Source organism: Lampetra fluviatilis, chromosome 68, assembly GCF_964198595.1.
Source record: "Lampetra fluviatilis chromosome 68, kcLamFluv1.1, whole genome shotgun sequence".
NCBI classification, from domain to species: domain Eukaryota; kingdom Metazoa; phylum Chordata; class Hyperoartia; order Petromyzontiformes; family Petromyzontidae; genus Lampetra; species Lampetra fluviatilis.
The window spans coordinates 547,055-601,520 of NC_136342.1; the positions used below are offsets into that span (position 1 = coordinate 547,055).

At 53.6% G+C, this 54,466-nt stretch overlaps 4 protein-coding genes across 4 annotated transcripts in view; 2 read left to right on the forward strand and 2 right to left on the reverse strand.

Moving 5' to 3' along the window:
* LOC144952517 (uncharacterized) overlaps positions 1-7,897 on the forward strand; it is a 10,314-nt gene extending 2,417 nt beyond the window's left edge. Inside the window, exons 2-5 of the mRNA XM_078882964.1 lie at positions 1,674-1,748; positions 3,525-3,926; positions 5,967-6,914; positions 7,670-7,897. Coding sequence (XP_078739090.1) covers positions 1,674-1,748; positions 3,525-3,926; positions 5,967-6,914; positions 7,670-7,713 — 1,469 coding nt within the window. The 3' untranslated portion in view covers positions 7,714-7,897. The remainder of the gene's footprint in view (positions 1-1,673; positions 1,749-3,524; positions 3,927-5,966; positions 6,915-7,669) is intronic.
* Positions 7,898-15,648: 7,751 nt separating this feature from the next.
* LOC144952494 (tubulin beta-4B chain-like) lies at positions 15,649-30,433 on the forward strand. The gene is made up of 6 exons (XM_078882939.1): positions 15,649-15,822; positions 22,168-22,276; positions 24,792-24,902; positions 25,603-25,847; positions 27,179-27,781; positions 28,545-30,433. The coding sequence occupies exons 1-6, from the start codon at positions 15,766-15,768 to the stop codon at positions 28,755-28,757; spliced, it is 1,338 nt and encodes a 445-aa protein (XP_078739065.1). The 5' UTR covers positions 15,649-15,765; the 3' UTR covers positions 28,758-30,433.
* Positions 30,434-31,273: 840 nt separating this feature from the next.
* DCPS (decapping enzyme, scavenger) lies at positions 31,274-41,425 on the reverse strand. The gene is made up of 6 exons (XM_078882889.1): positions 40,975-41,425; positions 38,804-38,999; positions 34,918-35,063; positions 33,861-33,974; positions 31,798-31,908; positions 31,274-31,640 (listed from the first exon to the last, which is right to left on the reverse strand). Exons 1-6 carry the CDS (start codon positions 41,188-41,190, stop codon positions 31,368-31,370), a joined length of 1,056 nt encoding a protein of 351 aa, XP_078739015.1. The 5' UTR covers positions 41,191-41,425; the 3' UTR covers positions 31,274-31,367.
* Positions 41,426-50,590: 9,165 nt separating this feature from the next.
* The window catches only part of LOC144952518 (uncharacterized), a 17,077-nt gene continuing 13,201 nt past the window's right edge, over positions 50,591-54,466 (reverse strand). Inside the window, exons 7-9 of the mRNA XM_078882965.1 lie at positions 54,337-54,416; positions 52,044-52,137; positions 50,591-50,701 (exon numbers count right to left, since the gene is read on the reverse strand). Of these exons, the coding sequence (XP_078739091.1) occupies positions 50,624-50,701; positions 52,044-52,137; positions 54,337-54,416 (252 nt within the window). The 3' untranslated portion in view covers positions 50,591-50,623. The remainder of the gene's footprint in view (positions 50,702-52,043; positions 52,138-54,336; positions 54,417-54,466) is intronic.

Here is a 54,466-nt window from a genome sequence, read left to right on the forward strand (position 1 = left end):
ACTCTGAGACCCTGAGACCCGGTCTCTACTCTAGACTCTGACCCTGAGACCCGGTCTCTACTCTAGACTCTGATCCTGAGACCCGGTCTCTACTCTAGACTCTGAGACCCTGAGACCCGGTCTCTACTCTAGACTCTGAGACCCTGAGACCCGGTCTCTACTCTAGACTCTGACCCTGAGACCCGGTCTCTACTCTAGACTCTGATCCTGAGACCCGGTCTCTACTCTAGACTCTGATCCTGAGACCCGGTCTCTACTCTAGACTCTGAGACCCTGAGACCCGGTCTCTACTCTAGACTCTGAGACCCTGAGACCCGGTCTCTACTCTAGACTCTGACCCTGAGACCCGGTCTCTACTCTAGACTCTGACCCTGAGACCCGGTCTCTACTCTAGACTCTGACCCTGAGACCCGGTCTCAACACGAGACACTGAGACCCTGAGACCCGGTCTCTACTCTAGACTCTGACCCTGAGACCCGGTCTCTACTCTAGACTCTGACCCTGAGATATCTGACCCGGCTTCTTGGCCTCCCCTAGGTCGACTCAGCATCAACTGAACTCCCCGGTGCGGTGCGCGGTAAACATCGCCACTGGGGAGACAAAGGCGGCCGGGCGTGCTCGGTGCTGGCCACACCACGCCGCCCTTGGCAGGCGCTCACGGCACTTGCCCCCACTGCCTGCTGAAGGCTACGCGGGGGCGCTTTGTCATTGCCTCTGTGTCGCGCTGTGTTTGTTTAACTCGGTGAGACCACGCGGGGGAATTGGCGATAATTCGCGGAATCCGAATCCGCGTTTGTTGTGAAATGGACATGAAGGCGATGAGATTCATAATTTAATTCCGATATCTGCGTTTTTTTTCTCGAAATCCCACGTTCATTATTTATTCATCAGCCTTTCTTTATATATAAATATATAAACAAGTGACGATCTTAAGACAGCTTGAGGATATAAATCGCGGCGCGGCTCAAGGTTTCAGAGTCCTGGAAGGCGACGCGGCGAGACACAGTGAGGTGAGCGGGAGATGTTGACTACCTCGCCTGGTCGGCAGGAGGTCGTGGGTTCGATCCAGACCCTGACGACGCCTACAGCTGCTGTATATTAGGAGTTTGCGTCTCTCTCTATCACCATCATCACGGTGGCTAGGAGATGTTAACTACCTCGCCTGGTCGGCAGGAGGTCGTGGGTTCGATCCCGACCCTGACGCCTACAGCTGCTGTATATTAGGAGTTTGCGTCTCTCTCTATCACCATCATCACGGTGGCTAGGAGATGTTAACTACCTCGCCTGGTAGGCAGGAGGTCGTGGGTTCGATCCCGACCCTGACACCTGCTGCTGCTGCTGTATATTTGGAGTTTGCGTGTCTCTCTCTCCCCGTGGTCGCGTGGATTTTTCTCCGGGTTCTCCGGTTGATCGCCTCCACATTTAGAAACATCATCCGTTATTTGGATGTTGTCACATTTCCACTCGATGAGACACTTTCGTAGAGCTCTCATTCCGTGACGGCCAGGTCGCTTCTGCCAAAGAGCGAGTTCATAATGGCCGTGTCGGAGATTCTGATGCAGCCCTGCCCAGGGCCTGGGTTCGAGCCCTGGGTCTGGGGGTGTCTCTCTAACATGCATGTGCACGATTGCCACGCGCGCCTGACTGACGTGGTGCGGTGATGCGCCCCACAGATTTGTCCGACTCGGAGCGAGCGATGGTGAAAATCGCGGGAGCGGCAGTCACCGTAGCAGTGCTGATGATCACAGGTAACGCAACGCTGCGGAGCGGACGGTGGGTGCGTGTGGGTCGCTCTCGCAGAGCCTCACGACCAGAAACGGCCTGGGTTCGATTCCTGACAAGGACGACGGCTCACTGGCACTCGGTGTGAAGTTTGTGGCGTTCGGAGTGAGTGGAGTTTGTATGATCTCCCCATGTTCTACAGAGTGAGTGAGTGGAGTTTGTGTGATCTCCCCCTGTTCTACAGAGTGAGTGAGTGGAGTTTGTATGATCTCCCCCTGTTCTACAGAGTGAGTGAGTGGAGTTTGTATGATCTCCCCCTGTTCTACAGAGTGAGTGAGTGGAGTTTGTATGATCTCCCCATGTTCTACAGAGTGAGTGAGTGGAGTTTGTATGATCTCCCCCTGTTCTACAGAGTGAGTGAGTGGAGTTTGTATGATCTCCCCCTGTTCTACAGAGTGAGTGAGTGGAGTTTGTGTGATCTCCCTCTGTTCTACAGAGTGAGTGAGTGGAGTTTGTATGATCTCCCCATGTTCTACAGAGTGAGTGAGTGGAGTTTGTATGATCTCCCCATGTTCTACAGAGTGAGTGAGTGGAGTTTGTATGATCTCCCCCTGTTCTACAGAGTGAGTGAGTGGAGTTTGTATGATCTCCCCATGTTCTACAGAGTGAGTGAGTGGAGTTTGTATGATCTCCCCATGTTCTACAGAGTGAGTGAGTGAGTGGAGTTTGTATGATCTCCCCCTGTTCTACAGAGTGAGTGAGTGGAGTTTGTATGATCTCCCCCTGTTCTAGTGAGTGAGTGGAGTTTGTATGATCTCCCCCTGTTCTACAGAGTGAGTGAGTGGAGTTTGTATGATCTCCCCATGTTCTACAGAGTGAGTGAGTGAGTGGAGTTTGTATGATCTCCCCCTGTTCTAGTGAGTGAGTGGAGTTTGTATGATCTCCCCCTGTTCTACAGAGTGAGTGAGTGGAGTTTGTATGATCTCCCCCTGTTCTACAGAGTGAGTGAGTGAGTGGAGTTTGTGTGATATCCCCCTGTTCTACAGAGTGAGTTAGTGAGTTTGTATGATCTCCCCCTGTTCTACAGAGTGAATGGAGTTTGTGTGATCTTCCCCTGTTCTATAGAGTGAGTGAGTGGAGTTTGTGTGATCTACCCCTGTTCTACAGAGTGAGTGAGTGGAGTTTGTATGATTTCCCCCTTTTCTACAGACAGTGAGTGACCCAGCCAACGCAGCCTTGCCTGCTGGAGGAGCTTACCGATGGGATGTTGCCCAGATCTTTCAAAGATTTGTGAGCTCCTCACACAATCCAGCCTGGTTAAATCCAGGATGGATCGTAGGCAGGCCAGCCTAAATGTTTCCAATCAGCGAAGATTCTCCATTAGGGGGGTCCACGTTTCGCAAGCGTAGAGAAGGGAGGGAATGACCGTGGTCGAAAAGACTTGAAGCTTCGTGCGAAGCGACAGACCAGGTAGCTTCCACACAGCGTTACGCAACCGATGAAAAGATATTGCCGCTCGACTGATTCGGAGTGAGTCCTCTGCTGTCAAACTGGAGCCGGTCATAAGCACCAGCCCCTCGCACCCGTCCAGAGCCCCCATTTGGCCGCTGTGGTGGTCACAGACGCCATGAGGGGAAAGGCCAATCGGAATTGGCCCTCCCCCTATAACATTGTCCACGACAGTGTTGCCCGTCCGGCACCACACACACACACAACCACACTGCTGGTTCTTCTGCCCACCTCCCAACCGCCATCACTCCTCTTCCCCCCTCTCCCCCCCCCAGCGGGCACGCCACACGCAGGACAATTCTTCTTCTCGGCCCGCGCGCTGCCGTGGAACGCGGCGGCGCGCTACTGCCGCTCGCACGGCGGCCACCTCGCCACCGTGCGGGACGCGCGGCTCAACGCGCGCCTCGCGCTCGCCGCCACCGCCCCCCACCACACCGCCCACCCCCCTCCCGCCGCCTTCTGGCTGGGACTGCGCCGCAACGCGACGGGCGTCTGGCGGTGGCTGGAGGGCGGCGCGCCGGCCCCGTTCCTGCCCTGGGCGCCCGGCGAGCCCAACGGCAGGAAAAGCGACGAGGAGTGCGTGGAGCTCTACGTGGGGGGGCGGCCGAGCGGCGGCGGCGGCGGCGGGGACGAGAGACACGGGCGCTGGAACGACGATGGCTGTCGGCGGAAGAAGAGTGCACTGTGCTACAGAGGTGAGGCCCAGCAGGAGGAGGAGGAGCAGGAGGATTCAATGGTGGTGACACCAGGATTGGTGAAGTATGGTCGCGGATAACCGCCCACTGCTGCTGCCCCCCCCCCCCCTAACGCCGCCCCGCGCCCCGTCGTGTGGAGATGCCCTTAGGCTCGACCACACAGCAGATTGATGCACAGGGACAGCTGCCACTGGGGATGCCCCTAAGCTATGCACTGTATGTTCAACTTCCAACCGAGGTGTGGGGGACGGTCAACAAACTAGAGGCAAAGCGCAGTTCTAGACAGACGAGTTTGTGAACCCAGATGATGATGATTTCAAAGTGCCATCGCTCCTCCAGTGGCTTCCTGATATCGGGCGGAAGAGCGCGTTCCAGACGGCCGCAGAAGCGCATCTGAAAACGCGTGAAGCGGTGACCGCAGCAGCAGCAGCAACAACATCGCCCCCTGCTGTGAAACTGGACCTACACTATTTTATCTTGTTAGCAGGTAGAAGGCCCCACTTAGTCTGTAGCTCTTGTTCAGAAGCCCTGAGCCGGCCACCACAACTGATACAACTCAAGTCAAGTGGGCTCATCACCAGCATCGTCATCGTCGTCGTGTGGAAATTTATAACAGGAGCCAAATATTCTAAGCGCATTGGGACACACAGAGACCCACAAAGATCTACATAGATCCACAGAGACCCACAAAGATCTACATAGACCCACAGAGACCCACAGAGATCTACATAGATCCACAGAGACCCACAGAGATCTACAGAGATCTACAGAGACCCACAGAGAAACATGGAGACCCACAGAGATCTACAGAGATCCACAGAGACCCACAGAGACCCACAGAGAAATATAGAGACCCACAGAGATCTACAGAGACCCACAGAGACCCATCCCTGCAGTCACGAAAGCTTTAAATCGAAACTCTATTATACTCTTAGGTTTTTTTGGTAAAGTCACGTAGGTAAAAAATAAATAATAAAATATTAATAATATAAATAATAATAGAAATAAAATAATAAATCACGACGTTTCGGAGGCAACACAAGTCTCCGTCATCAGGTGGAACCGTCACAGCCAGATTTACTGTATCAAGTGAGGCAAAAATTCCTAGATACAAGTTCTTAAATATAAGTTGACGGTCCCACCTGATGACGGAGACTTGTGTTGCCTCCGCAACGTCGTGTTTTCTATTATTTTATTTCTATTAATACTTCAAGAATTTTTATTTATTATTTATTTTTCACCCACGTGACTCTACCGAAAAAATCTAAGAGTGTGAATCCTTGCAGTCACGAAAGCTTCAAATCTAGAAGAAACGTCTATTCTTACTGTTCATACTTTGATCCCGCAAACATGCATCCCATGACGCAGCTGCTGCTCACCCCGACCCAGAAATACTCCGATGTGTGTGGCATTGCCCTTGGGCTGCCCGCCTTTAGGCGTTGTAGCGTGCGTGGTTAATGCAGGCCTTGATCCATTGTAAAAGGATTAATCGATTTGGGTGTTTGGGGCCGTCCTTAAATGACATCACGCACCTGGGGGGGGGGGGGGGGGTCAGACATTTGTGACGATGTGTGACGAGGAGAGGGGGGGTTTGAGAAATGTGACGTCACATCAAAATGCGCAACTTTAAATAAATATAGACAACACGTTCCACTTAATTAAATAGACTTTTTAATCAATGTTTTCTCCTACAACATCAGAGTGCAGCGCCACATTAAATACGCACTACAATGACAACAGTTTAAAGCGATGTTTTAATGTTATGGGGGGGGAGGGCAGAGCTTTGTGACGTCATATTTGAGAGGGGGGGGGTCTGACTTTTTGTGACGCCGTGTGACGAGGGGGGGAGGGGGGTCAAAAATCGTCCAAAATCGCGTGACGTCATTTATGGACGACCCCTTTGTACATCTGAACACACCTGTTTTATTGATAGAAAGGGGTAGAACCCCCATTCTTATTTTTCACATCATCATCACCATCATCACCATCATCACAGTGATAATAATCATCCCAATTCTACTTCTACCATGCGTGTTGCAGACCAGGCGGAAGCGTCACGTGGCTCTCCGGATCCAGGCCAAGAAAGTCCGGTCCAGGTTTTGATCGAGGACGCTCCGGGCCCGCCGCGATCCGGGGGCCGCTCCACGGCGACTCCGCTCCGCGCTTTGCCGACCGCAGCCCCAGAAGTCTGGTCAACGGCCGCTCCAGATGATCCAGTCCGGTTTGAACAAAATCCAGTCCAGTCAACAGCTGATCCAGTCCGGTTTGAACAAAATCCAGTCCAGTCAACAGCTGATCCAGTCCGGTTTGAACAAAATCCAGTCCAGTCGACAGCTGATCCAGTCCGGTTTGAACTAAATCCAGTCCAGTCAACAGCTGATCCAGTCCGGTTTGAACTAAATCCAGTCCAGTCAACAGCTGATCCAGTCCGGTCAACAGCTGATCCAGCCCAGTTTGAACTAAATCCAGTCCAGTCAACAGCTGATCCAGTCCGGTTTGAACACATTCCAGTCCAGTCAACAGCTGATCCAGTCCAGTTTGAACTAAATCCAGTCCAGTCCACAGCTGATCCAGTCCGGTTTGTACAGAATCCAGTCCAGTCAACAACTGATCCAGTCCAGTTTGAACTAAATCCAGTCCAGTCAACAGCTGATCCAGCCCGGTCAACAATTGCTCCAGCCCAGTCAACATCCGAAGCTCCACTCCAGTTTGAACAAACTCCAGTCCCGGTCCATTGGAAACCAACTCGGGTCCGGCCAACAACGACGGCGGCCTCAGCCCCGTGGAGGCGTCCCGGTGCACGCCGGAAGACCCGGGTGGAGGTCCAGGAGCCGGAGTTCCCGGTGCCGAGGCCAAGAGGAGGTGGAGGCGAAGATGGCGACGAGGTGGCTGGCGGGGGGAGGGTGGCGGCCGTGGTCGCGCTGGGAGGTGTCAGCCTGACGTCGGGAGCCTGGCTGATCACGTTCGCGCTCAAGCGGCGCAAGTCCGGTGAGTCTTCGGGGTGGCTCCACTAAGAACAATGTGAGCCCTTCTCAATTTGCATCGATCTGCCATCGATGAATAACACATTGTCCTGCTGCTGCTGCGGAGGAGGAGGAGGGAGCTGGTAGGAACACGTTGGTGGGTTGCTCGGTCAATGGCCTGCAGGGTCAACGGCCAGGGCGTGGTGTATTCCGCAAATATGCCCGACTGTGAGCGCGGGCACAAGCCGGCGTGAGTAGGTGAAACGTTGAGTTTTATAAGGGCACCACGGGGTGACCAGCCCCTCCCCACCCAGCCCCACCCCTCCCACCCCCCACCCAGCCCCACCCTCCCCTCCCCACCCAGCCCCTCCCCACCCAGCCCCTCCCCACCCACCCAGCCCCTCCCAGCCCCTCCCAGCCCCTCCCCACACTCCCCTCCCCACCCAGGTCTTCCCACCCCACCCAGCCCTTCCCTGCACGACGGACGGACACAATAATCCCCTGTGGGCTGGTGTAACCAGGATGTTCCTACCAGTATAAAAGGGAAATTTGTGAATATGTGTGTCTGTTCGAATGTTTAGCGTACTTCCCGACATGCCGTAAACTTGAAATTTGGCACGTGGGCAGCTTCCAGACTGTACACAATGCAAAAAGTATAAAAATATACTTTTGTATTTTTTTGGGGGGGGCACAAAAATTGATGTATTGCAACTGTGCATTGCACGTCAAGTGAGCGGTGACGTCACATCTGTGATCTGTGATGTCACCCGCATGCGGCAGCCTCACGCGGTGTGCCTGCTGACGTCACGCGGTGTGCCTGCTGACGTCACGCACCCCCTCCCCCACCCTCCGCGTCGGCTCGCTCTTCAATAGAAAGCGGAAGATTCATCTGTTTGTGTGACGCAACAGCGGCTCAAGCAAGTTGGTGGTTGAGCTCTGACGTCATGTCATTTGCACGGCTGACGCTGTCACGTCATTCACGAGTTGCCGAAATCGACCACGCGTATACGTGGGTCAAGGTTGAATTTCCTTCAGTGAAATACATCGGATTTAGTTATAAATTGATTTGTTTCGGCTTTTTTCTTTAGTGCAAGCATCAATGTTTATCAGGGTTTTTCAATGAAATAGAAGGGAACATGAAATTCATCCAAGGCTAGATTCCAAGTCCCGGGCGAAGCTGGTTTGAGATAAATGTGTGTTTCTAACCGCGGAAATGTCTCCGCCAAGCTGATGCGTGTCTCGTTTTCGAGGAGCAAACCGGGTACCCGATACCCGTACCCTACCCGATACCCGGCTACCCGTACCCGGCCGGGTACGGGTAGCCGTTTGCGACCCTGGTGCGGCCGGGTACGGGTAAGGAATCAAAGCCCGTTTGCGACCTCTGGTGTCTCGTTTTCCAGGAGCAAACCCGGCCACCGCAGATGATAGCGGCTCAAGCAAGTTGGTGGTTCATCATCATGTTGGTCGTCGTCGTGTGGAAATGTGTAGCAGCAGCAGCAGCAGCAGCCGCCAAATAACTCTAAAGCGAGTGACGATGTTGACTCTAAATGTGGAGGGGACAAATCCACGCAGCCCACGGGGAAAGAGAGACAAATACTCCAAATATGCAGCAGCAGCAGCAGGCATCGTCAGGGTCGGGATCGAACCCACGACCACCTGTAGACCAGGCGAGGTAGTCAACATCTCATAGCCACTGTGATGATGAGAGAGAGAGAGACACAGACTCCAAATATACAGCAGCAGCAAGCATCGTCAGGATCGGGATCGAACCCACGCCCTCCCGCATATCAGGCGAGGTAATCAACATCTCTTAGCCACCGTGATGATGATGATGACAGAGAGACACGCAAACTCCAAATACACAGCAGCAGGGATCGTCAGGATTGGGATCGAACCCACGTCCTCCTGCATACGAGGCGAGGTAGTCAACATCTCCTAGCCGCCGTGATGATGATGAGAGAGAGACACGCAGACTCCAAATACACAGCAGCAGCAGGCGTCGTCAGGGTCGGGACTTGATACACCAGGCGAGGTCGTTAACATCCCCTAGCCAACGTGATGCTTGTGTGCCACGCGTGTCACACAAGCGTGACACACGCGTGGCCCGCTCATGGATATTTTAAAGCTCATATTTAATTCACGGAAAGCCCATGGTGACGCATTCATAAGGACGCTTTCATATTTCACGTTTTAAAAATGCATCGCCTCTCCGCCCCCCCACCTCTCTCCCCCCCACCTCTCTCCCCCCACTCCCCTCCCCTCTCTCCCCCCCACCTCTCTCCCCCCCACCTCTCTCCCCCCACTCCCCTCCCCTCTCTCCCCCCCACCTCTCTCCCCCCCACTTCTCTCCCCCCACTCCCCTCCCCTCTCTCCCCCCCACCTCTCTCCCCCCCTCTCTCCCCCCCTCCCCCCCTCTCTCCCCCCCCTCTCTCCCACAGGCTCCTTCTTCTTGCAGCACAATCAAACGCGGTGACGTCATCACTTCTAAGAATTCCGATTTCGAACAAAAAAATTCTTCCCAGAGAGCGCGAAAGAGAGAGAGTCAAATGACACTGGTCAACAACAAAACAACATTTCTTTCTGGCCTGGACTTTTGCAGCTGTTTTAGACTCATTTCAGGGTGCCGATTCCAAATCTGATCTCAGATTTGCTCTATCACATCGAATTTTTATGCTATCGGCATCCCCCATTTTCATTGATTTTACCCGAAATTAACTGTCACTTATGATTGCAAGTTGTTGCGAGTCAGTGACTGCTTTAGTGTTAAAATATGGTGCTGTATTTTTAGGATAGTGTGTTTATAATATAATTTTATGTAGATATCCACATTTATTTAATATTTTTCTTCTGCAGTTTTTATTGAATAGACAAATTGATATCTCAAAAACCTGATGTGATAGACAAAAACTGATGCCAGATTTGGAATCAGCACCCAAAAATTACCTTAAACTCGTTGGAATTCCTTATGCCAGAAAAAGTGTGACCAGTGTAATACGGGTTAAAGTATTGACACTGTAATGCTGGCACGCCTCGCTCGTTCACTCACTCACCCGTACCCCACCCTTTCCCACTGGCGAACCGAACCGTGCCAGGGCTGGCCCCCTGGCACGACATCATACACGGGTGGTGGTTGCTTTGTTTTTTTTCCACTGCGGCCGTTTGCCGAACCGAGCTGGAACTCGTCCATCCGGCGCCGCCCACTCGCGTCTCCGCTCGTCCACCGCGCGTGGTGACGTCGGCACGGCTCGGCTTGCGCAGTGGAAAAACAACCCGAGCCATCGCGGGGCCGGCTCATCGCGTGCACGGCTCTGAGTCTCAAGACGCGTTCAGGAGGGTGCTGCCACTGCCGCGGCCATGAAACGTTGGGAAACCGGAGCATCCCAGATAACCCCAGAGACCCCCCCAGAGAAACCCCAGAGACCCCCCGTATCACTGTACGCCTACAACACCTGGCAAGCCCACCCCTCCCCTACCCCCGCCCGGTGCTGATCGCCCTTCCAGGACTCGGGCCAAGCTCAAGAGCTGCTGACCGCGGGAGGGGCGAGAGGTGGGGGAGGGTCTGCGGCGTGGTGCATTCTGGGTGGCGGGGTGCATTGTGGCTGATTTGTTCGTTTTTAATAAATGTGAAATGTGTTTTATTCAAAAAACGACCGCACCGTACTGTACGTGTGTTCAATGTGACGTTACAGCGTGGGCATCTCGTGAGGAGAGTGGATCCCCCATCGTGGTAATGTGGAATTTCCAGTAGTGGCTCAGGACCGCCGACAATGGACGCCTCTGGTCAAACACACAACGGGGCCCACGGAAGTGGACATCACAGAGTTACCTCTGAGATCGCGTCACTGAGCGTGAGTCGATGGGTCTCTGTGCGTGAGTCGATGGGTCTGAGTCGATGGGTCTCTGTGCGTGAGTCTATGGGTCTCTGTGCGTGAGACGATGGGTCTCTGTGTGTGAGTCGATGGGTCTATGTGTGTGAGTCTATGGGTCTCTATGCGTGAGTCGATGGGTCTCTGTGTGGTGAGTTGATAGGTCTCTGTGCGTGAGTCGATGGGTCTCTGTGCGTGAGTCGATGGGTCTCTGTGCGTGAGTCGATGGGTCTCTGTGCGTGAGTCGATGGGTCTCTGTGCGTGAGTCTATGGGTCTCTATGCGTGAGTCGATGGGTCTCTGTGCGTGAGTCGATGGGTCTCTGTGCGTGAGTCGATGGGTCTCTGTGCGTGAGTCGATAGGTCTATGTGTGTGAGTCTATGGGTCTCTGTGCGTGAGTCGATGGGTCTCTGTGCGTGAGTCGATGGGTCTCTGTGTGGTGAGTCGATAGGTCTATGTGTGTGAGTCTATGGGTCTCTGCGTGAGTCGATGGGTCTCTGTGCGTGAGTCTATGGGTCTCTATGCGTGAGTCGATGGGTCTCTGTGCGTGAGTCGATGGGTCTCTGTGCGTGAGTCGATAGGTCTATGTGTGAGTCTATGGGTCTCTATGCGTGAGTCGATGGGTCTCTGTGCGCGAGTCGATGGGTCTCTGTGTGTGTCGATGGGTCTCTGTGCGCGAGTCGATGGGTCTCTGTGCGTGAGTCGATGGGTCTCTGTGCGTGAGTCGATGGGTCTCTGTGCGTGAGTCGATGGGTCTCTGTGCGTGAGTCGATGGGTCTCTGTGTGGTGAGTCGATAGGTCTATGTGTGTGAGTCTATGGGTCTCTGCGTGAGTCGATGGGTCTCTGCGTGTGAGTCTATGGGTCTCTGAGTGAGTCGATGGGTTTCTGTGCGTGAGTCGATGGGTCTCTGTGTGGTGAGTCGATAGGTCTATGTGTGTGAGTCTATGGGTCTCTGCGTGAGTCGATGGGTCTCTGTGTGAGTCGATGGGTCTCTGTGCGTGAGTCGATGGATCTCTGTGCGTGAGTCGATGGGTCTCTGTGCGTGAGTCGATGGGTCAGTCGTCAACTGGCTGCACCTTGCTGTATGCACGTGGTCCCGTGCACGTCTGTGGCACAGACTGTGCATTGCGCATTGCAACTGCATCACAATCGTGCATTGCAACTGTGCATTCCGATCGTGCATTCCAATCGTGAATCGCGCGTTGCTATCGTGCATTGCAACTGGGCATTGCAACTGTGCATTGCAACTGGGCATTGCAACTGTGCATTGCAACTGTGCATTGCAACTGTGCATTGCAACTGTGCATTGCAACTGTGCATTGCAACTGTGCATTGCAACTGTGCATTGCAATCGTGCATTGCAATCGTGCATTGAAATCGTGCATTGAAATCGTGCATTGCAACTGTGCATTGCGACTGTGCATTGCAACTGTGCATTTCAGCTGTGCATTGCAACTGTGCATTGAAATCGTGCATTGCAATCGTGCATTGCAATCGTGCATTGCAATCGTGCATTGCGACTGTATTCGAGGCCGTGCCACGTGCTCGCCGGTGACGCGTCCTGCGCGTCACGCGACGGAGGCCGCGGCTGCGCGTGACCACGTGGTGGTGGGCGGGGCTATTGTCGAGTCCCCTGGGGCAACCGTCACTACTGACAGCTGCTGCTGCGGCCGTCACAACACACGGACACAAAGACAAAGATCCCCCTGGCAGACTGTTGGGGCAAGTGCTGTTAGCGAGTAGCACCTAGAAAGGCCGGCACTGTGGCACACGAGGGTGGCGAGTGGCCAACACCACGCCCGGCCGCCTTTGTCTCCCCAGTGGCGATATTTACTACACACTGCACCGGGTAATCATTTGAGGCTGAGTCGACCTAGGGGAGGCCCAAGACCGGTTCAGATAATCGTCACCGGTGTTGGCCGTGAGCGCAGCGCGCTAACCGCCACACTACCGCTCCCCCTACTGCTATCACCACACACACACACGGACACACACACACGGACACACACACACCGATACACACACACGGATACACACACACGGACACACACACACCGATACACACACACGGACACACACGCGGGGATTCTCATTCTCTGGCCTCGTCGTGTTTCGATCGGCGTTCTGTCTCGCCATGGACACAGCGTGCTTGCGCCTGTCAGAGATCACGTGTCAGAGTACACGTCTCAGAGTACGCAGGAGGTCGTGGGTTCGATCCCGTCCCTGTCAATGCCTGCTGCTGCTGCTGTATATTTGCAGTCTGCGTCTCGCTCTCCTTGGTTGCGTGGAATTTTCTCCTGCAGGTCCTCCCCCCACATCGATCAACACGCGCTCAGAATATTTGGCTGCTGGTCGCAATTTCCACTCGATGAGACACTTTCGTTGAGCTCTCATTCCGTGACGGCCAGGTCGCTTCTGCTAAAGAGCGACATTGGCAGCTCAGTGCGCCTTACCTGGTCAACTAAAGCACATTCCTCCTGCGGAGGGAGCTGGTAGGAACGTCGGGTTGCTCGGTCAATGGCCTGCAGGGTCAACGGCGGCGTGGTGTATTCCGCAAATATGCCCGACTGTGAGGGCGGGCACAAGCCGGCGTGAGTAGGTGAAACGTTGAGATTTATAAGGGCACCACGGGGTGACCAGCCCCTCCCCACCCAGCCCCACCCCTCCCACCCCCCACCCAGCCCCACCCTCCCCACCCAGCCCCACCCTCCCCTCCCTCCCCACCCAGCCCCACCCTCCCCACCCAGCCCCTCCCCACCCTCCCTACTCTCCCCTCCTCTCCCAGCCCCACCCTAAAGGACGTCAGTTACTAGAGATGGTGAATCTCAATGGGTTATTACATGGTTCAATAAAGGACATCACTCACTAGAGATGGTGAATCTCAATGGGTTATTACATGGTTCAATAAAGGACGTAACTCACTAGAGATGGTGAATCTCAATGGGTTATTACATGGTTCAATAAAGGACGTCACTCACTAGAGATGGTGAATCTCAATGGGTTATTACATGGTTCAATAAAGGACATCACTCACTAGAGATGGTGAATCTCAATGGGTTATTACATGGTTCAATAAAGGACGTCACTCACTAGAGATGGTGAATCTCAATGGGTTATTACATGGTTCAATAAAGGACATCACTCACTAGAGATGGTGAATCTCAATGGGTTATTAAATGGTTCAATAAAGGACATCAGACACTAGAAATGGTGAATCTCAATGGGTTATTACATGGTTCAATAAAGAACGTAACTCACTAGAGATGGTGAATCTCAATGGGTTATTACATGGTTCAATAAAGGACGTCACTCACTAGAGATGGTGAATCTCAATGGGTTATTACATGGTTCAATAAAGGACATCACTCACTAGAGATGGTGAATCTCAATGGGTTATTACATGGTTCAATAAAGGACATCACTCACTAGAGATGGTGAATCTCAATGGGTTATTACATGGTTCAATAAAGGACGTAACTCACTACAGACGGTGACTCTCAATAGGCATTAACAAGGTTAAATTAAAGACGCCGGTCATAACAGGCAATCTAAAGAGGTACTTACATGGTTAAATAAAGGACGTACCTCACAACAGAATATGCATCTCAATGACCCCTCACGTGGTTAAATAAAGGACCTCAATAACAATAAACAATCGCAATAGGGCCTCACAAGGTTAAATAAGGACCGCCAGTCGCACGAGACATGGTTAAATAAAGGACGCAGACTCACAAGAGAACAACTAACCTCAATGGCCCTCACAAGGTTGAATAAAGACCGTCAGTCACACGAGACAATTCATCGCAATAGGCCCTTACAAGGTTAAATATCGGACTCACATCTCACATGGTTAAATAAAGGACACTCCCATCCCATGGTTAAATAAAGGACTCACATCTCGCATGGTTAAAAAAAGGACTCGCCTCTGGCATGGTTAAATAAAGGACTACCCCATCCCATGGTTAAATAAAGGACTCACAACTCGCATGGTTAAATAAAGGACTATCCCATCCCATGGGTAAATAAAGGACTCACATCTCACATGGTCAAATAAAGGACACGGCTGTCACATGGTTAAATAAAGGACTATCCCATCCCATGGTTAAATAAAGGACTCTCCTCTCGCATGGTTAAATAAAGGACACGGCTGTCACATGGTTAAATAAAGGACTATCCCATCCCATGGTTAAATAAAGGACTCTCCTCTCGCATGGTTAAATAAAGGATGTTTACTCACACGAAGACAATGAACCTCAATGGGCCCTCTACGACCATTGAAACCCCATGGGAACCGGTTCCGCCCCACCCAAGCGTGAGTTTGCATTGGAACCGGTTCCATGAATATTTATTTATTTACGTTACAATGGAACCGGTTCCGCTCTTCCCCCCTACCCCGACCCCCGCCCACTCAGCGCAAAGCGGACACCGGCTGGAATCGATTCCTTCTGCTTCTGCTAATCATTAAATCGATTCTATCATCGTACATTCCGCACGAATCCCAAACGGAATCGATTTTCTAATCGCAGATATCATTACGATTCGATTCTGGCGCTGCGTCACCGTATCGCCATTCGGGGCGCGTGAGCGAAGATCACGTGACGCGGCGGTATTGCCCCGGATGTAAAGCGGGCTATACCATTATCTCATTACTGCAATTGAGAAGGGGGGGGGGACTTGAATGTTTTTGGCATTTTTTTTGTAAACTTACTGACTTGTAAATGTTGTAAGAAATAACCTATATAATTTTTTAATATGTAAAAACATAGTAACGTTGTGGTATAGTGATTTTGTTGTTTAGTCAAGAATTGTGTATTTAAAAAAAAATTGCCGTCGAATTGAGATGGTATCGCCCGGGCGTGCCCTATTTAAGGGGAAGGCATCTTCACTTTCATTGTCCTCGCTGCGGTTGGGAGAGGTGATCTGGGTCGCCTGGTCTGCTGTGCAACAACAACATCAGTGAAGAGCAAATTCTTTTTTACGTATAAATTAAGTTAAACAAATTAAGAGAAAATGCGTGAAATCGTTCACTTGCAGGCGGGCCAGTGCGGCAACCAGATCGGCTCCAAGGTAAATGCACATTCGTTCGGGGGAAACGAATGGGGCTTAAATTGCGTTAAATATTACAATTGTAATGCTTTTTATTGCTCAATGTGGGTGCTAAATGTAGGGGATAATGGTTTGTTGAGGTATTTACCACATTGCAATCGGCGTTGCAGAGCGAGCGCGCTACTTTTTATGCGCGGATTAACAGCGCGGCGGATGATTTCTCTGTCGCATGTAAATTAACGTTGCTGTATTTGCTCCAAAAATCAACGGTAAAACGCAATAGTTTTATTTGCACGATAGAAAATATTATAACCGTGAATTGACGACGTTAATCCAAATGCGTTTAGATTTTTTAAAAACATTTTATTCAATTTCTTCTCTGAACCCCGTTGAAAAACCGCGCCAAAAGTCCGCCATGTTAATATCCGACGGCGGAGGGGCGCGTTAAATAAAATGTTTTACCTCATGCGATCGGATTGTTTTTACCACCCCCGTATAGAACAAATGCTTCGGTAACGAACGCACTATCGTCGTTAACAAAACGCGCGGTATATTCGACGTTTTAAATTAAATCTAACGGGGCGAAGTGGTCCCCTCAAATGGCGCTGGCGGGAAAATGGCTGCAGCTCCCCCCCCCCCCATTGTCTAGCGCCGGTTGCGACACCGCTGCCTCGAATCTTCCTTTAATATGTTTAATGAAGCGAATCTTGCTGAGATTTTACACCGCTAACGTTTGCTAGCAAGCGGCACTTCGTGAGGGATTTGTCCCTTGGTGTGTGAGGGGCGTGGTGGTGGTTCGTGCGCTGCTGACTGACGCGCACAGCCATTACAAAAGACCGCTAATTGTTTAACACTTTTTTTAAAAAATCTTTAATGAACCGTTATAGGTTTGGTTTTTGGTGACGATTCGACGAACTCGCATCCGTTTAATTCGATGTTTTTTTATTTTTACCCCTGGTTGGAATTCACAATTTTAAGGTTTAATGATACACGGTGGTGGGGGTTTTTGTGTCGGTATTGAAATAACAATGGGAGGAGTGGTGCCCCCCCCCCCCCATTGTGTCAAACAGCCACGTGTCTGACCCGCCGTGCCGTGGTTTCTATTGAGCATTAAAAGGCTGTGCTCGATCCACTGCTGGATGATCGTCTGCCACGCCAAAGCCCCTTGCGACGTAGCAATTCTAGTTCTCCACGGATGCCCTTTGGGACATTTCGCCACTCCACGGCTTGATTTTCTGTGGCTGATAATTTTGTTAGCTTTAGTTTATATACAAGATGCTAAACGGCAGCGCATCAGCCTCTCCTATCAATACAATCGTCTAAAAAATTATATTTGGGGCGTTACATCTGGTGGTGTTGGATCTGTGTCGCAGTGTGGTTAGCGCACTGCGACATGAACCCGGCGACCTGAGCTCGCGACTACGGTAACATTAGCGATGACTACGGTAACATTAGCAGCGAGTAACATTAGCGGTGACTACGGTAACATTAGCGGTGACTACGGTAACATTAGCAGCGAGTAACATTAGCGGCGAGTGATATTCTGGGGTGCAACCCCCACGGACATCCGTGGTGAAGTGTAATCGTCGTCGGCCGGATCTCGTGAGCTGTACCACTCGGGCGAGGCCATCGTCAATACCCGGCAGTCTATTGACACTTTGCCGTAAATTATTATCAATTACATAAGTTTTATTTTTATCAACGGGCATAATTGTTAACGTGTTACGATATTTATTCAATTTTCGATCGCCGTATTTACTCGTAAGCTTCTACGTGCTTGCACAGTTAGCTGCTTAGGCGCTGCGCATCGTAGCATGCCGCATTTATAACGGGGGCAAAGTCTCGCTTGCGTCCACACGGACGCCGTTTTATTACCGCAAAGTGGTACTTAGTTTATGACGCAGTCTGTGTAATGGGCCGTGGGGCAGGGAAGGTTGTTTTGTGATTGGGAGGGGCGGCAGGGGCCCGAACAGCTGCTCGAGCATGACCGCATCCACGGTGACATCATCGTCGCTTTCATTTGACAATGCACGGGGCCTCTTGTCACCGTCACGCCCCACCACCACCAGCAGCAGCAGCCATCGCTTCTGTATGCAGACGTGCGACACGGTTAGAGCGCAGCCCTGCAAGCGTAAGGGTCACCCCGCTGCTGGCGGAAGGTGCCTCCCATAGGGTGGTGGACTACTACCTCACCTCTCGCTGGGCTATAGGCGTCTTCTGGAGGGAGGGGGGGTAGAGGTTGTCCACCCTGTAGCCCACTACGCGCAGTGCGGAGCCGTGAATTGTGGTAGAGGTTGACCACCCTGTAGTCCACCACGCGCAGTGCTGAGCCGTGAATTGTGGTAGAGGTTGACCACCCTGTAGTCCACCACGCGCAGTGCGGAGCCGTGAATTGTGGTAGAGGTTGTCCACCCTGTAGTCCACCACGCGCAGTGCTGAGCCGTGAATTGTGGTAGAGGTTGTCCACCCTGTAGTCCACCACGCGCAGTGCTGAGCCGTGAATTGTGCGCTTGCTTCCAGCGATCGGCGTGGTTGAACCTGTGACGGTGTGGAGGCCCTCGCTCAGCAGGGCCTGTGTATGGTGCTCCGATGCCTTGACAGCTTCCAGTCGATGGACCATGGGTGATATTATTTTCATGATGGTGTTGCGGAGCCGACCAATCGGCAAGCAGCAACCTCTTGGGGGGGGGGGGGGGGAGCTATAATAGATTGAGTTATTAATACGGAACGTGTCTTGAATTGTGCAAGGATATTATAAGAACTTGGGGGGGGGGGGGGGGAAGAGGCAAAACGACGGTGCATTCCAAAGTGAAGCTGAGTGAGAAATTGAATCAGAATGGGTGGTGTGGTGACCTGCAGCGGTTGCATTTGTGAATGTTCAACACGCCTGATGGAACACTGACAGTCGAGTACGGTGGTTCCTCTTAACCCCCCTGGGGTGCGAGATGCCCTCCCCGGCGGTGCGAGAAATGGACAGAATTTTTTTTAGACGGTAAATCCTCCAAATAAATTGAGCAGGGGCACGTTAAGTACAACTTTGTTTCATCAGACACCATGTTTTTATTTTTAAAAAATTGTAACAATCGAACCAAAAGGGTACAAGGCTGCAGCAGGGCTTGTAGTAGGCGGTGTGGCCGATTGTCACCCCCCCCCCCCCCATCGGCGTTAATGATGGCGTCTGCTCCAGTCCCCGGCTGCTGTTGGCGGCGTCGTCTCTGCGTGCCGACTCGCGGTAGAGTGGCAGCCCGTGCGTGACCGGACACGGCGCTCAGCGTTTACCCAACGCGGAGAACACGACCACACAATCACGCTCTCTCTCGGCTCGCTCGTGTCGTGCTGTCTCCACGCCCGCGGCGTTGCACCGCTTGAATTATTCACGCCCTAATTCAAGCCCGTCTCTCTTCTCGTTTGGTGTCCAGGGGCATCTCTGTTTTGGGCGGAGTGGCGCCAATGGGTTTTTGGTTGGTGGTTACTGAAGCCCTCCTCCTTGGTTTGTTGGTGCAGTGAGAGGGTTGGATTTTTTTAGAAAGAGGTGTGGCGATGCATTCACGAAATCGATTGCTTTATTCCAGAAGGGCCATTCCACTGACATGGGAATTGTGAACCCCGTGACCTCTGCAAGTCCCACGGTGACATTCATAATGAATCGATTTTTATTTCGAATAATATTGGACAATATTTTAATCCTCTGTTAGTAGCCCTTAGTTGGTGGTGGAAATTCCCCATTTTCCATAGATTGGAACATTACACGGGTTAATTACATCCACATTAGGAAGAAAGGCGAGTTTGCTTGGGGCAGGGACATGATACTGCTGGTAATGGATGAGGGACAGAATCTTCTGGATTGCAGCCAATAAATGGGACTGCGTCTGAGTGGGACCTTTAGATCCGTACTTATGCAGATGGCTCGATGGATTGTTGCTTTGCAGGATTGTGGGAGGTTGCAGCACCACCTGGTCTGAAAGCCTTAATCCAGCAGTGGATTGGCCGTGGCTCATTTGTCTGTGTAATGGCGGAACAACAACTCTGAATTTTACATTGAGGGTTGTGGTGACCCAGCCAGAATTTTCGGCAGGAGTGGTGTAGTTTTAACACTGCCTGCCTGCACCATTGCTTATGCGAATTGGGCATGGGGTCATGTTCTTGGTGACCACAGTTGCACGCTGACGGGCGCTTTCTTAGTCTTCCCATTTGTGTCTGCATCTGGCAAGGCTGAAGCTCATGGCACCATCTTCTTGGTTCTTTCGGGAAAGTCACGTAGAAGGGAAGTAATAAAATAATAAAACATAATAAAATCATTCTCACGACGTTTCAACCACAACGCAAGCAGCCGTCCTTGGGTGAAAACCAGGTCTGTTGGGGCGACAGCGCCTGAATTATTTTATTATTTTTATTATTTTATTACTTCCCTTCTCTACGTGACTTTACCGAAAGAACCAAGAAGATGAATCCCTGCAGTCACGAAAGCTTTAAATCGAAACTCATGGCACCAGTCGTGTGTACAGTAGAGCGAGTTGGCGAGAGCGATGGATTCCTCCTCGTCTTTTTATAAATCCACGGGGGAGTCGTCGCGGCCCGTCTAACACTTGCGGTGGCACACGTTAGAGGGATGGTTTAATCTTTGCGGACTTTCCACCCCCCCTCCTCCTTCCGTCCTTTCCCTACGGGGCCCGGGCGCCAGCAGCCTTTGTGCAATGGGAGCAGCGTTGGAGCGGCAGCCGTCTTCTGCATTCTACCCCCCCCCTCCCAATCTTGAGTGGCACCACTGCTGTTGGTTGCTAATTCACCCCCTAACAACCATGACCTGCCCACCAGTCCCCAATATGGTTGTTGGTGGGTACTGCACCCCCCCAATTGCTTTGCATGGCCGGTAACAGATGGGGGCGGGGGGGGGGGAAGGTAAAACGCAACTGGTTACCCAGTTTTGCCACGTAGAAATGTTCGGCCACGAATAATAATCCTTCGGTCTTTAACCGAGACGGGTTAGGCGGTGGGGGGGCTGACGGTGGCCTTGTGGTGGTTAGCACACCGGACTTTCTGTGGTCTTATCTGTCACCGGTTCCGCTTGGTTCCGCGTGTTTTGTCGGTTAAAGCAATGGGGTAAGTTTTTGTTTTATTTCCCCCACACTTCAACTCCCCCACGTTCACCCAGCAGCAGGATACTAATGTGTTGTGTTGGGGTGGAGTGCGAGTTAGCTCACCGTCTGACATGTCTCCAGTCGGGTGTGGGAGTACACTGAGTAACCTCTAGTGCTCCTTGCAGTGATGTGTGGAGGCAATTGCAGGGCTGTACCTTTAACTGAAGTGGGGCACATGCACCACATGGTGACTTAGGCTTGTCTGTTTGCCTGTGCCCACACGTGCACTTATTCCTGAAATTACACGAATCGATAATCGATTGCTGACTTGTGGAATCTCTAATCGATTTGTGCCCTTGAGTTGAATGGACTTAAGACGTGGTATAAAGGGTGCAACTGCTTAAATACAACTCTACCTAACCCTGTGTAGGTTGACAATAATTTAGGTCATTGCGGAAAGTGTTAGCAGCTTTGTCAAAGTGTGTTCTCTATCTGTGCTTAAGCACATAATTGGTGGTGATTTGTTACTCATCCTATTTTGGCCACATCCTCTGCGGAAATGCATACCTGCCTTGATCAGCAGAGTCGGGTTTGCTTGAATCTCTGCTGGTCCGCTGCCAGATGCTGGAGGCGTGTGTGGTTTTCGGTGTTGTGTAAGACGGCCTCATGAAGAGGGTGCTGTGTTGGCAGCCTCTACTGTAAGATGAGGTGTGATTTTGGGTGGTTTTTAGTGGTGAGGGGGGGGAAGAAATGGCGTTGTCTTGAGGCTCGGTCATGTGCTGGCTTGCGCCCGTCGCCAGCACATGCTGTTGCTCTCGCAGATTAAAACCGGCTCGTCTTATTCACTGAGCTGCCCGCTCACCTGGCTTGCTTACACGGCAAAGGCACAAACACCCGTTCTCCTCGGCGCGTGGCGGTGGAGTTGGGGCCCTTAACTCTGGACTGTGAGGAGTTGCGCAATCGTTGGTTAATGAGAACATTTTAAAGTTGTGGTTGTGAATTTCTGGCATGCCAATGTCAGAGCGTTCCACCCCCTGTGCCCCTCCCCCAAATATTTGTTGGCTGCGGCATGAATGCCGATTTTCCCTGCCCCGCTGCTGCTGTTCCACCCACCGTGTTACGCACTGTTAGCTTTGCTGGCAATACTCGGTGGCCAAACTCGACAAGTTTAACCGAGGGTGGTTGTGACTTGCTATGACGTGTTGGGTCAGGTTTTTAAATTTGCTTGTCATCTTGTCCTCCCTCACCCTCCATACCCCTCTCTCCACCACCCCCCTTCTGACTGCAGTTCTGGGAGGTGATCAGTGATGAGCACGGAATCGACCCCACGGGCACCTACAGGGGCGACAGCGACCTGCAACTGGAGAGAATCAACGTCTACTACAATGAGGCGCAGGGTGAGGGGGGCTCAGTGGCCGTGTCTCGCACGTACACACTGGGGGGGGGGGGGGGCGCATGGCTATGAGCCATACTTCTGGGGCCTTGTCAAAGACGGCCATACCTCCACCCAGTCCTGATTTCAAGCCCCAGGTCTGAGTGTCGGGCAGGGGGTGTTCAAAATGCCAGTCTCAGTTGCTGAGCTACTACCACAGGAGGATCCTAGCTGCAATCTCAGAATCTTCATCTCTGCTTGAGGGCTCTTGATGGCTGTGATGGAGACAAGGCAACACTGCTGAGATCCTGGGTCTGCTTGTCTATTATTGGAGGGGTGTGGGAGGTCATAATGGCTGTGTTGCAGGTGCCGAGCCAGCGATATTGACATCCTGAGTTGACGTGTTCTCCGGATGTCTCACGTGATCATCATGGGCCTGTCGGGCATGGACTTATTTTAGCCGGGGGTCCAGGGTTTGTGAGCCTTTGATGCTGGAGTCTACGGGTTCATAATAGCCACGTCAAACACCGGCGCCACGTCCCATAAAGACCTCCGCTTGGTCTCGTAATGGCCACGTCAGTACCAACCACACGGCCTCTGTTTCGATGATACACTTGCCCTACCACAAACTGCAATGGAGGTGTTAAAACGAACACTGAACCCAATGTAAATTTGCAGTGGATTCCTTGCCTCTTACAAAACCTCCCTTGCTTGACCCATGTCGCCTGCTGAGCAGTGTGACTGGCACGCTAATAAAGCAAGCCCTTCAAATCTTGGGGGTGTCGGTGAACAGCAGTGTCTTTGTGGTGTGGGGAGCTTGTGTCGGTTTGCGTGCGAGGTATGTGAATGTGAGCGTGTGTGGTTGTGGTGTCGCCTTGGCCTTAAATAAGTGCCTTGTGCGCAGTGGGTGTAACATCAGCGCTGGGAGACAAAGGCGGCCGAGGGTGCTGCTAGACACCCATCTTGTGTGCCGTGTGCCTTCATATATATAGGTGCTTGCTCTAACAGCACTAGGCCCCAAGAGTCTTCAAGGCTATATGGGGGGGGGGGGTCTTTGCGCTTGCGAGCGTGTAGAATGTGTGGCTGCTGTTTGCACGAGCCGAGCTGATGCTGGACAATGTGGTTGGGGAGTAGCTTGACTGAGGCCAGGTTGTGTGAGTGTAGAAACCAAAAAAAGCGGCCCACCGACCCCCAAACGTTTTGTAAAGAACCTCGAATGAGTGAGCACGTGATTGGTGACTCACTGCGAGAGAGAGAGAAGGGCCCCTTTCTCTCGCGGGTTAAATACGATGAGTGTGCTTAGAGGCGGCACTGATGAGCTCATGCGTAATGAGTCGTGGGGGGGGGTGTTTGTAATGGCCATGTCCTGGAAACGCTGCAGTTGTGAGCTCCGTTCTGGTGGTTGCTGTATAATCGCTGGATAATTAAAGATGCTCTTGAGATGGAAGTCTCTTGGGGCAATTAAAATAAAGTCTTCCTAATCTGGGGAATATTTTACCGGCGGGGAGGAATGTTCCAGATGATGAATGCGCTGCAATAAATGGGTAGATGTCGACTGGAAGATTATTCTGAACGATGAACTTTAGAAAGACGTTTCTCCCAGATTATGAGATTTCCCTCCCAACGATGGTTTTAAAAATACAGGGTGGTGAGGAGGGTGGCGGTGTTTATTCTAATCGAGAGAATATTGAATACACCGCTTGCGGCATTCACAGTTGACACCGACACGGCCATTATGAACCCATCGATCTGCACATTCTCGAACGCCGTTAGCCAAGCATCCCACTGTTAGGCGAACAGCTGCTGTACTATAGGGCTGTGGTTCCTAACCGTTACTGCAGCCTTCCACCCCCTTGGGTTCTCAATTGTAAAACCATTTATAGTGGTAATAAATGCATCGGTTTGAAACAAAGTAGTTGTACTTGCGTTGCACGTGCTTACTTTTTGTTTTCGCTTATTTACCTTCTAACACAATCTGGCTTGTTTTGCACCTCCCAGAAAGGACCTCTTGTTTACCTGGAGGTGCATGATACATCCCAGGTAAAGAACCACTGCTATAGGGCCACAGAGCTTGGGCAATTGGCTTCCTTCCCCCGTTCGTCTGGTTTCCCACGCCTCTCGGTCTCTCGGGAGTGACCGGACATGATGCGTTACATCACATTCTACTTTATTATCACTAAGCAGATGATTGCGGCTATGCATGCCTGTAATCCAGCACAGAAGGCAGTGAGGGTTGGTGGGTCCACTGCATGAATGTTGTGGAACTCCCTCGTCAAGGAGGAGCCCATCGTCCCCCGGCTTGTCAGGAGCAAGGTGTGGTACGGCACAAGTGTTGGACTTAATCCGTCGGGGAAGACGGCGTCTGACGCTGTCTTTCCGACAGACCTGTTCTTCACCTGAGGATGGCTGCTTGCGTTGTGGCCAAAACGTCGTGAGAATTACTTTATTATGTTTTATTTTTATTATTTTATTATTTCCCTTCTATGCTGTTCCTGACCACGATTTCATTTCTCGCTCTCTCTCCGCACTCCCCGACTCAGGTGGGAAGTACGTTCCCAGGGCCATCCTCGTGGATCTCGAGCCTGGCACGATGGACTCGGTGAGGTCCGGACCATTCGGGCAAATGTTCCGCCCAGACAACTTTGTCTTCGGTGAGTGGGCGTCTCTCCTTGCTCACGTGATCGCTCTCCTTGCTACCCATTGTCCGGCTGCTTTACACCATTTCATTTCCGCATCTCCAATGTTAAAAACTGTCTCGTGTCTTGTACGGGTCTCCTTTCACCCATTGTCCATCCCCCTCCGCCCACCCTTGTTTGTTTGACCCGTGTGTGGGTCTACCTGTTGTCCACCTCGCCTGTATCGTTCTCACATTGTCTTGCACATTTTGTTTTTCACCTCCCTTGGTTTGATGTCTTTCTGTCCATTTCCCCCCACCACCCACCTGCTTTGTCAAAGTGTTTAAAGTAAAACTTTATATTTAACCAGGCAAGGCCCACTAAGCTACGTAGCTCTCGTTTTAGAAGAGACCTGGCCCCCACAACTGATTACTCGGCGAAGTAGCCTGTCACGTGCAAATTAATAGCGGTCAAATACTCTGTAAATACGTGACATCGATTCTAAATGTGGGGGGGGGGGGGGGTGATGGAGCAGAACTCCACGTGACCACAGTGAGAGACACGCAAACTTCAAACTCACAGCAGGCATCGTCAGGGTCGTGATCAAACCCACGACCTCCTGCGCACCAGGCGAGTTGGTCAACATCTGGCTAATGCGGCACCGCCCACCCTCTCTGCGCGTCCTCTTACCGTCCGCTTCCTGCGCTCCTGTCTGCCCACCCCAACCGCACTGCAGGCCAGAGCGGTGCGGGTAACAACTGGGCCAAGGGCCACTACACGGAGGGCGCCGAGCTGGTGGACTCGGTGCTGGACGTGGTGCGCAAGGAGGCGGAGAGCTGCGACTGCCTGCAGGGCTTCCAGCTGACGCACTCGCTGGGCGGCGGCACCGGCTCGGGCATGGGCACCCTGCTCATCAGCAAGATCCGCGAGGAGTACCCCGACCGCATCATGAACACCTTCAGCGTGGTGCCCTCTCCCAAGGTGAGATGCCACTAGTGCTTGAGTTACTATAACCCCGACCCCATCATGAACACCTTCAGCGTGGTGCCCTCCCCCAAGGTGAGATACCACTAGTGCTTTAGCTACTGTTACTATAACCCTGACCACATGAACACCTTCAGTGTGGTGCCCTCCCCCAAGGTGAGATGCCACTAGTGCTTTAGTTACTATAACCCCGACCACAACATGAACACCTTCAGCGTGGTGCCCTCTCCCAAGGTGAGATGCCACTAGTGCTTGAGTTACTATAACCCCGACCCCATCATGAACACCTTCAGTGTGGTGCCCTCTCCCAAGGTGAGATACCACTAGTGCTTTAGCTACTGTTACTATAACCCCGACCACATCATGAACACCTTCAGTGTGGTGCCCTCCCCCAAGGTAAGACTATAGTACAAGTATCAGTATCGTCCTATAGTACTGATACTATAACCCCAACCGCATCATGAGCACCTTCAGCGTGGTGCCCTCTCCCAAGGTGAGATACCACTAGTGCTTTAGTTACTGGTACTATAACCCTGACCACATCATGGACACCTTTGGTGTTGTACCCTCCCCCAAGGTGAGAGGCACTAGATAGAAGGTCTGTGGTTGTGAAAGGTGATGGTACTGAGGTCCCACATTGTGTGGTGGTGGTTGTGGTGGTGATGCTGCTGCATGTGGCCTGTAATCCAGCGCTGGAAGCGAGGGGGCTCACACTAACGTTGCGATGAAACTCTCTTGCCGTAGATATCAAGGTGCGACTCTGTACCCTGTACCCTGCTTCGTCTGTTTCCAGCTGTATGGGGATGTTGCCCACCTGCTGTGCTCTGGATGTTCTCCCACGTGCACAACAAACACTCAATTGGCTGAACACCCTCTAGACTAAAAACCCAGTAGCAGAACCCTCTGGAAAGACTTGCCGTGGCTTCCTGGATAAGTAAATAATCAGATTTATATTAATTACCATGAACATTTTCAGTGGCATTGCGTGCCCACAAGGCAAGTGGTACTGGGGGCGGGTGCTTGTACATTCTTGGAGGACGAGGAAACTCGAGTTCTTGGCCTGATGCTCGACTTCACGCTCGCCTAACCCTACTAACCCTAATTCATAACGTCACGCGTTTAAGAATATTTCACTGCCGTTAAGTTCCACGTGTTAAGCCACAACTTTGTTGTGCGATCATTTGTGGCCAGATCGCTTCTGAAAAAGCGCTACATAGCACGGTGGTGGGCCCTTGCCTGGCAAAATGTTTCTCAATTGTTTAATCCTGACCCATGACCTGCTGTCCCACCGCGCTTGTCCACTCACTCGCTCGTTCTTGTCCGCACAGGTATCCGACACGGTGGTGGAGCCGTACAACGCGACGCTGTCGGTCCACCAGCTGGTGGAGAACACGGACGAGACGTACTGCATCGACAACGAGGCTCTCTACGACATCTGCTTCCGCACCCTCAAGCTCACGACGCCCACCTACGGCGACCTCAACCACCTGGTGTCGGCCACCATGAGCGGCGTCACCACCTGCCTGCGCTTCCCGGGCCAGCTCAACGCCGACCTGCGCAAGCTCGCCGTCAACATGGTGCCCTTCCCGCGCCTCCACTTCTTCATGCCGGGCTTCGCGCCGCTCACCAGCCGCGGCTCGCAGCAGTACCGCGCGCTCACCGTGCCCGAGCTCACCCAGCAGATGTTCGACGCCAAGAACATGATGGCGGCGTGCGACCCGCGGCACGGCCGCTACCTCACGGTGGCCGCCATCTTCCGCGGCCGCATGTCCATGAAGGAGGTTGACGAGCAGATGCTGAACATTCAGAACAAGAACAGCAGCTACTTCGTCGAGTGGATCCCCAACAACGTGAAGACGGCCGTGTGCGACATCCCGCCCCGCGGCCTCAAGATGTCGGCCACCTTCATCGGCAACAGCACGGCCATCCAGGTGCGTGCGGTGGAGTTTGGTGGGGAGCGCTACGAGTTCGATTCTCGCCCATGGCCAACATCGGTGACTTATCTGAATTGTTCCTGGGCCTCCCCGAGGTCGCGCCGGCCTCAAATGGGTACCTGGTGCGGTGTGTAAACATCGCTACTACCCGGTGTGTAAACATCGCCGCTAGGGAGACAAAGGCGGCCGGGCGTGGGTTGCCACCTACCCCCTCGTGTGCCGTGCCGGCCCTCGTAGCTGCTCGCTAACGGCACTTGCTCCAACAGTCTGTTAAGGCCAAGCGGTGGGAATCTTTGTTTTTGGAGTTTGGAAGGTGGTTTTGTGGCATGGAGGGTCTAAGGAGCGGAGTGGGTTTACGGGGATTGAGTCTTGGTTTGTGAGACTTGGCCTGCAGGAGACTATGCTTTGTATGCATGTTGACCTTTTGCACAACGTACGTAGCCAACCTTACTAATTGGAGGTGCGAGGGAAGGAACCCATTGAGTGTCTGTTGCCTTTTAGAGTAGGTCTCAGGACCCGTGGAGAACCTGGGTCTTTGCCAGCGGTCTGTTGAGAAGCGCTGCCTTTCAGGATTGTCTTGTCCTACCTCTGATTAGCAACTTGGGTTTTGGAATAATTAGATTTAATCGGACTACAAAGACTGCTGCTGCGGGAGAGACCCCCGGGTGTGATGCCTTCCACCACCCTCTTAACGGCAAGTGTCTCACCGCCCCCCCCCACCCCCCCCCCCCCCACCCCGTGTCTCTCCCCGCGTGTGCAGGAGCTGTTCAAGCGAATCTCCGAGCAGTTCACGGCCATGTTCCGCCGCAAGGCTTTCCTCCACTGGTACACGGGCGAGGGCATGGACGAGATGGAGTTCACCGAGGCGGAGAGCAACATGAACGACCTGGTCTCCGAGTACCAGCAGTACCAGGACGCCACGGCTGAGGAGGAGGGAGAGTTTGAGGAGGAGGGTGAGGAGGAAGCCGCCTAGATGGTGGTGGTGCCCGGGGGGAAGGGGGGCAGCGATGATAACGATGGGGGGGGGGGGGGGTAAGAAACGACAAGTAAAACCAAACGTCACGGTAACACGAGAGGGGGAGAGGTGAGGAGAGAGATGATGGGGAAATAAACTTACTGTGAACCACGGTGGGGAGGAGCGGGGGGGGGGGGAGATGAGGGAGAATAGGAACCGGTGACCATGGGGGAGACATCACGGCTCTAGTAGCTACATCGTGCGCACAGATTTGTTGTTCATCATTGATACATTATGGGGAGCAGCCTCTTCCGTGGACATATCCTAATGAAGTGGACTTCTTGACCTATAACCTCTTAAGTTTTTCGCGAGCAACGCGGGTTCCGGCCCCGCGCACGTGCGCCGTGAGTTTTGTAGCTATGATAAAGACCACCGTTTTCCTGGCGGGAGTCTTCCCGTTATGAATTTGAGAAATCTGCGGTCCCAGAGGGAGAGGTGTGGGTTGGGGGCATGGGTGGTGGTAGTGGCGGTGAGTTGCAGTTAAACGCTTGAGCGTGAGTAGATGGGGGGGGGGGGGGGGGGGTGCTTGCACAGGTGTGCAGTCTGGCTGGCTACCACATCCGCCCATGGGTTATCGTCTGTTTTGGAAGGTAAAAGTTATTGTCACCTGCCTGTGTGAGCGTGGGGAAGCCCCCCCCACCACACAGCCACCTGCATGCGTCGTCTTGCACCTGTGCATCGTTTGGCTGCCTGTGCCTGCACAAGTCGATTTAAGTATTAAAACCACCTGCCCCACCCACGTCCCCCCCCCCCCCCAACTGTTGTCAATGGGAATGGCAATTAGGAGTTTTGGGTGAGTACCCACAAGTCTTTGGGCAGTCTCCAGCAGGGCGCACACACAAGAGTAGGGTGTGTTTCAGGCAGGAGTGCGCATGCCTGCTGCTGCAATCACGTTCACAGATTTGTGCTCTTTGCGAAAGTTGTACATTTTATTTTAGCGCTCCCCCCCCCCCCCATCACTTTGTGTGCCCCCCCCCTCCCACGTTGACTTGTTTGGGTGGAGGGCGGCTCTTGCTAAAGTCGTGCGCTGGGGGCTGATGAGCGTGCTCCTTCACCCCCCCACCCCCCCCTCTAGCCACTTTACCCCGTCAACTTCATGTGATCGCTCTCCTGTGACGACGCCGATGTCTTAAATGATTTGTTTTCTTGTCCTCGCAAAACTTGGTCCGGACAAACATCCACTTTGTACAAAGTCCTTAATTGTTTCATGCTCCTGAAGGAATCCGGCTTTTCGGGGATTCTGCTCCCGAGACCGGGTTTCGGAATCTTGTTTACCGGTTTTAAGTTGATGGCGCATTGCCTCTCGCAATAGCCTCTTCATAGCATCTTGCAAATGAATATCGTCCTGTTAAAAGATGTTGGCTGCTGTAAGAAAAGTCGTTTTGTGTCTTGGAACTTTGCCCCTCCCCCCTCCTGTCTGCTGGAGCCATTTCCCTGGGACGGTGCCCAATTCTCACCCACATCCCCCCCCCACCACCAACACCACCTCTCCACACGTGTGTGGTTTTTGCTAACACAGTTGCTGTAAGGGAAGGTGGACACTCGCACAAAGTGAAACAAGTGAAACGCCGCTTTTTGACCCAAGTACAATTATGCGTCTTGGGAAAAGTGGCGTCAATAAAAAGGCATTGAAAGATGACTTTGCTTGGTCTGAGTGCTTCCTTGTCTCTGCGATTGATTGCAACCTGTAACCATGTCCTGCAGCGTTCGCTCCGGTGAGAGGGGGGGGGGTAGCTCTTGAGCAGCTGGTGTTGAACCAGAAGTGTGGGAAGGTTGACGCCTAGCAGCTATTGTTAGACATGCTTTCAGCACTAGCCCTGGCCACTTCTCTGACCCTTGGGTTACACCCATTTCATACCCTTTATAAACCAAAAGTATGAATTAAGTTTGTTTTATACTGGTAGGAACCTTCTGGTTACAGCAGCCCATGGGGTTATTGTCCATCGTGCAGAGGGGCAGGGCTGGGTGGTGGGGAGGGGCTGGTCACCCTGTGGTACCCTTATAAAACTCAACGTTTAACCTACTCAGGCTTGCTTGTGCCCGCCCTCAGTCGGCCATATTTGTGGAATACACGCTGCCGTTGACCCTGGCCATTGACCGAGCAACCCAACGTTCCTACCAGCTCCCTCTGCAGGAATGTGCTCGGCATCTAGCACCAGTGCTGAGTGAAATCACCAATACTTTGGTGGAAGTAGTTGGTGGCGACTGTTTTAGAGCCCATAAAACAACTGCACAAGGAGTTAAGAAAACCCACAATTTTATTTGGCAAAACAAGCCCCGTCTGCCATTGTCTTATACCACAGTCTTACCTCCATGTCTGTTTAAAACACAGGAGGCTCTCGTCTCGACAGCTTTCTCCTGGCTCTAAGGCCTGCCAAAGCCAGTGGTGCCACCCTCCCCCCCCCCCCCCCCTTGTCCCCATTCTCAGGACAGTATTCTCACTGCAAGGCCTGCAGCAGAGGTCGCAACCGGGTACCTGAAGCCCGTACCCTACCCGATACCCGGCTACCCGTACCCAGCCTGCAGAAGCCAGTGTCACCCTCTCCATCTCTACCCCCCGTGTCCCCCTCACTGTGGTATTCTCCCAGCTTGCTGGAAAGCCTGCAGGAGGCCATCGCCCGCTCGCAGGGCGTAGGTGAGTGTGCGCCGTGCGTAGTGCTGGGGGTCGGCAGCCAGCGCCCGCAGCACGTCGCCCAGCAGGTGGGCCCGCTCCACCGCCCCGCCAGGGGCCTCCGCCCCCACGTGCGTCACGTGCACGTGCAGGTGGTAGTAGGAGGGCTGGTAGTGCAGGTAGCAGCGCAGGCGGCAGGCGGCCACGCCGTAGCGATCCAGCACAGCAGCCTGTGGCGGGAGGAGGGGGGTGAGTTGGGTGGTGGAGGTAGGTGGGTGGATAGGTTGGTAACTTTGTGCGTGTCGGGGTTGGTGAGTGAGGTGGATGGGTAGGTGGGTGGATCGGTTGGTAACGTGTCAGGGTTGGTGAGTGGGGTGGGTGGGTGACCTGGGTCTTGGTGAGGATGTTCTGCAGCAGGGGCAGGTGCTCCCCAGTGAGGTCGCGCAGAGACTTGAGCCCTCGCTTGTGGCAGATGGCGATGAGGTAGAGCTCATTCGTCTGCAGGCATGGATGTCGTCAACATGCATCAACACCACCACCACCAATGCCTTCAACACTACACTGTCTACTCTCACCACACTGTCTACACTCACCACACAGCACTGGGCCCTGTCTACACTCGCCACACTGTACAGTCTACACTCGCCACACAACACTGTCCACTGCCTACACTCGCCACACTGTACACTGCCTACCCTCACAACACTCCCCGCACTGTCTACACTCACCAACAAGGCTCTAGGCCCCGGCTCTAGGCCCCGGCTCTAGGCCCCGGCTCTAGGCCCCGGCTCTAGGCCCCGGCTCTAGGCCCCGGCTCTAGGCCCCGGCTCTAGGCCCCGGCTCTAGGCCCCGGCTCTAGGCCCCGGCTCTAGGCCCCGGCTCTAGGCCCCGGCTCTAGGCCCCGGCTCTAGGCCCCGGCTCTAGGCCCCGGCTCTAGGCCCCGGCTCTAGGCCCCGGCTCTAGGCCCCGGCTCTAGGCCCCGGCTCTAGGCCCCGGCTCTAGGCCCCGGCTCTAGGCCCCGGCTCTAGGCCCCGGCTCTAGGCCCCGGCTCTAGGCCCCGGCTCTAGGCCCCGGCTCTAGGCCCCGGCTCTAGGCCCCGGCTCTAGGCCCCGGCTCTAGGCCCCGGCTCTAGGCCCCGGCTCTAGGCCCCGGCTCTAGGCCCCGGCTCTAGGCCCCGGCTCTAGGCCCCGGCTCTAGGCCCCGGCTCTAGGCCCCGGCTCTAGGCCCCGGCTCTAGGCCCCGGCTCTAGGCCCCGGCTCTAGGCCCCGGCTCTAGGCCCCGGCTCTAGGCCCCGGCTCTAGGCCCCGGCTCTAGGCCCCGGCTCTAGGCCCCGGCTCTAGGCCCCGGCTCTAGGCCCCGGCTCTAGGCCCCGGCTCTAGGCCCCGGCTCTAGGCCCCGGCTCTAGGCCCCGGCTCTAGGCCCCGGCTCTAGGCCCCGGCTCTAGGCCCCGGCTCTAGGCCCCGGCTCTAGGCCCCGGCTCTAGGCCCCGGCTCTAGGCCCCGGCTCTAGGCCCCGGCTCTAGGCCCCGGCTCTAGGCCCCGGCTCTAGGCCCCGGCTCTAGGCCCCGGCTCTAGGCCCCGGCTCTAGGCCCCGGCTCTAGGCCCCGGCTCTAGGCCCCGGCTCTAGGCCCCGGCTCTAGGCCCCGGCTCTAGGCCCCGGCTCTAGGCCCCGGCTCTAGGCCCCGGCTCTAGGCCCCGGCTCTAGGCCCCGGCTCTAGGCCCCGGCTCTAGGCCCCGGCTCTAGGCCCCGGCTCTAGGCCCCGGCTCTAGGCCCCGGCTCTAGGCCCCGGCTCTAGGCCCCGGCTCTAGGCCCCGGCTCTAGGCCCCGGCTCTAGGCCCCGGCTCTAGGCCCCGGCTCTAGGCCCCGGCTCTAGGCCCCGGCTCTAGGCCCCGGCTCTAGGCCCCGGCTCTAGGCCCCGGCTCTAGGCCCCGGCTCTAGGCCCCGGCTCTAGGCCCCGGCTCTAGGCCCCGGCTCTAGGCCCCGGCTCTAGGCCCCGGCTCTAGGCCCCGGCTCTAGGCCCCGGCTCTAGGCCCCGGCTCTAGGCCCCGGCTCTAGGCCCCGGCTCTAGGCCCCGGCTCTAGGCCCCGGCTCTAGGCCCCGGCTCTAGGCCCCGGCTCTAGGCCCCGGCTCTAGGCCCCGGCTCTAGGCCCCGGCTCTAGGCCCCGGCTCTAGGCCCCGGCTCTAGGCCCCGGCTCTAGGCCCCGGCTCTAGGCCCCGGCTCTAGGCCCCGGCTCTAGGCCCCGGCTCTAGGCCCCGGCTCTAGGCCCCGGCTCTAGGCCCCGGCTCTAGGCCCCGGCTCTAGGCCCCGGCTCTAGGCCCCGGCTCTAGGCCCCGGCTCTAGGCCCCGGCTCTAGGCCCCGGCTCTAGGCCCCGGCTCTAGGCCCCGGCTCTAGGCCCCGGCTCTAGGCCCCGGCTCTAGGCCCCGGGCTCTGCCAGCCCCCCACAGTCACCTGCTTCTGGTCCCACTTGAGGTCGGGCAGCAGCACGAAACCCGTCTCTGGGTCGGGGTCTTCAAACACGACCCGCTCCACCTCTGCCTTCTTATCCAGGATGTTATACACCCACTGGTCACACACACACACATACACATGTTACACACATGTTATACACATGTTATACACCCACTGATCACACACACGTTATACACCCAATGGTCACACAAACATGTTATACGCCCAATGATCACACAGTAATAGTGCTGGCTGCTGACGAAAAGTGGTATGGCAGTACACACGTCAGCAGCACACGCCACCGTGCTCACCACCGCTGGGCGCCGCTAGACAGCCTGCCAACTGCACTAGCTGGATAGTGCCGCCAACAACAGACGGTTGTGTGCGATAGAGATAAATGGTGGCCCCCTTTGCGTGCGGGAATAAAGGTGGATCAAATGATTGGTGTCTCCGAGCTGTGTCACCACACGTTATACACCCACTTGTCACCACCACCCGGTGGTGGTGATGTCACCATGCCGCTTGCGCCAGCCGACGTGCGCTTTGAGACCACGCGAAGTGTCGAAGGCTTGCTGCTGGCAGGTCATGGGGCAGACCCAGCGGGTGACATGGGTTGACTGGCAGATGCACTACTGTGCCAGGCTAGGTGCAGGAGGTCACGGGGCAGACCCAGCAGGTGACATGAGTTGACTGAGATGACTGGCAGATGCACTGCTGTGCCAGGCTAGGTGCAGGAGGTCACGGGACAGACCCAGGTGGTGACATGAGATGACTGGCAGATGCACCACTGTGCCAGGCTAGGTGCAGGAGGTCACGGGACAGACCCAGGTGGTGACATGAGATGACTGGCAGATGCACCACTGTGCCAGGCTAGGTGCAGGAGGTCACGGGACAGACCCAGGTGGTGACATGAGATGACTGGCAGATGCACCACTGTGCTAGTGAGAGGTGATGGCGTGCTAGCGACAGGTGTGTGTGCTAGCGACAGGTGTGTGTGCTAGTGACAGGTGTGTGTGCTAGTGACAGGTGTGTGTGCTAGTGGGAGGTGTGGCCGTGCCTGCAGGCTGAAGTTGCTGGTCTGCAGGAAGGGCAGCGTGGTGGAGCGGTAGTCCGAGTCGGTCTCCTCGATGAGGAACGCCTCCCGGCGCTCGTACTTGAGGAGGTGCAAAGGGGTGGCCGGGCAGATCACGGTGGCCTTCATCTCTACACGCGGGAGACAGGACGTAGAAACGCGGGGATATACAGGTGTAGAGAAGTTCCGACGGACGTACTCGGAGGTAAGTGAAGGGCTTTCGCCAGGGTTTATTAAAGCTGTTACAATATTACACAGCAGGGTACACAACTCCCAGGGGCTAGGGGGGACTCCTACTCTGAGTCCGGGTCCCTGCCGGCTAGCTCCGGTCTCTCCCTCTCTCGTGTCGGATCGGGGACTCTGCCGAATCCACCGAGCGGAGAGAGAGAAGCGCCTCTACGGCTACCACCGGCTTCTCCCCAGACTCGCCACTCGATCCCTCTCTCTACCCCTGGCTCCCTCTTCACCCTGCTTACTCTACCTGTTACCACGGTGACCCCGCTCACGTCACGGTGTATCCCTTAAGTTCCCTAGGAGACGTGACGTCATCGCACTGAACGGCACACCTGACGTCACGTCCCCATTTTACTCCTCTACACAGGTAGCAACAGCAGCTCCACACTGCCCACCAGGGATTAGTTGTCTGTCTGTCGTGCATAGCCACGCCCTCGATTTGTATTTCATAGAGCGCTTAGGGCGGGCTCGGCACCACGTGACGCGCCGCGTGACGCGCCGCGTGACACGGATCGCACGAATGCGCCGTCCAACCAAGTTCCTACCTGCCCACTCCGTAGGAACGTGTTAGAGACGCGGAGAAATAAGTCACACAGCGGCATGGCCGGGGCCGATCACAGTCGCCTTTAACTATACACACAGCAACATGGAGACCCGGGGATATAGAGATACGGGGATATCAAAACACAGGGATACATAGAAATGGGGATATAGAGACACAGATAAGAGTCATAAAAAAATAAGTGACACATTAGAGTGGCCAGAGCAGATAACAACAGGAGCATTCAACTATGCGGAGACACGGTGACACGGAGACACCGGGAGACAGAGACACGGAGACACGGTGACACGGAGACACCGGGAGATGGAGACACGGAGACACGGAGACACGGTGACACGGAGACACGGTGACACGGAGACACGGAGACACGGTGACACGGAGACACGGAGACACGGAGACACGGTGACACGGAGACACGGTGACACGGAGACACGGAGACACGGAGACACGGTGACACGGAGACACGGAGACGCGGTGACGCGGTGACGCGGAGACGCGGAGACGCGGTGACACGGAGACACGGTGACACGGAGACACGGTGACACGGAGACACGGAGACACGGTGACACGGAGACACGGAGACACGGAGACACGGTGACACGGAGACACGGTGACACGGTGACACGGAGACGCGGTGACGCGGTGACGCGGAGACGCGGAGACGCGGTGACACGGAGACACGGTGACACGGAGACACGGTGACACGGAGACACGGAGACACGGTGACACGGAGACACGGAGACACGGTGACACGGTGACACGGAGACACGGTGACACGGAGACACGGTGACACGGAGACACGGAGACGCGGTGACGCGGTGACGCGGAGACGCGGAGACGCGGTGACACGGAGACACGGAGACACGGTGACACGGAGACACGGTGACACGGAGACACGGAGACACGGAGACACGGTGACACGGTGACACGGTGACACGGAGACACGGTGACACGGAGACACGGTGACACGGAGACACGGAGACACGGTGACACGGAGACACGGAGACACGGTGACACGGTGACACGGAGACACGGTGACACGGAGACACGGTGACACGGAGACACGGAGACACGGAGACACGGAGACACGGAGACACGGTGACACGGAGACACGGAGACACGGAGACACGGTGACACGGAGACACGGAGACACGGTGACACGGAGACACGGTGACACGGAGACACGGTGACACGGAGACACGGTGACACGGAAACACGGAGACACGGTGACACGGAGACACGGTGACACGGAGACACGGTGACACGGAGACACGGAGACACGGAGACACGGTGACACGGAGACACGGTGACACGGAAACACGGAGACACGGTGACACGGAGACACGGAGACACGGAGACACGGAGACACGGTGACACGGAGACACGGAGACACGGAGACACGGTGACACGGTGACACGGAGACACGGTGACACGGTGACACGGAGACACGGAGACACGGAGACACGGTGACACGGAGACACGCGGACACGGTGACACGGTGACACGGAGACACGGTGACACGGTGACACGGAGACACGGTGACACGGAGACACGCGGACACGGAGACACGGAGACACGGAGACACGGTGACACGGAGACACGGAGACACGGAGACACGGTGACACGGAGACACGGTGACACGGAGACACGGTGACACGGAGACACGGAGACACGGAGACACGGAGACACGGAGACACGGTGACACGGAGACACGCGGACACGGTGACACGGTGACACGGAGACACGGAGACACGGTGACACGGAGACACGGAGACACGGTGACACGGAGACACGCGGACACGGAGACACGGAGACACGGAGACACGGAGACACGGTGACACGGAGACACGGAGACACGGAGACACGGAGACACGGTGACACGGAGACACGGAGACACGGAGACACGGAGACACGGAGACACGGAGACACGGAGACACGGAGACACGGAGACACGGTGACACGGAGACACGGAGACACGGTGACACGGAGACACGGAGACACGGAGACACGGTGACACGGAGACACGGAGACACGGTGACACGGAGACACGGAGACACGGAGACACGGAGACACGGAGACACGGTGACACGGAGACACGGAGACACGGTGACACGGAGACACGGAGACACGGAGACACGGAGACACGGAGACACGGAGACATGGGGAGATGGAGACACGGAGACAGGGTGACACGGCACCATGCCGTCTGCTTCGCTCACAGCGGACGTGAAAAGATCCCGAGGCGTGTTCGGTCGTCGTTGCCGCAATTTGCGGAATAGAAGACGAGTTACACGGCACACACGTCACCCACTTGGGACCACGCGCGGACGCAGCGCCAATCGGCGGCGGGGAAAATCCGCCATGACCCTCCTGAAAGTCAGTCGCGAGACTCGGTGATTCTCTCCCGCCGGATCAACGAGCCGATTCGTCGTTACAATTTACTTCCGTGCCGTTCCTCTTATTGCTACGAAACCTTGAACCCCGTGGCTACGGCACCGCATGGGCACAAAAGGCAGGGGGAGTGGGAGAGGGGACGCTGGAGACACAGGACGGGCACTGGCGAGGAAAGGGAGCGGAGATACGGCAGCCAAGGCTCAGGAGAGGTGAGGAGAGCTGCTACATTAAGGAGCGGTGTCTTTATCCGATTGATCCGACCGCTACGATTGATCCAATAGTTACGATTTATCTGATTGATACGATTGATCCAATTGCTACGATTTATCTGATTGCTACGATTGATCCGATTGCTACAATTGATCCGATTGCTACAATGTCTACGATTGATCCAATTGCTATGATTTATCTGAATGATCCAATTGCTATGATTCATCGTATCTCTACAATTGCTATCATTAACCCGATTGCTATGATTGATCAAATTGATCAACTTGCTAGGATTGATCAGACTGCTGCTATTGATCCGATTGCTATGATTAATCGTATGACTACAATTGCTACCATTAACCCGATTGATATGATTGATCAAATTGATCAACTTTCTACGATTGATCCGATTGATCTACTTGCTACGATTGATCCGAATGCTGTTGCAGTGACCGACGGCTGTGCACGCACCGCTGCTCCCTGGCGGAGGCCGTGCCGTGTAGGTGCCGTAGATGTCGTTGTGGAGGTCTCCCTGCAGCGCCGTGTCCCCACTCAGCAGGGCGGGCAGCTGAGACTCGCAGAACGGAGTCTTCTCCAGGATCACGACGGCATCACGAGCCTCCTCCTCCTCCTCACCATCACCACCATCGTCACCACCATCGTCACCCTGCGGGAGCAGCAATAGGCATTTTTGGACCATCTTATCTGACAGGCACTATTTTACTTTACCGAGTGTTAACATCCCCAGTGTTTAACAGTACTCTCTCTTTATTGTCAGCCAACACTGGTATCAACAACATGGGCATTTTCGTTCTCTGCCATCATGTGCACCAACAGGTGCTTGTGCACAGGCATGGCCACGCCCACGTGCACCTCGTGATCTCTGTTAGCCCCGCCCCCACCTCCCGATACGTTCCATTCATTGGCTACCACATTCTGATAAGCCCCTCCCCCCCTCTCCTCCCCCTTAACTTGTATTTAAGAACTTGCATCTTGGAATCCCTGCCTCACTTGATACAGCAAATCTGGCTGTGACGGTCCCAATCTGATGACGGAGACTTGTGTTGCCTCCGAAACGTCGTGATTTTATTATTTTATTTTTTATTAATTTTAATTTAATGTTTTACCTACATGGTAACTTTACCCAAAGAACTAAGAGTATGGGGTTCAGAGGTTATTCATTCCAGTTGAAGTTATTCATCGTCGTCGTCATCGTCGCTTTAAAGAAAACTCGTGTCATTGTCCCGGGTTGGCGGATCAACAACAACTAGTGGCGGTGACGTCACCACGGCGCTTGTGCCAGGCTAGGTGCACGTTGAGGCTTCCACGTGAAGTGTCGAACGCCCGCTGGCAGGAGGAGGTTACAAGACCCGGCAGGTGCCACGGGTCGACTGAGTGGGATGAGGGGCCGATGCGTGAGGGCCTTCATCCAGCAGTGGATAGAGCACGGCTGACGGTGGCGATTTAAGTTAATTGTAACGACAATAACGACAATAACGACAATAACAACAATAACAACAAAATTAACGACAATAACAACGACAATAACAACGGAATGAAAGGGAAATAATAAAATAATATAAATATAAAACAAGCAGGTGAAATAATAAAATAATATAAATATTAAACAATATTATTTTTGATGTATATTATTTTATTATTTCCCTTCTACGTGACTTTACCGAAAGAAACAAGAAGATGAATCCCTGCAGCCACGAAAGCTTTAAATCAAAATCACGACAACAATAACGTCACCAACAATAACGCCAACAACAATAATAACAAAATTAACAATAACGATAACAACGTCAACAACAATAACAACAAAATGAACAATAACGATAACAATAACGTCAACAACAATAACGTCAACAACAATAATAACAAAATGAACAATAACGACAACAATAACGTCAACAACAATAACAACAAAATGAACAATAACGATAACAATAACGTCACCAACAATAATAACAAAATGAACAATAACTATAACAACAACGTCAACAACAATAACGCCAACAACAATAATAACAAAATGAACAATAACTATAACAACAACGTCAACAACAATAATAACAAAATGAACAATAACGATAACAATAACGTCAACAATAATAACAAAATGAACAATAACGATAACAATAACGTCAACAACAATAACGCCAACAATAATAACAAAAGTAACAACAATAACGTCACCAACAATAACGTCAACAACAATAACGTCAACAACAATAACGTCACCAACAATAACGTCAACAACAATAACGTCAACAACAATAACGTCACCAACAATAACGTCAACAACAATAACGTCAACAACAATAACGTCAACAACAATAACGTCACCAACAATAACGTCAACAACAATAACGTCACCAACAATAACGTCACCAACAATAACGTCAACAACAATAACGTCAACAACAATAACGTCACCAACAATAACGTCAACAACAATAACGTCAACAACAATAACGTCACCAACAATAACGTCACCAACAATAACGTCAACAACAATAACGTCAACAACAATAACGTCACCAACAATAACGTCAACAACAATAACGTCAACAACAATAACGTCACCAACAATAACGTCAACAACAATAACGTCAACAACATTAATATAAAAATACCTTCGTCTCCCCGCTCCACTTGGCGTGCAGGAAGACGACCTTCTGCCTCGGGTTGTCGTTTAAGACCCGGACGAGTTTGAAGCCGCGAAGCGACGTCAACGTCTCGCCCGAGGCGACCACTTTGCGCTTCTTCTTCTGCTGCTGCTGTGAGGCGATTGAGTTCCCCTCCTCAGGAGGAGACGAAGAAGACGACGACGAAGACGAAGCGGCCGCCATTTCACTCGCCAAGCTGCCGCCGCCGCCACCGCCGCTCGCTCATTTCCCGCCAAAATCGCGAGCGCGTCCATTACACCTCCCCCACTCAACTCCCCAACAGGATGGTGGAGAGTTTGATGTTTGAAGTTGATGTTAAAAATAAATATCGACACAATTACGCGTCAAATATGGATTATGTGAGGGAAACATACTGCCAGCTTGCTTTGTTATTTGTATATTCGAAACGTTTATTTTAGCCCGATTATGCATGACGTCGGGCACTCGGCGGCCATCTTGCGTAGGGAGAAGGTGGAGTGACGCGCTGGGGATGCGGTGTGGACCCTGTATGGGGTGACGTCACGTGCCCTGTATGACTCATTACCCCGTAGTAACATGGCCGACTGGTACTCGGTCCTTGACTTACGAACACTTTACTTACGAGCACTCGACTTACGAACACCCGACTTACGGACACCCGACTTACAAACGCCCGACTTACGGACACCCGACTTACGGACGACCGCACTTACGGACACCAGCTTCCGCGAACTCTTTTATTGTAACATCGACTTAAAACGCCAACTCTCGCTTGCACATTGATCTGTTTTGTTCAGCTCAGCGATCCTCCGCGCGATGTTAACGAGTCGGCCTCGTGCTGGGAGTGAGAATTTTAAATTTTAAATAGATTGTGCTCCGACTTACGAACGGGCCACAGGAACGAATTGTGTTCGTAAGTCGGGGACTGATGGGAGAACGGCTTCTTGCGTTCTGGCCGAAACGTCGTGAGAATTGTATTTTATTATGTTTTATTTTTATTATTTTATTATTTCCCTTATACGTGACTTTACCGAAAGAACCAAGAAGATGAATCCCTGCAGTCACGAAAGCTTTAAATCGAAATTTGACTGATGGGAACTTGTGTTGCCATGTCAATAGGGTTTACCCATTCTAGCCATAAAACAGGTGTTGAGATGTTGAAGCTTTCGTCACGTGCGTGACTTTTTACTTTTAAGTGACTTTACCGAAAGAACCAAAGAGTATATGTGTTACGATGTTGTAAGGAATCAAGTCTGCATTCGCCACATGCAAACACAATGTGCTGTGTGCTGTGCTTTTACCCTTTCTGGCAAAACATTGCCAGAAAGGGTAGAAGCTATTCTGAATTGTACTGGTAGGAACCTCCTGGTTACACCAGCCCACAGGGGATTATTGTGTCCGTCGTGCAGGGAGGGGCTGGGGAGGGGCTGGGAGGGGTGGGGAGGGGCTGGGTGGGGAGGGTGGGGCTGGGTGGGGAGGGGCTGGGTAGGGAGGGGCTGGGTGGGAAGTGTGGGGAGGGGCTGGGTGGGGAGGGTGGGGAGGGGCTGGGTGGGGAGGGTGGGGAGGGGCTGGGTGGGGGGTGGGAGGGGTGGGGCTGGGTGGGGAAGGGCTGGTCACCCCGTGGTGCCCTTATAAAACTCAACGTTTCACCTACTCACGCCGGCTTGTGCCCGCCCTCACAGTCGGGCATATTTGCGGAATACACCACGCCCTGGCCGTTGACCCTGCAGGCCATTGACCCAGCAACCCGACGTTCCTACCAGCTCCCTCCGCAGGAGGAATGTGTTTCTACTTTCATTCTGGCAAAAGGTATGCTATGACACAGCTGCTGCTCGCCCCGAGCTTTGAACGCTGTGATGCGTGTGGCATTGCCCTAGTGCTGCCCGCCTTGAGGCGTCGTTCTCTCGTCTGACACCGGCGGTGAGAGAGGGACTAAGGGTTTCTTTGGGGCGGAATCTGCAGATCTTAACTACCTTGAAGGGGGTGGTGGGGTGGATTAATCGACTCATGAATATGAAAGCGGTGGTTGCCAGCCCGTGCAAGGCTCTAAAACCACCGAGTCAGACCTCTCCTGAACTCATCTTCTTGGTTCTTTCGGTAAAGTCACGTAGAATGGAAATAATAAAACAATAAAAAATTAACCCGTAAAAACAAAGTTTTTCACTATAAATCCTTTATATGCGTGGCGGCTAGAGTCCTCTCGTCCTCTGGCTTGAGATTGCTGCCAGCTATGGGTCAGATGATTGCCTGCCACCATTAAGCAATTGGTAATTAAATATCTTTTTTTCCTAAAAAGTGTAAAATTTTGGAAAAAAATTTTCACGAAAATAAATTGTCACGCACAACGAGTCTGTGTGCAAAATGTCATCTCGATTGGATCACGGGAAGTGGGTTAAAAAACGACCGAAAGATTTGCACGGTCGTAAGCGCGCAAGCAAGCAAGCAAGTGAACTTAATATAAAGGATTTAAAAATAAAACATAATAAAATTATTCTCACGACGTTTCTTATGTTTTATTTTTATTGTTTTATTATTTCCATTCTACGTGATGACTTTACCGAAAGAACCAAGAAGATGAATCCCTGCAGTCACGAAAGCTTTAAATCGAAAATTCTCCTGAACTCCTTCAAGCCCGTGGGCTGACGGAAGCCAACCGGTGAGGTGTGGTCACGTGGTGGGGTTGGGGTGAGCACCCTCAACAATTCGTAGTCCAAACATCTGGGCAGCTCACTCTGATGCTGCTGATGCTGCTGATGCTGCTGCTGCTGATGCTGCTGCTGATGATGATGATGCTGCTGATGATGAGAGACTGAATGTGGAAGCCGGTCCGTGCCTATAAACAACTCCCCCACCACTAACCTGCTGATGATGATTTTGATAATAGAATGTGATGCTGCTGATATTGATGCTGCTGATGATATTGACAATGCTGCTGATGCTGATATTGATAATGCTGCTGATATTGATCATGCTGCTGATATTGATAATGCTGCAGATGATATTGATAATGCTGCAGGTGATATTGATGCTGCAGCTGATATTGATAATGCTGCTGCTGCTGATATTGATAATGCTGCTGATGATATTGATAATGCTGCTGCCGATGCTGATATTGATAATGCTGCTGTTGACAATGCTGCCGAGGCTGATATTGACAATGCTGCTGACATTGATAATGCTGCTGCTGATGACGATATTGATGATGTTGATGACGATATTGATGATGCTGCAGATTATATTTATAATGCTGCTGATATTGATACTGCTGCCGATGATGATGTTGATAATGCTGCTGATGATGATATTGATGATGCTATAAAGACAATGCTGCTGATGATGATGATATTGATAATGCTGCTGCTGATATTGATGATGCTGATAAAGACACCACCAGGAGACCCAGGATTCGAGTCCCAGGGTGTCGTCCCGTGTGTCTCTCTCGGTGGGGGGGGGGGGGTCCACAAAGTTGTTGCGTGAATGAGACAGGAACGAGGCCGCAGTAATCGATACACTACAATTTATAATTTCAAGCATTGTGCACTCGGCAATGAAACCACAGACCACGACGTTAATACGGCAATCATAATAATCATAACAGCAACAATAATCAAATCGTCGTAATCATAACGTCACCACACGTTTAAGAATAGGACATGAAACAACTCTTTACATGATTAGGGTTTCGTGAAATGACAATTATACAGTGTGTGTGCGCGATTGGTATTTAACGGTGTGTGTGTGGTAGTGTGTGTGTGTGTGGTAGTGTGTGTGTGTGTGGTAGTGTGTGTGTGTGGTAGTGTGTGTGTGTGGTAGTCCGGCAAAACAACCTCCTACCTCCTCGCGGTGCCGGACGGGCAACACTGTCGTGGGCAGTGCTGTGGGGGGAGGGCCAATGCCCATTGGCCTCTCCCCTCATGGCGTCTGTGACCACCACAGTGGCTAAACGGGGGCTCTGGACGGGTGCGAGGGGCTGGTAACCCCTCCACCTTCAATTAACCACCACTAAACTACGAATTAAACATAAACCTGTAATTAATAAGCTTGTGCCGGAGGCCCCGGGGGGTCAGGCTTTTATGACGTCTCCTGTCAAACCCCATTTGGCGGAGCCAGGAGATTGAATTTTAACCCTCGGGGCTCCTCCAGAAACAACGAAAAACCATTGCGGATGGCCACGTGGAATGTTCGAACGCTCACTGCGGAGGAGAGGCTGCCACTCCTCTGTCGGGAGCTGGACCGGTACCGCCTGGATCTCTGTGGCATTCAGGAGGTCCGGTGGACCGGTTCTGGCTCCTGCCACCATGAGGGGTGGACAGTCCTCTACTCGGGGCAGGAGACTGCCAAACAACAGGGTGTGGCTCTTCTTCTGAACAAAAGAATGAAGGGGGCGTGGGAGCGTGGCGGTGAGGTGTGGGAAGCTGTAAGCCCCAGGATACTTTGGGCTCGCCTTCCCATCAACCAGAGGCGAGGAGTGGTGGTCGTGGTTACTTATGCCCCCACCGAAGACGAACATCCGTGGAGGGATGCAGGCAAAGCCGATGAGTCGGACGCTTTCTATGACCTCCTGTCACAGGTGCTGGCTAAAGTGGCCACTCGGGACAGAGTCATCTTGTTGGGTGACTTCAATGCCCGAGTTGGTCATGATGCTGGCACCTGGTCTGGAGTGATTGGAAGGCATGGGCCAGATCAGCTCAATAATAACGGTAGGAGGCTGCTAGATTTTTGTGCAGCCCATGGGCTTGTAATTACCAACACGCTCTTCCGGCATCGGCGCATCCACACAACATCATGGATGCATGCCGGGTCCAAGCAAGAACATCTGCTGGACTACGTAGTGACGGACCAGCGGATGCGAGCCCATGTCCTTGACACCAGGACCTACCGTGGAGCTGATCTGCCCTCTGACCATCGACTAGTCATCTGTAAGATGCGCCTGCCATTCTTCCACTCCGGTGGTGGGTGTACACCCAGGATCCCATTCCAACCAAAAGTGGCCTGGTCTAAGTTAGCTGATGAAAGTTGCAAGCGAGAATTTCATCATCGCTTGCAGCTGGGGTTGGCATCGTCCCCCACTCCACCTGATGTCGAGGGTAAATGGGCGAGGTTTAAGACTGTGACTCATGCAGCTGCAATGGCTGCTTTGGGTACGCGGTCCAGACCTCCCCGGGAACCCTGGCTGACGGAGGAGGTGTTCAGGTTAATTGAGAAAAAGCGACAGGCCCACTCTCATCGCCTACAGCATCCCACGTCACAGAATGAGGAGGTTTACCGCAGTCTTCGCTCGGAGGTTCGGAGAGCCGTGAGGCGCTGTAAGGATGGGTGGTGGTCGCGGGTTGCTGAGGAGATGGAGTCTGCCTCAGTAGCCCGCGATCACAAATCACTATTTAACTCCATCAAAAAAGTAACCTGTAGCGCCACACCTATTACCATCATTAGAGGAAAAAACGGTGATCCAATCTCCAACCCCCAGGAACAGGTTTGCAGATTTGCTGAGCATTTCTGTGAGGTCCTGGGGGAGGGAAAATCTCTCAGCCAGGAAAACATCATGGCACAAAGTGGGGATAACCCTGCTGAGGCTGCGGTGCCTCAAATATTGTGAGAGGTCACCCCCTGTGAGTGGCTGGCTGAGGTACCGGCTGTTGAGGAAGTACTGAGGGCGATCCGGAGTCTGAGACCAGGGAAGGCACCGGGCAGAGATGATCTCCCAGGCGAAATGCTGAGGGAGGGTGGCGTTTGTGCACAGACTGCCCTATATGACATCATAACAACAGTCTGGACCACTGGACGGGTTCCGCAGGACTGGAAGGATGCCCTGGTGGTCCCCCTCTTTAAGAAGGGGGACCGTACCGACTGTAACAACTACAGGGGCATCTCACTCCTCAGTGTGCCGGGTAAGGTCCTGGCAAGGATTATTCAACATCGCCTTGCTAGGCATGCTGAGGAGAGGCTTGCGGAGCCCCAATGTGGTTTCAGGAAAGGGCGGTCCTGCACAGATGCCATATTTTCTGTCCGTCTACTACAGCAGAGGTGTAGGGAATTCCAAAAAGACCTACATCTCTGCTTTATTGACCTGGTCAAGGCCTATGATACCATCAGTCGGACTGGGCTCTGGGTTGTTCTTCGTGCTTTCGGAGTCCCTGACCCTCTGCTCACGATCATTAAGGACCTTCATGATGGTGAGCGGGCCCGGGTAAAACTACGTGGCCGGGAGTCGGAGCCTTTCCCTGTACACCTTGGGGTGCGACAGGGATGTCCTCTGGCTCCCACATTATTTAACATCTATTTCGACTGCGTAGTTCGTGAAGCCTTCAATAGCTGTACCGGGGGAATTACCATTTGGTACAGATATAATGGGAGGCTGATCGACGCCCGGGTGCGATCAAGGGATGGCTCCCTATTGGTCAACCACGTTATGTATGCCGATGATTTGGTAATAGCTGCTCATTCAGAAGAGGAGTTGGAGACGCTGCTGCTGAGACTGGAGTGTGCCACTAAGAGGTGGGGCCTTACCATCAGCCCCACCAAAACTAAGCACCTGCCTGGGTATTTTGTACCATCGGGCACTCCGCCCCCACAACTCCCAATCGGTGATGGGGCAGTAGTGGAGAGAGTGGAGAGTTTCCCATACCTGGGCAGTGTGCTCATGACCGGCTCCAGTTTATCAGCAGAGGTCTCACTCCGAATCAGTCGAGCGGCAATATCTTTTCATCGGTTGCGTAACGCTGTGTGGAAGCTACCTGGTCTGTCGCTCCGCACGAAGCTTCAGGTCTTCTCGGCCACGGTCATTCCCTCCCTTCTCTACGCTTGCGAAACGTGGACCCCCCTAGTGGAGCATCTTCGCCGGTTGGAAACATTTAGGCTGGCCTGCCTACGATCCATCCTGGGTTTAACCAGGCTGGATTGTGTGAGGAGCTCACAAGTCCTTGAAAGATCTGGGCAAAGTCCCATCAGTGAGCTCCTCCGGCAGGCAAGGCTGCGTTGGCTGGGTCATGTAGCCCGCATGCCCAGCCACCGCATGCCTAAACAGCTTTTGTTTGGCCGGATCGAGGGGGCTAAACGGGCGCGGCACGGGCTAGAGAAGAGATGGAGTGATGTGGTACAGGAGGACGTGGAGCTGAGTGGACTTGCCGATGACTGGTACCAGCGGTGTCAAGATCGGCCTCAGTGGAGGAGGCTCGTGAAGGACGCTACTGGGCAGTTGGAGGCAGTCGCCCTCCGACAACAACGGAGGGCGGAGGAGCGACGCTCACAACAACGAGCGGAGCGCCGGGTGGTCAAAGCACAGAAAGTTGGCACAGTAGGGGGCACAGGTGGTGCATCAGCCAGTCATCTCGGTCATCTCGGTCAGTCGACCCGTGGCACCTGGGTCTGCCCCGTGACCTCCTGCCAGCGGGCGTTCGACACTTCACGTGGCCTCAGGGTGCACATGGCCTGGCACAAGCGTCGTGGTGACGTCACCGCCACTTAGTGGCGAATGGCGGTTGTTGTTGTGTGTGGTAGTGTGTGTGTGTGGTAGTGTGTGTGGTAGTGTGTGTGGTAGTGTGTGTGGTAGTGTGTGTGTGTGTGGTAGTGTGTGTGTATGCAGTAGTGTGTGTGTGGTAGTGTGTTTAGTAGTGGATGTGTGTGGTAGTGTGTGTGTTTAGTAGTGTGTGGTAGTGTGTGTTTAGTAGTGGATGTGTGTGGTAGTGTGTGTGTGTGGTAGTGTGTGTGTGGTAGTGTGTGTGTGGTAGTGTGTGTGGTAGTGTGTATGTTTAGTAGTGTGTGGTAGTGTGTGTTTAGTAGTGTGTGTGTCTTGTAGTGTGTGTGGTAGTGTGTGTGTGAATGCAGTAGTGTGTGTGTGGTAGTGTGTGTTTAGTAGTGGATGTGTGTGGTAGTGTGTGTGTTTAGTAGTGGATGTGTGTGGTAGTGTGTGTGTTTAGTATGGGTGTGTGTGTGTGGGCGGTCCTGCACATATGCAATATTTTCTGTCCGTCTGCTACAGCAGAGATGTAGGGAATTCCAACAAGACCTACATATCTGCTTTATTGACCTGGTCAAGGCCTATGATACCATCAGTAGGGCTGGGCTCTGGGTTGTTCTTCGTTTTTTCGGAGTACCTGACCCTCTGCTCACGATCATTAAGGACCGTCATGAAGGTGATCGGGCCCGGGTAAAACTATGTTGCTGGGAGTCAGAGCCATTTCTTGTACACCTTCGGGTGCGACAGGGATGTCCTCTGGCTCCCACATTATTTAACATCTATTTTGACCGCGTGGTTCATGAAGCCTTCAATAGCTGTACCGGGGGAATTTCCATTTGGTACAGATATAATGGGAGGCTGATCGATGCCCGGGTGCGGTCAAGGGATGGCTCCCTATTGGTCAACCACGTTATGTATGCCGATGATTTGGTAATAGCTGCTCATTCAGAGGAGGAGTTGGAGACGCTGCTGCTGAAACTGGAGCGTGCCACTAAGAGGTGGGGCCTTACCATCAGCCCCACCAAAACTAAGCACCTGCCTGGGTATTTTGTACCATCGGACACTCCACCCCCACAACTCCCAATCAGTGATGGGGCAGTAGTGGAGAGAGTGGAGAGTTTCCCATACCTGGGCAGTGTGCTTATGACCGGCTCCAGTTTAACAGCAGAGGTCTCACTCCGAATCAGTCGAGCGGCAATATCTTTTCATTGGTTGCGTAACGCTGTGTGGAAGCTACCTGGTCTGTCGCTCCGCACGAAGCTTCAGGTCTTCTCGGCCACGGTCATTCCCTCCCTTCTCTATGCTTGCGAAACGTGGACCCCCCTAATGGAGCATCTTCGCCGGTTGGAAACATTTAGGCTAGCCTGCCTACGATCCATCCTGGGTTTAACCAGGCTGGATTGTGTGAGGAGCTCACAAATCCTTGAAATATCTGGTCAAAGTCCCATCGGTGAGCTCCTCCGGCGGGCAAGGCTGCGTTGGCTGGGTCATGTAGCCCGCATGCCCAGCCACCGCATGCCTAAACAGCTTTTGTTCTGCCGGATAGAGGGGGCTAAACGGGCGCGGCACGGGCTAGAGAAGAGATGGAGTGATGTGGTACAGGAGGACGTGGAGCTGAGTGGACTTGCCGATGACTGGTACCAGCGGTGTCAAGATTGGCCTCAGTGGAGGAGGCTCGTGAAGGACGCTACTGGGCAGTTGGAGGCAGTCGCCCTCCAACAACAACGGAGGGCGGAGGAGCGACGCTCACAACAACGAGCGGAGTGCCGGGTGGCTAAAGCACAGCAAGTTGGTACAGTAGGGGGCACAGGTGGTGCATCAGCCAGTCATCTCGGTCATCTCGGTCAGTCGACCCGTGGCACCTGCTGGGTCTGCCCCGTGACCTCCTGCCGGCGGGCGTTCGACACTTTACGTGGCCTCAAGGTGCACTTGGCCTGGCACAAGCGTCGTATTGACGTCACCGCCACTTAGTGGCGAATGGCGGTTGTTGTTGTTGTAGGTGTGTGTACATGTGTGTGTGTGTGTAGGTGTGTGTACATGTGTGTGTGTGTAGGTGTGTGTACATGTGTACATGTGTGTGTGTGTAGGTGTGTGTACATGTGTGTGTGTACATGTGTGTGTACATGTGTGTGTACATGTGTGTGTACATGTGTGTGTGTAGGTGTGTGTAAGTACTGGGTGTTAGCGGCCGGGTGTGTGTGAGGGTGAGTTTGCTCTCATCTCGTCAAACAGTGGGTTGTTCACTTCCATCTCCCCGGTCTGTGACACGCGCACACACACACACACGCACACACACGCACACACACACGCACGCACACACACGCACGCACGCACGCACGCGCACACACGCACACACGCACACACACACACACACGCACGCACACACGCACGCACACACGCACGCACACACGCACACACGCACACGCGCACGCGCACACACGCACACGCACACACGCACACGCACGCGCACACACGCACACGCACGCGCACACACGCACACGCACACACGCACACACACGCACACACACGCACGCACACACACACGAACCACCATCGCCACCATCACCACCACAGCAACAACATCATGACCACCATCACAACAACATCATCACCATCGCCACATCAATACATCACCATCACCACCATCACCACAGGAATGCATCACCACTACCATCACCGCAGCAACAACATCACCACCATTACCACGGCAACACATCACCACCATCACCACCACCACAGCAAAAAACATCACCACCATCACCACAGTGACAACATCACCACCATCACCGCAGCAGTATCACCATTACTGCACCAACAACATCACCATCACCACAGAAAAAAAAATCACCACCACAGCAACACAGCAACAACATCACCACCATCACAACCATCACCGCAGAAAAAAAAACATCACCACCATCACCACAGCAACAACATCACCACCACCACCACACCACCACCATCACCACGACCATCACCACGGCAACATCATCATCACCACCACACCGCCACCATCACCACGACCATCACCAAGGCAACAACGTCATCACCATCACTACAGCAACAACATTACCACCACCATCACCACAGCAACAACATCACCACCACCACCACACCACCACCATCACCACGACCATCACCACGGCAACATCATCATCACCACCACACCGCCACCATCACCACGACCATCACCAAGGCAACAACGTCATCACCATCACTACAGCAACAACATTACCACCACCATCACCACAGCAACAACATCACCATCACAACACCACCACCATCACCGCCACCATCACCACCACCATCACCACCACCATCACCATCGCCACCACCACCATCGCCACCACCACCATCACCACCACCATCACCGCCACCGCCACCATCACCGCCACCATCACCGCCACCATCACCGCCACCATCACCATCACCACCACCTGATACCACCACCATCACCACCGCCACCATCACCGCCACCATCACCATCACCACCATCACCACCATCACCACCACCACCACCATCACCACCACCACCACCATCACCACCACCACCACCATCACCATCACCGCCACCATCACCGCGGCCCCCCCACCCCCTCACCGGCGCGAGGCCGGGGCACTCGTACACGGTGATGTCCCCCTCCTCGTTCTCCGAGTCGGTGAGCGAGTTCGGGGTCTGCGACTCCTCCGTCTCCCTGCGGGGCGGGCGGCGGTGAGTGCACTCGGTCTTGTCTCTGTGTGTCTCTCTGTGTGTGTGTCTCTGTGTGTGTGTGTCTCTGTGTGTGCGTGTCTGTGTGTGTGTCTCTGTGTCTGTGTGTGTCTCTGTGTGTGCGTGTCTGTGTGTGTCTCTGTGTCTGTGTGTGTGTGTGTCTCTGTGTGTGCGTGTCTGTGTCTCTGTGTGTGTGTCTGTGTGTGTGTCTCTCTGTGTGTGTCTCTCTGTGTGTGTCTGTCTGTGTGTGTGTCTCTGTGTGTGTGTCTCTGTGTGTGTGTCTCTGTGTGTGTGTCTCTGTGTGTGTGTCTCTGTGTGTGTGTCTCTGTGTGTGTGTCTCTGTGTGTGTGTCTCTGTGTGTGTGTGTCTCTGTGTGTGCGTGTCTGTGTGTGTGTCTCTGTGTGTGTGTCTGTGTGTGTGTCTCTCTGTGTGTGTCTGTCTGTGTGTGTGTCTGTGTGTGTGTCTCTGTGTGTGTGTCTCTGTGTGTGTGTCTCTGTGTGTGTCTCTGTGTGTGTGTCTCTGTGTGTGTGTCTCTGTGTGTGTGTCTCTGTGTGTGTGTCTCTGTGTGTGTGTCTCTGTGTGTGTGTCTCTGTGTGTGTGTGTCTGTGTCGGTGTGTCTCTGTGTGTGTGTGTCGGTGTGTCTCTGTGTGTGTGTCTCTGTGTGTGTGTCTCTGTGTGTGTGTCTCTGTGTGTGTGTCTCTGTGTGTCTCTCTGTGTGTGTCTCTCTGTGTGTGTCTCTGTGTGTGTGTCTCTGTGTCTGTGTCTTTGTGTGTGTGTGTCGGTGTGTCTCTGTGTGTGTCTCTGTGTGTCTCTGTGTGTGTCTCTGTGTGTGTGTCTGTGTGTCTGTGTGTGTGTCTGTGTGTGTGTGTATCTTTGTGTGTGTGTGTGTGTCTCTGTGTGTGTGTCTCTGTGTGTCTCTGTCTGTGTGTGTATCTCTGTGTGTCTCTGTGTGTTTGTGTGTGTCTGTGTGTGTCTCTGTGTGTCTCTGTGTGTCTCTGTGTGTGTCTGTGTGTGTGTCTGTGTGTGCGTCTCTGTGTGTCTGTGTGTGTCTCTGTCTGTGTGTGTATCTCTGTGTGTCTCTGTGTGTGAGTGTCTGTGTGTCTCTGTCTGTGTGTGTATCTCTGTGTGTCTCTGTGTGTCTGTGTGTGTGTCTCTGTGTGTGTGTGTCTCTGGCGGTTGGGCGTGGTGCTGGCCACCCACCCCCTCGCATACCATGCAGGCCTTTATAGGTGCTCGCTAACAGCACTTGCCCCTACAGTCTGTTAAGGCTACACAGGGGATCTTTATCTCTGTCTCACTCCGAATCAGTTGAGCGGCATCATCTTTTCATCGCCTGCATAACGCTGTGTGGAAGCTACCTGGTCTGTCGCTCCGCGCGAAGCTTCAGGTCTTCCCGGCCACAGTCATTCCCTACCTTCTCTACGCTTGCGAAACGTGGACCCCCCTAATGGAGCATCTTCGCCGGTTAGAAACCTTTAGGCTGGCCTGCCTACGATCCATCCTGGGTTTAACCTGCAGGCTGGATTGTGTGAGGAGCTCACAAATCCTTGAAAGACCTGGACAAAGTCCCATCGGTGACCTCCTCTGGCAGGCAAGGCTGTGTTGGCTGGGTCATGTAGCCCGCATGCCCAGCCACCGCATGCCCAGCCACTGCATGGCTAAACAGCTTTTGTTCGGCCAGATCGAGGGGGCTAAACAGGCACAGCACAGGCTAGAGAAGAGATGGAGTTACGTGGTACAGGAGGATGTAGAGCTGAGTGGACTTGCCGATGACTGGTACCAGCGGTGTCAAGATCGGCCTCAGTGGAGGAGGCTCGTGAAGGACGCTGCTGCTTACTGGGCAGAGGAGCGACGCTCACAACAACGAGCGGAGCGCTGGGCGGCTAAAACGCAGCAAGTTGGCCCAGTAGGGGGCACAGGTGGTGCATCAGCCAGTCATCTCGGTCAGTTGACCCGTGGCACCTGCTGGGTCTGCCCCGTGACCTCCTGTCAGCGGGCGTTTGACACTTGAGGTGGCCTTAACCTGCACATAGCCTGGCACAAGCGCCATGGTGATGTCACCACCACTTAGTGGCGAATGGCGGTTGTTGTTGTTGTGTCTGTGTGTGTGTCTTGTTGTATGTACACACACACACACGTGGACACACACACACACGTGGACACACACACACACACGTACACCTACCTGTCCATAGCCATAAGCTGCTGTCTCTTCTGCTGGTAGTGATAGAGCTGGGCCCTGTGAGCCAGCCTGCTGTCTGCACGCTGTACACACACAGCAGACAAAGACAGAGAGACACAGTGCACCGTCGAGA

What these genes read in the sequence shown, in the direction of transcription:
- LOC144952494 (XM_078882939.1), top strand. Translation starts at nt 15,766, where the DNA reads ATGCGTGAAATCGTTCACTTGCAGGCGGGCCAGTGCGGCAACCAGATC. An exon ending in GCAACCAGATCGGCTCCAAG is followed by an intron (nt 15,823 to 22,167) that starts GTAAATGCACAT and finishes TTCTGACTGCAG; the next exon opens with TTCTGGGAGGTGATCAGTGA. An exon ending in CCCAGACAACTTTGTCTTCG is followed by an intron (nt 24,903 to 25,602) that starts GTGAGTGGGCGT and finishes ACCGCACTGCAG; the next exon opens with GCCAGAGCGGTGCGGGTAAC.
- DCPS (XM_078882889.1), bottom strand. Translation starts at nt 41,190, where the DNA reads ATGGCGGCCGCTTCGTCTTCGTCGTCGTCTTCTTCGTCTCCTCCTGAG. An exon ending in GCCTCCGCCAGGGAGCAGCG is followed by an intron (nt 35,064 to 38,803) that starts GTGCGTGCACAG and finishes TCCCGCGTGTAG; the next exon opens with AGATGAAGGCCACCGTGATC. An exon ending in ACATCCTCACCAAGACCCAG is followed by an intron (nt 31,641 to 31,797) that starts GTCACCCACCCA and finishes CTCCCGCCACAG; the next exon opens with GCTGCTGTGCTGGATCGCTA.